The sequence below is a fragment of the Cicer arietinum genome, chromosome 6, assembly GCF_000331145.2.
Source record: "Cicer arietinum cultivar CDC Frontier isolate Library 1 chromosome 6, Cicar.CDCFrontier_v2.0, whole genome shotgun sequence".
NCBI lineage: Eukaryota > Viridiplantae > Streptophyta > Magnoliopsida > Fabales > Fabaceae > Cicer > Cicer arietinum.
Genome location: NC_021165.2, coordinates 66,899,648 through 66,969,896, shown reverse-complemented (window position 1 = coordinate 66,969,896; position 70,249 = coordinate 66,899,648). Strand labels below are relative to the sequence as shown.

Sequence of the window (70,249 nt, the reverse complement as noted above, 5' to 3'; positions counted from 1 at the left end):
TATTAACTATATTGTTAAAGTTACTAGAATTAATATATATATATATATATGTTGAATATATTTGAAAATAAGTTATCTATAAAGCTTAAATCAACCGACAAATAACAATATTATTAGATTAACTACCATGTTTCGAGTTAAAATCCTGAATCTCGATGTTGTTTGTGAATGTTTTACTATTTAATGTATAAATAAATAAATAAATAAAAAATATAAATTTGACATATTTTAAATATACAAAATACAATTTTATGATATAGAACCATTTAAATATATGAATTATTTATATGACATTAATCATATTACAAATATAAAAAAAAATTATAAAATTAAAAATTAAACTTTTATGTTATTTCATTTTAATTTTATGAATATTAATCAATTTATATAATTATATTATATGTTATATCATTATTTTTAAATTAAAAAATAATATATAGAACTAAACTTGTTAAGTTATAAAATAAAAGTATCAATTTAATAAATCAATAAAAATAAAAATATAAGAAGCATAAAAAAATAAAAAGGATTCATCGGTTCTGTCTCTTGTCGGTCAGGTACGCGGATAGAAATTGACAACACAGTAAATATAGATAGTACTATCCACGCCAGTGCCACGTGACATTTTCATTATCCAAATCCGTAATCACTCCACCGCGCCACCGCATCCATATCCAATTCCAATAATGCACCAAACATTGCATAGTATTCATTTCATGTCGGATCCCCGTGAGCGTGTGACTCTATCTGACGGCCACGCTTCTTCACAACATTAATTCAATTCAATTCCATTCAACCATACCTTTTTTTGTTTCCCACGTTTTACCCTATTCAATTCTTCAATATCATCAATAACTTATCGTAAAAGAAATAAAATCAGATTAAAAAAACACCAACACAGAACAAGGATATCGCTTGCGTTCGGTTTAGAACTCAAAACTGCAGAATGAAAGAAAGAACACCATCCTCTTAAATAATTATAATCTCATTTCGATTTATTTAATACTTTAATTTCGAATATTCTAGAATATTATGATAAAGGCGTTTCTGGATCGGAATTAGGGTTTTTGCTGATTCAGATTCCGATCGGAAATGTCCGACACTCAATCAGCCCCTCGAACCTCCGGTTATCTCGATGCTCTCTCTCAAGCGATCCATAAGAAGCTTCAGCGGGTGACTTTTCTTCGATGCACATAAAATCACATTTCTTTGCTTTTTTTTTTCTTTCCTTTTTCTGCTGTGTTTACTTGATTGAATTTTTGTTTTGTCTCTGATTCTGCAGGCGTTGGCTAATACATCGCAGAGGCGCAATTTGTTGCAGGAGCTCTTTGCTGACATAGCTTTAGAGGTCGATGATCGAGCCAAAGGTAACCGTAGCTTCGAAATTTGATTCTTATTCTTATACTTATAGTCTAATTATTTGTACAAATATTCATATTGCAATTTGTGCTTCAAGCATGGTATTGGAGTCATTGTGCATGGTTCACCTTGTTTGCATGCTCACGGTTTTTATTTCACTATTTGGATGATGATAATTCTCTTTCTTAGAATGAGATTTTCATGTAAAGATAACTATTCTTTATGTAGAACATATGTAGGATTATATGTCTTATGTTGCTAAACGTAATTAGCTGGCCCTTGATGTTTGTATATGATATATCATATTATAATTTTGCTATGTCACTTGTTTCTACTTAGAAATATCATATTTTTAATGGTAATGTATCATATATGATTCATGAAAATTCATTTAGGATTCAAAAAATAGATCTTCTGATTCGTGATTTGAATCTTGATTTGATCGCGGTGCAAACAGCTGAGTAGAATATAGGACAATGGAATTCATAACTACCAAATGTATATTTTAAATCTCAATAAGGGGGGATAACCTTTTTATTTTTTTTTATAGGAGGGAGGGGGAATATGTGTCTATTATCTTTTTATTTGCAAAACAAGAAATACCAAATGCAGATTTTCTTTATTCACAATGACAGATGTAATTGTCAACAAGGAAGAAGATGTCATTTCTCCTGCAAATGATGCCATTGATGGTCCGTTGTGTTTCTATGATGTGCTTGCTGATTACGTTGTGCGAGTGCCAGAAAGTGGAAAACCCATCCTTGACTTGATTGTCCAACTCTGGAGCCAGTCATTTGCTTCACATATATTTGCTCTCCTGTTTCACAAATGGGTATGTAAGCTTCTGTCCACCATATCGTCTTTTGCTTTCTTGAGGACAGTTTTACTTAGTGTGATAATATGGTCATTCATTGCTGGTTTTGAATATGAATGTTCACATATTTATAAAAAAGGAGTTATTCAAGTAGCTTTGCCAATTTGGGTTCTGTTAAAAAGGTAAACGAGTCACTCATAATGGCATTATTGTTTATTCGAATTTAGCTTTGTCAACAGTTTCTAAAACTGCTGCTTTTCCTTATATTGGTCCCAAATTTCTGTCTACTTAGCAGTTGATATAACCTGTTTGTCAAATGCTTGAAACAGGTTGCAGATTTTTTCCTTAGGAACCTGAAACACACTATTTTAAATATATAGTATGTAGTGACGTCTATAGTATCTATAGTATAACTAATACAAATACATGTATGTATATGTATATTATAGTTAATCCTGAACTAATGCATACAGTATTATATAATTTTGAATTTTGGGATAAACATGATTTAAAATTTGTTATGAGAATTTTTGATGTTTTTACATAGTACTGGTTTGAGATGGGATGGTTTTGGCCTCTTGGCGACATTTAATTTCATTTCAGTTATTTCACTTCTGTATTTGAGGGGTTACAAAGTTTTTCCTCTCTTGTAAGGAGTCAATCTCCATATTTCCTAAAGAAATCCAAGTTCCTGTCAATTTCTAATTGAGTTTTGTGAATCACTGTGGAACTCTTTTATTTAGTCCTATCAATTTCTGTGGTATATAGTAAATCTGTAAAACATTTTTCCAGTAGCTTCCATTATGATGTAAATGTAGATAACTTCTTAATACCTATGTGCAGTTATTTGAAGTTCATCTTGATAATCGAGAAGTGCTTCTTCGGTATTCATCTGCCCTGGTTCAAGGTGCCACAAATGTTTTCTGGTATGAATACACTGTTGTAAATTAAAATGTTACTCGATTGGGTTTAACTTGCAAAAAGACAAGGTTGATTTGCATTGGCCGGCATTTATAAGTTACACTTTTCAAAAACCGTGCTCTGAAAAGATAATATGAACTTCGAAAACCCACTCCTAAATGAGAAGAAGAATAATATTTGTGGATGCTATTTATTATCTTTGTTGTGAAAATTTATTTTTTGCTTTACACGATTTTATCAATAGTCTTTCTATGTCAATTCAATAGCTATCCATTTGACCTTATCCTATCCATTAAAAATAAAACCAAAAGTAATGGCAATTTTGGCAAATGTTTGTGAGACTGTCTTCGTGCCTCATGGGCTAGAATCTCTGCTATGATGGAGTGGACATGAATATTTGGAAAATCAATCTGGGAATTGCAATAATTATTTTCGGTGCTATGTACAGGATTGACATTCAAACAAATACAAGGCGTTTCCGGTCTGTATTCCGTGTAAGAGTTTCAGTGGAATCCTATATTTATTTGCACTATTATTTATTGTCTGAATAATGCTGTAATTGATGTTTCCTTTTCCCGTTTTTTTTTGCATATTCCTTGTGTTTCCCTCAAGTTCAGTACCTCTTGGATGATGTTGCATTAGACCACAGTAGATTGAATAAAATTCCTGTTCAGGTATACCCTATCATTTTAGTTTTTGGCATTTCAATAATGCCGCCAACAATTGTTTATTGAACCTTTAGCTAGTGTACTTTTTCACTAGCATTGGCATTCTGAAATCTTCTAATTTTCATTGAACTATCAGGCTCAGCGAGATATGTATCTTTTGCTCTCGCGGTTCATTCTATTTTACAATTCAGGTAGCCATTTGGAGAAGTGATTAGCCTATGAATAATGATGCTATAGTCTTTTCAAATCTAATATTATTCTCTTTGCAGCTGACAAAATCGATAGCTTCTTGAAACAATGCCCTGTTTTCCAAACTGCTTTCTTAATTGGTGCTCCTGCTGATATATTTGTGAATGAACTCACTGATCAGGTACATCTGAATAACCTTTTCACAATTAAGAGTCTTCTGTTTCATATGAAGAAATTATAATACCCTTAATTGATGTTTTTTTTTACCAGCTTCAAAAGCTAAAGGTAGAACCTGTCCTGCTGCATTATCTTTCAGAAATTAAGGTTCTTCAGGGTACTACATCAACCATTCAGGTGCAATAGTTGGACATGGAATATTTTTCTCTCAACCTGACTCAGCTAAGCCATTCTTTTGTTTATGCTAATGCACAGGTATGGAATTGAGAATGACTACAAGTACCAGATTGAAAACTTGTTTGTATAGTTTTACTTCTCCCGGTGGTCCAATGTACCCGACTAGAGCTGTTCGTCATGCTGCTTGGGAAGCACTAGATTTGCTTTTTCCGGTTAGTATTTTTATTTTTTACTAAAAGCTTTTAAGTTCTTCTGTATAGATGGCATTACATGACTATTCAATCATTGCAAATTGTTTAAATTTCCAATAGATTGACGAAAGTATTGATGGTTTTATTGAAAGGACTTCATAGAATCTGCACACAAATGATGTAGTTTTCTACTTTTCGCTTTTCCAACATATTTCTTAAAAGGGCAAATTATTTCATGAGCCAAGTACTTGTCCAACATATTTGAATTCGCAAATTATTTTCCAACATATTTGAATTTGCAACATAGCGCCTTAATTCATGAGCAAGAGCTAAGCTATATGTATATACCAAGTACTTGTCCACTAAATAAATACTGATGTTACTGTTATGCAATGATACAGGTGGGGCAATACCCTCGGCATCTCATAAGTCTGTTCTTCAGGTTGCTTTATCCATGGTATTGGCCATCCTCTTGTTGGAACTTTGTGATTTCTTGCATCCAGGCAATCTTTTTCTCCTTACTGAGGTTGATATTTTCTACGTGGGAAAGGATTGCCAAACCAAAAACACAGTAAATGTCTATATGTCTCGAGTGTGTCGTGTACATGCATGAACCCGAGTCATCTCTTGCCAACCAGCACAAATGCCTTGCTTCTTGATATTTCTTTCTTTCTTTTTTTTTTCACCTGATGTGATTTGTGTACAAAACAAGCTTGTTAATGCGATGTATATTTTGTTCACTATGGCTCAGATTAGGTTTACTAGTTCAAGTAATATAACGTGAGGAAATAGACCACGGAAAACAATTAAACAACGGCTGCGATTCATTTTGTTGAAGGAGAGACAATAATGTTTGATTTAGTTCACTACTTGATTTTTTTGGTTATATTTAAGACTTGATGGAGTATTCTTCAATGCCTTTGAGAGTAAAATTTTGTGTAAGATTTCAGGTTTTTTCGTTCATTCTCTGTCATAGCTAATGTGTGATTTTGGTTTCGAAAGTTGAGTGATTTTACTCTTCTGATTTTTTTCATTGCTATCATGTTTTTCCACCGTTTTATTTTTCTACCTAGAACTCCTTTTTAGTCTACAATCTATATAATTTTGTTTATTTGGGTTTAGATTAATGTGACCGTGATAGTTTGTATTACAGTGTAGCTCCTCTCACGTTCATTATTAGATCCTCAACATCCATTATAATCCGTGATTTCAGTTTGTTTAGTCAAGAATCACGAACAGGAAGTGTGTGAATTTCTCAAAAGTGATGGAGGGTTCTAAGATAAAATCTGCTATCCATATACGCTAATTATAATAATTTGTTCCAGTCACTTCAATTGATAATCGTGAAATGTTTGAATTGCATACAAAGTCTTAATCTGGAATCATGTCTCCACAGATAAGTTTAAAAATGAGTTGTATTTTTTGTACATATTGTTATGCACATATTTGCATACAATAATAACTAATTAACTCAGAAATAAACCACCGCACTTCAAATTCGTTGATGATCTAGATCTGTCTTTGAAGTCAAGGAACTTCAATTCAAATCGATAGACTAAAAGCTAAGAATATAGAATCTGAGTATCAAATTAAGTTTAAATTTGTTGTAGCTGCAGGACTACTATCTTTTAATATTTGACAGACTTGTTAGTTACCCTTTGTGCGCATAACTCACTCGAATTCGTCTGCCATCCACGATCTGAGAAATGATTGAGAACAAAACAAGGTTCATATAACATCAGGATAAAATAAAGTGGAAGCAAATTACGATATTGAATGCATTTCAATTTCAAAAGATATTAGGATTAAATATAATTTTATTCTTTTATTATTTATCAAAAATTTGTTTTAGTCTTTTATCCTTTTTTTAAGTCATTTATCTTTTATAAATTATTAATTTTAGTTCTTTTCATAGTAATTTTTTGAAACAGTTGTACGATTACTATCGTAAATAGTTGTAACATTAAACGTGTAAACTTAACAAAAATAAGATAAAGATAAACAGAACTCTGATAAATATTATTCATTTCAAAGAGTTTGGTATGGTTCAAAACATATAAAGACAGTTTTTTTGAGTATAAGTTTATTATTGAATTAAATAAATTTTATTTTGAAAGAATATTATAGTGAACAATAAATTGACAATTGTTAGAAGAGATTACAATCAAAAAATATTGTTGTAGCTTTTATTGTACTTTGTAAAAATGATTAAAATTTATCACTTGTAAAAGATAAAGGACAAAATAAATAAAAAATATAAAAGAAAAACATGTAATGGAAAATATAAAGGTATTAAAATTATATAAATAAAGTGGATTCATATAAAATTTGAATTACCTGGCCGTGCAATTCTTTGCGAGCTGTGGCAGCTGCAGTTTCAGAATTGAACCTCACAAATCCATACCCTTGCGATTCCCCAGTCTTGTGGTCACAAATTACTCTAACTGCAACAACAAAAAAACAATAATCAGTAGCAATATAACCAATTTGGGGATCTAAAACATTTGAAAAAAGATTGTTGATTTTACCTTCGATGATTTGGCCATGGTGTCCAAAGGTGTCTCTGAGAACAGTTTCATTAGTGTTATAGGAAAGCCCTTCGTTTCAAACAAAACAAAAAACCAAAGATTAAATTTGAAAATCTGAAATTTCGAAATAAAAGAAAAGAGAAATGAAATTGTTGGAGAAGGAGAAAACCTGCGACGAACAAATTGGTAGATGAATGATGACGCACGGATAGTAAGAATTGAGGTAAGGGTAATGCATAAGTCTGAAAAAGAAGAGCTCTAGCACACACTATCGGGGTTTTGTGCATCCTCAGCGAAATGCGAAAATTGCTTGAGAACCAACAAATATATTATTACCTTCTTCGCCTCAACCAGTTTCAACATGGGCTCATTCATTTTTTTTAATTATATTTTTTTTAATGGATTTAAGAGTTTAATTTGTATAGATTGATTCTAATTTTTTTTTTTTTACATAAATCATGATGTAAGTGACTATTAATCAAATTTTGGAATTAAATATATATTTTTCATCTCCATAAATTTAGGTTTTAATCCTTATAAAAAAAATTTATGAAAATTTATATATGCGGATGTCCATTTTCTTTTAACATTGTACATTTATATATGACATTCATTAGTTGGTGATTTACTATTGACTAGTGTGCAATACTAATTGCGACTAGGTTTATGGTTAATGTACTTTTAAGTTATAAAACTTATATTATATAAATATAATAGATTAAATTACATCTGTGATCACTTAATTTAATTTTAGGTAATATTTTAATTCTTTATTTATTTAATTTTTTTTTTGAATTGGTCTTTTATTTTAATTTTAAGTGAATTTGATATTTTATGTTTTAAAATTTCAACAATGTTATCCTTTTTTATACAAAAAAATCATCAAAATTTTCAACCAAAACCCATAAAATTAATAATCATCTTCAATATAATGCAAATTTTATCAAATCCATAACTCAAATATTCAAATACACTCATATTTTCATCTCCAACAACATCAAATAAAGAATGAAAATATGAGTTTATTTCAAGATTTAAGTTATGAATTTGATTAAATTTGTATTTTATTGAAGATGATAATGAATTTTATGAAATATATATTTTTCATCTCCATAAATTTAGGTTTTAATCCTTATAAAAAAAATTTATGAAAATTTATATATGCGGATGTCCATTTTCTTTTAACATTGTACATTTATATATGACATTCATTAGTTGGTGATTTACTATTGACTAGTGTGCAATACTAATTGCGACTAGGTTTATGGTTAATGTACTTTTAAGTTATAAAACTTATATTATATAAATATAATAGATTAAATTACATCTGTGATCACTTAATTTAATTTTAGGTAATATTTTAATTCTTTATTTATTTAATTTTTTTTTTGAATTGGTCTTTTATTTTAATTTTAAGTGAATTTGATATTTTATGTTTTAAAATTTCAACAATGTTATCCTTTTTTATACAAAAATTCAAAAAAATCATCAAAATTTTCAACTAAAACCCATAAAATTAATAATCATCTTCAATATAATGCAAATTTTATCAAATCCATAACTCAAATATTCAAATACACTCATATTTTCATCTCCAACAACATCAAATAAAGAATGAAAATATGAGTTTATTTCAAGATTTAAGTTATGAATTTGATTAAATTTGTATTTTATTGATGATAATGAATTTTATGGGTTTTGTTTGAAAAATTTGATGATTTTTTTGAATTTTTGTAAAAAAAAAAGACAACATTGTTGACATTTTAAAACATAAACTATCAAATTGTCACTTAAAATTAAAATAAAGAACCAACTCGGGAAAAAAAATATAAATGAAAATGTTACCTGAAATTAAGTTAAGGGACCGCAGATGTAATTTAATCAGTATGATATTATAAGGTATACATTATAAGATAGAATACAAATATTATATTATTCTCTATTTATGTCCTTCATTTATTGTATTTTATATCTTGCTTTCATTTAGTTAATTTTGAGAATATTTCTTCTTCTTTTCAATATTATTGTATTAATCTAATTTTAATCTTATTAATATGTTTGCTATCATTTTTTTCATGTCAATTATTTTTATTTTTGCATATAAATTTTATTGATAAATTTATTTGACTTTATAACTATCATATATTTCTTTGTTTACTCTTGTTAAATTCTAGAAGAATTTAAGATTAAAAGTATCTCTGAAAAACTGTTTAAATTATGATTTTTCTTAATTATTGATGAAGATCATATGTGATATAGTTCTTAAGGCACTAAAAAAAAGAAATATAAAATTAAAGCATTCTTGAAGGATTGCTAAAAGAATTATTTGTATGAATAATAACTTGTGATAAAGTCTCCTTAAAAATATTTCTCATAGAATGATCATCGTTGGAAATTTCAATATAGTTTTTGAAGAACTAATAATTAAATGTTAGACATCCTTGCAGGATTGTAACATGTGTGTTTTTTCAGGTTCATCCTTTTTGAAGATTTGTTGTTGAATTCCTAAAGATCTACACATTTAGACCATGATTGATATCCAATGTATTGATTTAAAAGAAAGAAAATGGGATAACTCATATATTTGCATATCACTCGAATATGCTCATGAAGCACCAAGATTGAGAAAATATTTTCAAGAATATTATAAAGATTAGTCACATTTGTGATGAAACAAAATAGTAGTGGTTGGTTAAAAATGTGAAATATCACATTAGATTTTTTTATATATAGCAATGTAATAGTTTTGGAAATTGTAAAGATCTCCATTGATGTTGATATCGATGTATTACATTTGAAGGTGATAAAAAGTTTCATGTGTATAACAGTATTTTAAGTCGTATATATTATGGAGGTGTTTAATATCGCAATTATAACTCATCTTCTTATTAATGTTTAGAATTATATGTAAAAAGATAATTCTATGAGAATAAATAATGAGAACATGTGACATAGTTGTCTAGTTCTCAAAATAGTAAGATGCTTTTATGATTTGACTTCTCTAAAAATACTTACCTTTTTAATATGATTAGAATTCTAAGATATTTTCTTGTAGGGAGAAAGAATAAAAAAAAAATACTCATCTTTTTCTTTGTTCTTATTGTTCTTGTTGACTTGTAACAAGTACAAAATGGTATTGGTAATACTTACTAGGTTTATGTCAAAAAATTCACTACTAATTACAAGCAAGATATTTGTCTCATAAATTCTACATATAAGAATTAAGAGGTAATATATGAGCAATTTCTTTAAGTCTTCTTTATCTAATTATTTTAAATTATCATTTTATTTTATTGAAAATGATTTAATATTCATATTTTCATTATGAAAGTTATTTAAGTAAATTTTATTTTATATATGCATTGTTAACATTATACATTTGGAGATAATTTTTTTTTTAATAATTTGAGGTGCTAATTTATTATCTTTTAATTATCACATTTTAATTTATTTTATATGTATTTTATTTTTGAGTAATTTATGATTAGAAAATAAACAATTATCTCAATTTGATTTTATAATTATTTAGATAAAATATATATCGTAGTTTATAGAGTTTTATTTGTTCAAAGAAATTTTGAATTCTCATTTACTTTTATGTAAAATGTTGTCTTTGATATATGCATATGTTAATACAAAAGTTAAATCAAATTTTTAGAATATCTATCATATGGTTATATTTAGATGAATTTATTTACAAATTATGATTATTAATTGTTGATTCAAATGGATCAGAATAATTGAACACATTATTGTAAACCTGAAGTTTACATATCTTATTAAATTTATTGTTGACAAGACCAATTTCTCCTTCCTAGATCTATTATGATGCAAAAAGTAATTACAAACATGTGCCGAAGAATCAGAAGAGTTTTAGTTAGATAAATTTAATGTATTACTAGTTCTCAAATAAAGTTGACAATACGATGGAATCAATATCTCTCATTTATAGAATGTATATGAGGTGTTACTTGTAGATCAATACAACCAAGTATGTTTATTGTCAATTGACATCCAAAAATTTGTGATATTGATGTATCAACTACTTTGACTAAGTGATTATTTTTCTCTTAATAATTGTATTGAAATTGATATGAACATCATATAGCATATGTTCATACATAAAAATTGAATTTAAGAGTCATTCGTTAGATCTCTAATATTGATTTTAAGATAAATACTTATAAGATTATACTTTACAACTTTTATTTGGAAACATGCAATGTATGTCGGGATATTAATTTGCATCAAGGCAATGAACTACTATATGTTTGTCATCTCCTTTATTTATTATCGCTTCAATATATTACAATAAGATGATATGTAAATGAATATTTGGAATACATATCTATTATAATATATTAAAGCAGAACTCCAACACCATATGTTGACATTTCATCGGGTCCAATGTCATAAAATTTAATTTGTGTCACTTCAGCAAAAATATGATGTGTCAATCTTCTTTTTCTATCTTTCATTTTCCACCAATTCTATGCATCAGCTACTACCCTATATTATATCTCCTACTTAAAGTACTTAAATATTATTTCATAACGTGTACTCAAAATCTTCCAAATTAATCCAACAATATTATTTAATAACGCGCCCAAAATCTTCCAAATTAAATCACATTAGTACTCAATACATTTTTGTGTGGATTAATTAACTTTTAATTAACATTTTTGTGCTATATTATATCCCGTATAGCTTTTCATGTCGTCATTTGAGGTCTCGTCGAAAAAGCATAGGACATGCCTTTACTTAATTGCTAGCAATGGTATACATCTTTTTAGCAAAGATATATTATTGGACCTAATAACATGAGAAATTATTTTACTGTAGGAGACTTTGACAGTAAAGTGATTCTTAATGCAACTTTCTCTAAATTGAGAGTATGTATGTCTCTATTGCTTAATGTTAAAATATATTTTGACTATTTTTATGTGTCTTTTATTGTTGGATGTGTTTGCTAAAAATATTGGTGGAGAAAGTGCCTTTGGCTTGCTAATTTTTGTTGGGTCAAAATCTTTTGAAATAATACATTAATAACATGTGGTTTCTTGAATGAGAATTCAATATTATATACTTTTTTATTACTTTACACTTTGTCACAATTTGATTACTTGTGATTAGTTGTCACATGTCTTATACTCAATTCAAAATTTTACAAACCATCTTTAAAAGAAAAAAAAAATTTCCTTTGGGAAGTAATATCATCTTTGTTGTAAATACAAGTACATATAGAAATTTTATTCCTATAATAGTCTCATACTTCTAAATATGTATTATTTTTTTATAGTTAAAAATAATATCTCTTACAATATAATTGATTAATAGACTTAGCAATATGAGTTCTACAAATTTTCTATCATGACACTCATTCTTCGAAATAATGTAATAATGTAACATATCACAACTTGAAAGAATGATTGTAGAGATATCCATTTTTTTAAAGCAAATGTTATACACATATATAAAAGAACTCAAAGCACAAGAGGTGCAACTTATGACACATAAGATGAAAAAACAGCTGAAAAATCATTAGTTTTACCTCCATTGAATACAATCGCAATTTTTAGTTATTGTTATCTTTAATTAGCACCCGTATAAATACATGTTTTATCATCCAATGTCACAACCACAAAACTATTACCATAATTTCACTAATTACAGGGAACACATTTGGTTGTTCGGTTCATGCATTTTCATGCACTTTGTTGACCTCATTATATTCCAAATATCATTAGCATACACCAACTCTAAACACCAAATAATGTTCTTTAGTCACTATTAAAAAAAAATCGTCTATTTTTAGTCCTAACCGATTTATAAGAATGGAGATCTTGTAGAAACTAAAATATATTTAACCATTAATTTTAAATTCTAAACAATACTATATACATCAAGTTCTACAAGAATCTATCAAATAGACAAAATATTATAAACACATTTTGACATATATTACAAATTTAATTATTACTTGGGACACATTGCAATACTCATTATACAAATTCTAGAGGAATCATGGTTCATCATGACCCAACCAATACAAAATATAACATCTACCTATGAAGAGTTAACATCGTTCCCTCATATTAATCACATATATTTGGAAATCATAGATTTTACAAACTATGAATGCTTAAAATATCTTGTCCATACACTTCTTATTTAAGAACAATTTTTCCATTATTTTACTCAAAATGATTAACTTCATAATATACATAATATATTACTTTAAAATATAATTTAATTAACAGCCACATAACGCGCAAATCACAATCTAGTTGGATATATAATCTTAATTTGTGATATAGTATATTGAGCCAATAGATTGGAAATTTGTTTTCAAATGAGTTTTTTTATTATCATTTGATGAATTAGTGTTTCCATTATTAAAGGGAGAGAATAAGCAGCTGAAAATGATAATTGAAATATATTATCTCATTTTGATCTTCATACAAACTAATGTGAACCAAAAGTTCAAAATATAACTCATTTGCAAAGTTTGAAAAATCCAATTATGAGCTGCTAATACTCCAATCAAAATTCATGTCCATGTTGGACAATGTATCATTACAAATTAGTAATCATAAATGAAGCGTGGTATATTTGTCGGACCCAAAGATAACAATCTTCAAATAAAAAGAGGAGCTAAAAAGAAAGATGACTCAAGTGAGTATTTGACATAATTGATTTTCAATTCCAGAAGAATTGATCAGGTACCTGAAACTTGTGAAAATAAAGAGATCTCAATAAATTATATCTTAAATAGAATATGATGGAACTGAAATGAAGTCAACGTTGACAATATTTTTTGCATTATAATATAACGTTGTATGTGACTATGATAACGATGATCTTAAATTAAAGTCTATTAAAGATAATAGACAGAGAAAAATTTGAAAAATAGAAATAAGCAATAGAGTGGAATAAAACTGGTTTTGCAAAGCAAAATGTTTTTGGACTTGAAGTATGCACATTTAAATATGTGAAGTTAATTAGATATGATTGATTTTTCGCGCGATCAGAAAAATGAGAATGATGACATAAATTTATTCAAGAATATTGATAAAAGGCAATTATTGATTTTGAAGAGACATATTAACCTGAATTCAAGTCAAAAACTTTTCCATGCATGAAATGCTTAATTTACATATGAAAGATATGTTAAAATGTATTCGTAAAGATCACTTGATAGTGATAATTATATGATTATCCCCGAAGGATTTAATTATGAAAGATGTACAATTTAGACTCTTGAAGAGATTGCTTAATCAAAATGAATAAGTCAATTTATACTCTCAAACAATTTAGAGGCATGTTGTATACTATTGTTAACAAATATTATCAACGAGGGATATGATAATGACATCATTTGTCCATTTTTAAGGAAATATTTAGAAATGAATCCGATATAAGTATTATTAGAACTCCTAAAGAGCTTCTCAAATCAAATTGATTAAGAAAAAAATTTGAGATGAAATATGGTACTTGAGTAATATTTGAAGAATAGTATTTGAGTAAATCATGAAACTTATATAGGAGAAGTACTAATATGGTTCTATATGAATAAATCACATTTGTTGTATACTCCAATCGTTCTAAGGTCATTAGACGTGAATGAAAATTGATTTTAGAACTTAAGAAAATGATAAAGAACTAATTGGTCCTGAAGAACCATATTTTAGTTCAATTTGAAGACAATATGTAACTTTGCTAATTGTACATATTTTGATACATTATTTATTCTCAATCTATTAACAATATACAACCCTTCACCACACGAAAATATTGAAAATATTGAGACTTGCTCCAACACTTTGTAGAAATGAATCCTCCTAATAAAAATTTATGGGTACCTAGTTCAACTCTCCTAATAAAAATATTCTTGAACATATTTGTCCATTTGCATTCATTCACTTTCCTAACTAGTATTTTGAAAAGAAAAAATGTATATTTCTTAACATTATTCCTTGTTCCAACATGGACAATTGATCTTCTGGATTGGTCCTAGCTTCTTGGACTCCCGGATTTAGCAGAGTTACCATGACAATGGGAGGATGTGAGTTAAGTATCATAAACATATGTGCATTTTGTTGAAGATTTTGGAATCAGCGTATTTAGGGAAATCAGTTAGTAAATATTTATACATGTGATTATATGTATGTAAAAGAAATTATCTAATCAACAGTAAAATATGCAATCCCTACTATTTTAGATTCAATACTTAGGCTGCATCTTTTGACAGCCACTTCAATTTATAGTTTTTATCCCCCTGCTTTTAATATTAATATTTTCATAGTAGAAATCAAAATTATTAATATCATCAGGTAAATCATTATCTATTACTATCATTATTATATTACATTGTTAACATTCTATACAGACAAATTTGGATGATTAAATCTAAATTTTTAATGAAGTGAATAACCCACCTTTCCCACGAATGGGGAGGAGTCATATGGCATCAGTATATATGTAGTATAGAGTATCAGTTATGTTCGCCAACGCCTGTTAATTTTAACAGCTACTGTAAACAAGCACTTCAATCAACTCACTCCGTACAATGTTACTCTAGGGATCCAGTCAATAAAAGATAGCTGTGAATAATAACCAGCACATAACTTCACAGCAACCACAGTATCAAGAAGTGCAATCAGAGAAGCAAATTCACAGTGCCATTGGAATTCCCAATATAGGCAAGAGAAACTGGATGAGCTTTAAGAGGTGAATGTGGCATAACAATAACTCCTACGGCATCCCTAGCGGGGAATGCCATTTCCATCTGTAGGCCTGAATACTGACAAATACACTCAGTGTAGCAGAACAGATGATAGATTCCATCTTGCTAAATAATAAGTCAAAACTACCAATCAGGAAAAAGATGTTCTCCACTATATCATTGTATGAACATCTCAAGATTACAGACTTTACCATAAGATTATATATCAAACAAGCACAGAGTAAGTTAAAATTAAATAACAAGATATATAACATTACTTCTTCTGGGGTAGGGTTCTGGGAGCAGAGACAGGGAATCTACCTTATTGAGGATTCAGGATTCCACAGTAAGGGTTTAGCCAAAACAAGGCAGCGGTGGGTAAAATCTGCAGCAAGACAGCATCCCACATTTTGAAGCCAGAGATTTCTGTGCATTGAAAGACGAGATCATGGTTCACACCTCTCACTTCCTTACTTGTTGATAAACATAATTAAAGTCAATGAAAGCAACCTAGAGTGCATATTACAAGCAGACTTCTGTTTCATAACTCATAGTTCATGCCCAAGGAATATGAATATTTTAGATAACAGAAGCCCATACTCCATACAATCAAGCAACAGTTTTCACTCAAGTAATTTATCCCCCTCCCTAAAACATAGGGCTCCAAATACATAAACATGTGGCCATCCATCACAATGCCTCCTAATAACCATAGATGTAAAAGCAAGAAAACAAAACAAGATAACTCCTTCAGTTTATTTGCATGGCCTCTGCATGATACCTCTCCAGCTCAGCATCAAGATCTTCTGCAGATACCTTTTGGTCTCGACCACCACCACGGCCACCACCACGACCACCACCACGACCTCCTCCGCTACCTCTTCCACGTCCTTGATTCCTTCGAATGCCTTGACCTCTACCTCCAGGCCCTCGTAATGCCCCGCCTCGTCCTTGTCCACTGCTCAAGCCAGACAAATGACAACCATCTTTAAGAAAAAATACCAATGTACTAAATGTAACAATACAATAAAAAAATTATTGATTAACAGTCGAAAATGTCAAAAACAAGATACAAAAATGAAAAGAGGACATTATCTGAAACATAGAACAAAGAAACACGGTATACTTGTATCCATGTGCATTGAGTTTTTAAGGTTAACTAGCAACCAGAATTTATTGGCACAATTCACTGATATAAGACCACAATACAAGAAGACAGAATAAGATAGCCATCTCAACAGCATGATTATGATCAGCTTTCAACCATTCTAAAGATTGAAACTTCCTTGTAACACAGACAACTAATAACAGATATCAACTGATTGCAATTATCAGAAAGCAAGATTTAATCAAGTATTGCAGCAAAATTTAAACAAAAATTAAACCCCACAGCAATGTATGCACACCCAAAATAACCATTAAGTATCCAAAAGTTACCCATCCGAGAAGTAAGTAGACTGTAAGAAAGGTTCATTTCACACTCCAAATATCAGATTAAATAGTAGGTGATAATTATAGAATATTCATTAATTACAAAAAATCAGATTAAATACCTTTGAGGAATTCCATTAAAATTTCCAATAGCTCCATTTACAGCAGGAGCCACACCAGGTGTAGAAATGTTGGTTCCAACAATCTCTATCTTCATTGGTTTCCCATCTAGTTGAACATTGTTGTATCTCTTTACAGCAGCAACCGCATCTTGTCGTCGTGAGAAAACTACTTCTGCTGTACCCTATGAAAAAGAGTGTTTTTTCTAAGCTATAGCAGGACAGAAAATATGATCAGAATGACCAAATTAAACCAACTGGACAATATACCTTCGATCTACCACTCCTGTCATAATGAACGCCGTGCCGTTTCAAGTCACCAACTTCAGAAAACAATTCCTGCATAATGTAAAAATTGAATTGTAAATATTCATGTAAATATGAGTTAGGTAGTTTGACCTGACATAAAGCCAGGCCAAAAATGGGTTAAAATCCTAATAAACCCCAAGAAGATTTATAGACATTCAGATTATAAATTTTGGCTTTTAATTCTGTTTTTAATTCAGTTAACTTTACATAAAAGAAGTTTCTTAATTTGTCTGTCAAGCTTCTGCCATTTTCTGCTACACCGTCTGCTATATGTGTATGGCTGGTTTTTGGCTCACCCTCATGAACCGCCATCCACCATCGACAACACTGACAAGGACCTAGACGCTCCTGATTTAAAAGCCCTCTAAAGCCACTATCTAAGAGCACATATCACGTTCAGCTACCTTGAAACAGACACTAATACATTATTTTCTTTGTATTAGCCTTGTTTGGAATTCTGATAGGCATTTAACCTATGGAAGCTACCCAATCATAACAAGTTTGGGATTCACTGCTAATAAAATAGTCCTTATAAGCTAATTTCAACTTATTTGAGAAGCAACTTATTCAAAAAAGTATAGTTACTGTAAATTTCTTTAAACACTTGCATTTATAAGTGGCGCCTGAAAAGTTTAGGCTCATTTTCAAACCCTAAATATATGCCTGTAATCACGAATATTATCTATTATTACTTCCATAAAAAAACAGATATTTGTAAACAAGTTTTCAATAGATAATAACAAAAATACAAAAATCCGAAAACAAATTTCAGAATACTAATTAAATTAATAAATCATACTGAAAAAAGAGAGAAAATACCTTAATATCATCGTTGGAAACAGCGTAATCCAAATTAGAAATATAGAGCTTGGTTCCAGTTTCTATCGAAGGCGCACGACCACCTTGAGCAGAGTAAGCTGCCGCAGCCACGGGTTGATCTGCATACAAATCATGCTGCCACGTCGTCTCCGGAGCCTAAAACCAAAAACGGATCAAATCCAACGGCAAATTCAGGGTTTCTGAAATCTAAAACCAAACCAAATTTTAAGAAATAGGAAGAATAAATGGAAACAAGTTACCTTAGCGGCGGAGTAAGGTGCGGCGTGGTTGGAGACACGGTTAGGTAAACGGCGAGCAGGTCCGGGTCCGGGTCTGGAGCGACCTCTAGGGTTTCCGGATCCAGATTTTTTGTTGTTCTTGATGATGTCTTCGAGGGTCATATCGAGAGCTGCAGACATGTTTATGTGTTGAGAGTTTTTAGCTTCAACGAGACGGAGGAAGAAGAAGGATCTGAGAAATAATGAAGGAACGTGATAAAGTTAGGGTTTCGTCGAAGGGTTGTGAGAGACGAAGATTTGAGGATATATAATTAAAATATACAGCGAATATAAGGAGATAGAAGAGATCTCATATTATTATAGATTATATAATATTTACTTTACAAATACAGCAAACAGGTTTCGTGGTGTAGTTGGTTATCACGTCAGTCTAACACACTGAAGGTCTCCGGTTCGAGTCCGGGCGAAGCCAAAACTTAAAATGAGTATATATTTTACATTATTAATGAAGTTAATTATTTTTTACTACTTATATCAAAATTTCTATTTTGGTTGATTTATTCTTTCATCTCACAATTAAATAAGTTATAGTATAATTTTAGGAATAAAAGACGTTTAATTGAAGAATACTTTTTTATTATACTCTTTATTCGATAAAAATACTTAATAATATATATTAAAATATAAATTAACATGGTTGTTTAAGAAAAATATAAGGTGAGAATATAATACACATACATTATTAGTGAATTATTATTAGATAACCCTTTTTTTATTTTTCATTTTTTTTAATATAAGTGAATTTATCTTAATCTTTTTTTAAAATAAATAAATAAAATTTGTGTATATCATCATACACACAAAAAATAAACATGTTAAAAATTTTGAATGAATTATATTGTTTAAACAAGCCCATATGAATGTTATTTGATATTTTAACAAATAACATTGACAGTAACGAAGGAGCCAGCAACAGTATAAGAAATTGTCTTAATATAAACAAAATTAAATTTGTTACAAAAAATACAATTAAGTTGTTAATTATTTATAATAAATTGTAAAATATGATAAAATATAAAAATGAATTGTTAAGATAAAATTATTAATTAATTTACAATAACTTAAAAAATAAGAGAAGGAATTCTAAGATAAAATTGTTAATATAATTTTAAATAGCTTACAAAATAGAAAGCTGTTGGTAAAATAGCAGGAGCCACTTCATTTATTTGATACATCTATCTTATCTCATTCACTGACTTGTTAATATAATTTAATTTTTATCATCTTAATTTAAAATACTTTGTATTCACTTAACATCAGTTTTCAATTTTGACTAATACAATATAAATAAAACACCATAGTAAATCACTTTTGTATAAAACATTTAAAAATAAAATACATTGAAAAACATAATTTTAATTTGTTTAAAAAATATATATATATATAAATATATATATATATATATACATATATGTATATAATAGATATTCAAAACAATTTCCTCATTTCAGTTCAAAATAACATCGATGTTTACATCAACACACATTAATTTTCAACGATTTCAATAAATTTTCAAATGTATGATACAAAATCACCCGAAAATAAAATACCAAAACATAATCCAAGATCATTTGACGCAAATGGTAAGATCGATACATACATAATACATTCATTCATTACATAAAAATCCATTAATTGATTCATAGAAAATTACACATTAAAAACCTAACCCAGATCTAATACTAAAAGACATAGGTAATTATAATAAAACATTAATAGCCAAAACAACTCATCAAATTGTTTACATTCAAGAACTGGTAAACTTGGTCACTGCTTTGGTTCCCTCGGAGACGGCATGTTTAGCCAATTCTCCGGGAAGAACAAGTCTGACAGCGGTCTGAATTTCCCTAGAAGTGATTGTTGGCTTCTTGTTGTAGCGAGCGAGTCTTGAAGATTCTTGAGCAAGCTTCTCAAAAATGTCGTTAATGAAACTGTTCATGATTCCCATGGCTTTGCTTGAGATACCGATGTCAGGGTGAACTTGTTTCAAAACTTTGAAGATGTAGATCTTGTATGTTTCAACGCTCTTCTTGTTTCTCTTCTTCTTCTTGTCTCCGGTGGCGGCAGAGCCAACTTCTTTAGGAAGCTTCTTTCCGGCCTTTGGTTTCTTCTCCGCCGGAGCTTTTTCTGCTACTGTCGTCTTCTTCTCCTCTGCGGGTTTCTTCTCTGCTGGCTTCTTCTCTCCCTTTGGCGCCATTGATGTGATTTGGAATTTGGTTGAAAAAATATTAGGGTTTTGAAATTGGGAAATTTGGAATTGAAGAGAGATGTGGATGATTATCGTAAGAAGCGGTGATGATTAATATATAAGAAGATTCCAGTGTTTGTATTGGTTAATGAGCTTCACCGCGGATCGATGACGTGGAACTATTTTATCCGTTGCGTTTCAGTATCATAGGGACATCAGATAGACGGTCAGGATCTTGCATTGATTGGGTGATGATGCGGATCGATGAGCTGGTTGGAACGCATTTGAGGATGATGTGGATGATGGATGGCTGAGATTCTCTCTCTGTTCCAAAACAATCTAATTACTTTTCATTGCGCGCTCAAATGGAAATTTCTACTTTTTAAGTTTCACGCTTTACCTCCATTTTAATTTTCATTCTTTCGCGGATTAGTTTTCAAATAGAGTGATTTGTTTTCAATTTTGCAAAAATCATTTATGCACGTAATTTTTTTTATATTTTAAGTAATTATGTAGTATAATATAATTAAAAACATTTTATTTTAATCAAAAGTATTAATTTTAAATAAAATTATAATTGCCAAATATGTATAAAATTAACATCTTTAATTCATATATTTTATTTTATTTTAAAAATGTAGGGTTTTACAATTGATTTAAATTCACACCCTTAATTTCGGGATGGATCCATAAATTTGAAGTACTTAGAGCATCTCCAACGGTATTTAATCAATCCGTGAGTTCACACCGTTAGTGGTGGACGTCATTTCATCAATTCGTGACCGTTTGATTAAAAAATTAATGAGTTATTTTGATATGATATGACATGGTAGACTCCATTTAATAAACTCATATCGAGTTCACCGTTGAAGATAATCTTATGATAATATATATAAAAATTTAGAGTATTAAATATGTATTAAATTTTATTTTTTTAAACATAACTATAGTCGTAATAGTTTAATGTGATTTTTCATATTTTTAAACATTGAAAAAAAAAATTATTGTCATTCGCATGTCATGAAACGAATTTAATCATTCGCATGTCATGAAATTTCACATCACATCTGATTCTTAATAGTACTAATTTTTAAAATATTTAATTATTTAATATATATTTATCAAATGCATAAAACGATTTTTGTGATACCCTGCACAAAGAAACATCTCACACTTATGTATAACAATAATTCTACTCTTAATAAGAACATATCATATAAACTTTTTTTTTTAATTACATCTTACAAAATTTATTAATAATTGCTACTAGTAGATATAAGAATTATCCAATCAATTATTCAAGTATAGGTACGAATGGCAATGGCCAATTGGGTAATGGCCAATTGGGTACCTAAGTCTATATATACATACTGTTATATTGATACTCGTATTTTAATTAAAATAGATCAATAAATAATCGATATTGTTATAATTAAATTAAAAAATAATTCATATTACTTAAATCTAAATTATAAAATATTACAAACTAAAATATTTTTTAATTTAAAATATCCAAAACATTTTTCAAATTAGCACACATTACAACAAACATTTAAACATCCTGATTAATATTTTATGAAATTGCAAGTCTTGGACGGTATTTTTCGATATCTATATAAAAAAAATTGATATGTATATTAAATTAGTCAAGGACAATTATAAAGTCATGATTAATAACATTAAACTCTTAGTTATAAAATTATCATTATTTACCTATTCATTAAAATCAGATTCTTAAACAATTTGCAAATATTATTTTTTTCAATTATAAATATTGTAGTTGTCCAATAATATCAATATATGCTAAAATATTAAAGAAAATAAATTGTTAAATTAAACACAAATATAATATAATAAATAAATAATATATTTTATATAAGGTCATTGCGGGATTGGTACTATAGACTATAGTACCCTTACCTGCACTCATGCCCCATATTCATATATGTTATGTGGATTTTTACACTATTTATTGTGAATTTTTTTATTTATTTGTGGGTACCCACTAAATCTAATTGTCATCCCTGAGTATGGAGTTAAAGATAAAAAAATAATGTCACATGTTTGATAATATCTTTAAAAATAAGAGATGTTTTATGCATCGGTCGGACCAAGTTAATTATCCTATTGAAGGTTGTCTATGAAAATGAAATTCATGTTTAGTAGACCATAAATTAGGAATACTAGTGTGTAGTTCATGTCAAACACAAAATATATAATCGGTTTAATAAATTTTTTAATTTTTTTAATATTTTTAAAATTTTGTTGACTCATGCGAGATATGTCGTAAGTATATTTAATATATGATTATGATCATAATAATTTAAGTAAACTAAATTCAAATACTTTTAAACGATAAATAGTGTTAATAAAACAAAATTAATAATAATTCATGTAATTTTTAATATGTATGATTTACAATTGAACTAAATTCATCATCATAAAAACATAACTAATGTATTTGATGATTGCCTTTTTTTTTTTTAAAAAAAAAAAAAAAAATCTATAACTAAAGCACCAAATAAACTCTTGTCTGAACTTAGAAATAATGTACAAATTTAGTCAATCAATTATGTCATTCATTACAGATCAATCTACTCGTACAAAATTGTTGAATTGAAACAATTATGAATAATTTATTGAAAATTGTACTCATTTTTAGGTCAATTATATTTAAAATATATATTAATTAACTAATTCTTTAATGACAACTATTTATCCTGTTTACAATTTTGATAATAAATTATAATTATTTTATTTTTGTTTAAAAGATATAAAAAAAAATTAATTAATAAAAAATATTTATCTTGTGTATCGGTTGTACGTTCTCAAAGTTTCTTTAGCGACTAATAGTTTGGGCCTTGTAATTATTCTCATTTTTATTATAGGATACAAAATTATAGTTTATGTATTTATTCTCATTTTTTCCATCTCGGGTACCATTTTTTTTTAATTAATTATATAATTAATATATCATATTTATTCTTATTTTTAATTAGTAGATATAAAAAATAAATATAATTAATTGATTAATAACAAATCATAATCCCGTGTACAAATTATACGTCCAACAACTTCTTTAATAATTAACTTCCATAAAAAATAACATAAAAAAATTTTAAAGTGTCAAAATTTATAATTAATGTATTATAATTATTTTATTTTTATAATGATGATATTAAAAAAATTACAAATTTTAATTAATTCCTTATAGAAAAACAATTATCTCTCGTATGATTTATATAATAAACTATAATTAATGTATACTATCGAGCGCATATGGGAGTTAGACTACACAATGTTTCGTGTTCCCATATTTGGTTGCAAGTGGGTCAATAATAATAATGACGTTCAAATTGACGAGTTAGAGTTCTTGCTTGTCGATTTTAATAGGGTGAGATACAAAGATGAGCATTTTATTTTAGCGTCGCAAGTTCAACAAGTGTTTTACGTCACTGATCTTGCTGATGATAAATGGTTTGTTGTCATGTCGACCAATAAAATAAGTGATGATAACAATAATAATGAAGATGTTGGTAATGATCTTTTATTTGCAACATCACAACCACGTAAAATTGATTCAACTGATGATGGTTTATATCTTAGAGATGATCACGATGAGGGAATTTGGATTAATTCATTGTTTCATATTGTTAATGAACAAACAAATGTGAATACCACCAGAAAAAAGAAGAATGACATCTTAATGTGTTTAATTGTTTTATATAAGTCATATAATCTGAACTGAGTTCATGTAATTTAATTGTTTGATCTGCAGAATTGAACATTTTAGTATTTAGCTTGAACTGTATTTGATTTTCTGCTTATACTTATTTTCTACTTATATTTAGTTGATTTGATAATGTAATTTAGCATTGATATATATAAAAACAAAGAAGCCTTTTAAAGCGCTCCGTGGAAAAGCGTTGTAAAAGGGTTTTAAAAAAATAAAATAATGAGGTTTTTTACAGAGCTTTTTCAAAAAAGCGTTGTAGTAGAGTTTTATATATAACAGTAAACCGCTTCAGTTTCATCTTCATTACGTAAACTTCATATACGCTTGTTTCCTCCTCCTCTTCATTCTCCTTCTCATTGGGAACCCTACGAACAATATTGCATTGTTACTAACCATTTTTACATAAACTTCATACGCTTGTTTCTTATTCATTCTCCATTGTGAACCATCTTTTTCTGCGAACCCTACTCTCCATTACGTAAACTTCATAAGCTCGTTTCTGCGAACCCTATTATCCTACGAACCATTCGTATTTCTTCGTTGTTCTTCTTTGTTCGCATTTATGCGTTGTAACCCTACTATTCTTCTATTTTTCAGGTATTATATTTATTAATTTTTTGTTGTCACTAAAATGCATGTTGAACTTATACTGCTACGTACTTAGACTATTGCATGTTGAACTTGTTGAAGTTATATTGAACTGCATGTTGAACTTGTTGTAGATAAATGGATACCAACAAGGATTTAGATCGTCAAAATGAGGAATTTGTCAACCCTAAGACTTATGAAAATGAAGTCAAACATGGTGCAATAATCATGCAAAATGTCATAAAAGCAAGGAGTAGTGGCATAAAATTCGAGGTATACTATACTTTGTTTGCTGTTTATTTTTTATCTTTTTTGAAAGCATGTACTTACTATATGAATTTATTAGGTTGGATGAAATGAGAGTGGTCAGCCAATTGACCCCAACAGTTCAATGTTTGTAAGTTATATTGGGGCTGTTGTTCGTTAGAATATCCCCATCACAATTGACGATTAGAGAGATAAGGGGTTGAAGGATGCGAAAGATATATTGTGGGCTGATATACAAGTAACTTTTTTGATCCACTTTTTTGTTACTTATAATTTTTTCCATTGAAATACTTTACTCAAACTATATCTTTATTTCATTTGCAGACTGTTTTTGCTGTTGACGATGTGAGAAAGGCTTACGTGTTGAGAGTTGCCGGGAAGATACATCGGAGTTTTACATCTCACCTCTCAAACTGTTATCTAAAAGATCGTGAAGGAAATATGAATGTTTAAGCTCAAAAAATATACAAACATTATATATCTAATGAAGAATGGAGCGCATTTGTAGCAAAATTTTCAGATCCCGCGTTTGTGGTAAGTGATTAATTTATTAGCATTTGTGTTTTATTATTCATATTCATAGCGTATTTTAAATTTTTACACGATTGTTATTTTTTTTATATAGAATATAAGTAAGGCAAGTCGCGAGAGGGCAAAAAATTTGACGCACCATACCAAAAATCTCTTATGGGATGTGCACGTCTAGAGAAAAAACTTGTAAGTAATTAAACATCACTTTTATATAATGTGGTACATTATAAACAATAGTTTCTAACTAATGTTTTGTTTATGATCTTAACGAATAGCTACAAGACACTCAATCCGATCAACCGTTGGGTCGTCATATCTTGTGGAAGGAAGCTCATGTAAATAAAGATGGAGTGGTTGATAACGAAAATGTTCAAAAAGTAATAGAACTTTGTGTAAGTATATTATCACTTTAATATTTTTTAGTATAAATTATATCTATGGTCCTTTAACTTAATTTCAGGTAACGTTTTAGTCCTTTATCTTTTTTTTTTTTCCCGACTTGGTCCTTTATTTTAATTTTAAGTGACAATTTGATATTTTATGTTTTAAAATTTCAAAAATGTTATCCTTTTTTATACAAAAATTAAAAAAAAAAATTCAATCAAAACTCATAAAATTAATTATATTTTTCAATATAATACAAATTTCATCAAATGCGTAACGCAAATCTTCAAATAAACTCATATTTTCATACTTTATTTGATATTGTTAGGAATAAAGGACTAAATCGGGAAGAAAAAAAAAGATAAATGACTAAAACGTTACCTGAAATTAAGTTAAGGGATCACAGATGTAATTTAGCCTATTTTTTAATATTATATTTTAAAAATGATATTGAACTCATCTTTTTAATCCTACGTGTATTTTAGGAGAATCTCGAACATAGTTCGGAAAATCAAGCGGACAACAAAGCTAGTTGCAGGGACATTCTCAGTAAAGTGTTTAATGTTCCTGAATATTCTGGTCGCGTGAGGGGGAAAGGATTTGGCGTAACTCCTAAAAGCTATTTTTCACAAGAGAAGCGTCAAAATCCATCTAATGAGGAGGTATTAGAGAAGCTCAAATTCCTATCAGAGCAAGTGTCACTCTTGGTGAAGACGAATAAAGACAAGCCACTTCCGGATCAGCTCCAACATGAAATACAAATGGAGAGTGAAAACGCGAGTTGCAATATTGGTCTTAAAAGTCTTCCCGAGGTAATTAATTACTTAATAAAATAAGAAAATTATTCGACCTAATTGTTTCACATACTTATGTATTAACCATTGATTTAGGGTGTCACTCCTTGTGTGATGTACTTATCCTCCCCTACTCATAGCAAGGTCGGAAAAGGAACATTGTACAATACTTTGGAAGAAGTATAGCACAACACACCGATCCATGCGAGACATGTCAAAGTATCACCAATTATTGATTTGGAACCAAATGCACCGTTACCTATACCGAACGATGATGCATGTATGAATTATTTGGGCGAAGCAATTGGTAGTTATGTGGCATGACCCACACATCTTGTTGCCCTTGATAAGGTATGTTTAATTAATTGAAATGTATGTTTAATTGATATGTATATTTAATTGCACGATATATGATTACGATTGATTATATTTAATTGCTGATTTGTTTCCGTTGTTAACTTTAATTTCATATTTATTTAGATTCATACAAAGTATAAAGGGAATGATAAGAAGATTCCCAGAAACGAGTCAATCACATCGCCAGAAAAGCTCTGTCACATTTATTTTGTAAGGTTTTTTATTTTTTCAGTTTCAATAAACTAAAAAACTAATTAACCTCATTTTTTCATATTCAATCCAATAAACCACCCGCACAGCAAACCAGCTGTCGCACCACAACTGGATTTTCGTGGTAAAAATAAAGCCGGCAAAGTTGCAGCTCTAAAACTGGATCAGAGAAATAAAGTTACCAAAGTTGCTACTCAAAAACTGAATCGAGGAAAATCAGTTGTTGCTCTTGCTCCTAAAATAAGTTAGTCATGTCTTGCTCGATATGGGATGTGTCTTGACATAAAGGTAAAAACGAATTGGGGCATCAACAACGATTCGTGCATCATAAGCATGGATAAAACTATATTCGGAGATGAGTATGAAGAACTACTTGAAAAAAGAGCACATATACGAACTTCTCAACCACAAGGAGTTGAGTGTTACTGTCATCAGCTTATACATTAGGTAAAAATTACTTTTAAAATATTAGTATGAGAAATTTTCAAAATTTAACTATTAAAAATTATATTGTTGAAACTAAAATGAAATTATTTATTTTCTTATTTAGATTATTGTTGAATAAATTTATTATTTTAATTAATAAATTCTTTTATTTTTTTAATTCAATAAAGATATAATTACTCCCAATGGGGGTTAAGTTTAATGGCACGAGTTAGACTTTCACAATAAAGTGAACATGAGTTCGAATTCTCACTATAAAATTATGTTTAGTGTCCAGCTCAACTCGAATAGGATTATCTCTAGTGGAGGGAATCTATGGTAAGGGACTTCGAGACTTTAAACAATTGGTTAAAGAATTCAAGCTATCACTCATGTGTATCAAGAAAATTTAATTGGAAGAAGAGAACCAAAATTGTGTGCTACGTAGTTTCTAATAGAGATTAGTCGCTGTTAAATATAGTGGTAAATAATTTATACATATAACATGCTAAAAAAGGATTGAAATATTTGAGATTAAATTTAGGTTAAAAAATATTATAATTTAATTATATTTGAGTTTTCTTTTGTTAAAAAATGGTTATGTTTTAACGGCGTTACAATTTTTGTAATAGAAATTGGAAGGAATGACTCATTTAAAATTAAAATGTATTTACATGGATGTTAACCAAACAAAAATATTTATGAGGACCAAAATCATAAAAGGTAGTAATTGTAAGGATCAAAGACATGTTTAAAAAAATTAGTAATATGTATTTTTTTAAAAGTTAATTATTTTAATTACTATAACTTATAACATATTAGTTCTAAAATATTAATAATATTTTAAAAATTAAATGGTGTTTAGAGGAGTATTAAAAATGAGATTAAATAATTATTAATTTTGTTTTAATAAAATAAAAATAGTAAAATATAAAATAAATGAGGAGACAAGTGGGCTTGACTCATGTGTGAAGCATTTAAATCCCTCCTTGTGCTAATAAAATAATAATAATAATAATAATAATAATAATAATAATAATAATAATAATAATAATAATAATAATAATAATGGGAGTTGTTTCACAACCGCCGTGAAAGCACGAGGAGAACACAACAAATAGACTATTGTTTGCATTGGTGATCGATAACTGTTCAAAAAAACTTTCGTTGTTTTTGTCCAAATTTCAATATGTTGTTTCACTCATTTAGTTAGTCAATTAAACACATTTTCTAAAAAATTTAACCACCTAAGTTTCTTTATACAATACTCGACTTCCCCGTTTATGAAATTCATTATTTTGTATCATTCTTTTGAAGTAGTAATATTAATCACAAGAAAAGAGGGGTTTAAATTGTGATCCTTTTTAAATTTTGATTCATGTGCCTAATTTAAATTAATTAAAGATTAATCTTCGTTGAAACAAAATGTTCAAAATATTATGGGTATGTTAGAAGTGAATAAATTAGATTAGTTTATAGTGAAGTTTGATTTGTGTGTACAAATAATTAAAGATAAATGATAGAAATATCACACACACAAAATAAACTAGTTCACCAAACTTTGTTAGTCCAGTCCTCATAACTGTTAGGTTTTCACTATGTGCTTCAGAATCAGAATGTTCTCCTTCACGCATTTTCTCTTGATAACACCTTGATCAATTATAATTTTTACCTTTCAACCTAGGAATGATTTTTATAGTCACATTTCAATCTTAAAAGGATTTTTACTAACACACTCAGTCTAACATAAAAGATAGAATTTAGTTACAAATGATGTGTATGATAAAAGTGTTTGGGATCTAATGATTCTCAACTCTTGGTTTGAGATAAATAAAGACAAACTCAATAAATAATGATCCGCAAATATAGTGAAGTGAGTTGAATTTTCTTAAAGAGTTTTTGACTTGTTCTTACTTGAACAAGTGTTGGTAGGTTTGCTAATTGAACTATTGCTTTAATCTTCTAATTTATCTTAAATTTATAGATGATAAGAGGCTTTGAATATTCAGCTTAAACTAAATATATATGTTAGATACATCAGTCAAGTACCAAATATGTTTTAAAACAATTAAAGACATGTTTATATTGTTGTCCAGAACATTATTGACAAACCTAGAATGTTCTTGCTTTTGAGTTTGATGGAAAACTTGAATAAGTGTGAGAATAGGTTGTCACATGTTTGGTATTGTTCCAAATCAGAATTATGTAGAGTTTTTTTCTACAAAATAGTGTAAATATAGTCTACTTGTGCTTTGTTCATAACTCATCAATCTGGAGGTTGTTTTGCTTATTTGGTATTTCAGCTCGAGTTATGGGTTTGACCACTGATTTTAGTGGTCTTGATACTCTTTAATTTGTGGTTTGAATTGTGGAAATGATATGTTTTCATTTTGTCTTTAAAAGAGAACAACCAAAATGATTTTTTAATAAAACCATAACGTTTTTGGTTCTGTGTTGTATGGAAAACATGGATGAGTGATTGAGTAGTTGCTTAGTGTAAATCCTTTGTCTTAGTTGCATGCTAAACTTTATGCAAAAAGTGTAGCAACATTGTCTTTTCATGCTTGATGTATGTGTTCTTGCACTTAATTTTAATTAACTCAAGAATAATCTTGGTTGAAGTAAGTTAATCTCTAGAACGTTTGGAGGTGTTATTAAATAAAATAATTCACTTTATAAAAAGAGAAAATGTGATTATGAGTGCAAGATAAATATAGAGACGAGACAAAAAGATCACACATGGATGTATCTCGGTTCACCAAAAATGGACTACGTCCAGTTCTCATAATCCGTGAGATTTTCTACTAATGTATTGAATACTAAGACATTATGCCTTGTAGTATTTTTCTTGATCACACTTTAATCAATTACAACTTTCCCTTTCAGCATTGAAAGAAATTTCTACAAACGTTTTTAAGTTCAGAAGAATTTTTACAGGTATCTTTCAAACAAGAAAATATTTTTACAATACACTCAATCTAATTTAAGAGATAGACTTGAGTTACCAAATGATGTGTATAATAAAAGTGTTTGAGATCTAAAAACTTCTCAACTCTTATTTGAGATTGATTAACCACAAGAATTCAGTAAGAAGATCCACGAATATAGTGAGAGAACTGGAGTTTTTCTTGAGATAAGAGCTTTCCAATTTGAACTTAAATGATCAAGTGTAGATTGATTGCTTTGAAAACTCTTGCAATTTGTCTTTTGAATGATCTTCTTTTTGTAGAGGAGGAAAGACTTGAATATTCATTTAAAACTGAATATAGTTGTTGGCCTTTAATGCCTGGTGTCAATCTGACTTTCTACAATTTTCCTCTTGTTTGTAGTAAATGTCCAGAACATTCTTGATCAACTCATAACATTCTCCCTTAAACTGAAGGTAAAGTGAATGATCATGCCAACAATGTTTTTTGCACTACACTTGAGTACTTTGTATTTGCTTCTAGCTAATCAACATGGAGATCAAAACTATAGTTCAATATGCATGAGTTTCTTGCAAGTGGACCTTCATTATTTGACTTCTTGAGCCTTGTTTACTTTTGGGTGGCTCATGTGCAAATTATATCAATCCAGGACAAACTTTTAGTGATCTTAAAATTGGTTCATTTCTCTCTTGTCTTTTAATAAGACGATCATAATGAACTGGAATGGTATGCAATCATTATGTCATGAATATGATTTTTGACATTCCTTTGAGTAATCTTTCAAACCATTTTATGATTTATAAAAGTGTATTTTTGTCATGATGTGTACATGAGATGGGTCCCGATTTTTTTATAAAATCAATCTTGATACGTAAAAATGATCTTGCATGAATATGCATACTTCAACATACGATGAATTAACTTTGGTTTTGATTTTTTGTCGAAATAAATACACTCAAAACACAAATTAATTAATAAGATCACAATCATAATTTTTTAAAAAAAATATATAATTAAATATTTGATTATCTTCAAAAATATTAACTTAAAGATTTTGCCTAAACAACACCTTCATCTTTTGTGATGTTTCCCCTCTTCGCTGGCCTTTTTATAAAAACATTTTGATTAAATAATATGATTGTTTAATATTTTATTAGAAAAAATTCTTTTCTAATAAATGATTTAATTAGTACACATCTGTAATGAATAGTAAATTAATTTGAATTGATTGTAACACTAAATTTAAATATATATTTTTTGGAAAATCTTCAAAATATACTTGGCAATATAAATTGGTATTTACATATTTTAAAATAATTAATAAGATTTTAAATTTGTCTACTTATAACTAAATAACCAATAACAATATTTAATTTTCTTACAATATAAATACGAGTAAAACTATACTCAAATAAATGAAAAATGTATCTCATTACAAATAACATCCAATACTATTGTAAAAATTTAGAAATCGAGGGATCATTTTATGAAAAAAAATATGAAGTAGAAGTCTAATATAAATTTGACATTTATATTTTCACTTTTGATATCCCAAACTTAATTAGGTGCATTACTAGATAGAATAAGAAATAATTAGATGAGATGATTTTCTAGAGATGCCACATAGGCACAATGTTTGTATGAGATTAAGCCCAATGCTTGCTTAAGATTCATCTAAGTTTAGAATACATAGTAATATAAATAGATAGTTGTGTGTTGTCATTGTTATTTATAAGATATTAGCCGCCATTAATTAGAGGTGTGTGTAGGAAAAAGATATATCACATTAAAAGACTTTAAATTTTTATTAAAAAAATAGGCATAAACAAATAAATAAAATAAAGATTTAAAGAATATTTGAAAATTGTAATTAAGTTGATATTTTTGATGATGCAATAGTTTAAGAAGAGTTTTATGAAAGACTCTTTTGAGAAGATGATAGATTGCAAAAATTTCCTTAGATGTTACCTTATTACTATATATATTGTATATATTATAGCTAGATAATGATGATGAGGTATTTGGTGAAAGGTTTGGATGCCAAAAAATTGTTATGAAAACGGAAATTCGAAATATGTTGTTCATTCGTGTGAGATTTCAGTTCATAAATAAACCCTTATTTTTTGTTTTTGCAAAGACAGTTTATTCAAAACTAGTGCGAATATGTGTGCATTTGAAAAACTTGTCTATTTGATGACTTAAAAAGAAAATCAATTAATCTCATTCATAGGAACAACTCCAAAATAGAGTTACAGACAACTTAAAAAACAAGCACTATCACTATCACACTAAGATTTTGAAACAACAATATTCTCTAACATATAAAAACCATATACCTTGATAAAGAGAAATCTTTCACCATTTTAGTTCTTAAAAGCGTATAGCGTTGTCACTTTTGTTTTCTGATTCAGTTAACAATTCAAATCAGTCGTCGAATTATTAAAATAGTATCCATAAGATGCAACTTATTATCATAAAATTTCTTAAAAGATAAAATTTACTGTCAATGATCGTTATAATGTTAGAGACTAACATTATGATGATTTGATGACTACTTTAGATTTTTGGTTGAATGAGAGATAAAAGTGACGGTCATAAACTTTCAAATACTAAAATATTTATTTATCCTACAAAGAATTATGGGAATATGGTGAAACCTTTCTGTCTTTTGAGAACCACGTAAGGTTCAAAAAGGAGTAAGGAAGAGGTTGATTATGGGAATAGTTGAAGCATTCAACTAATTTAAGGAAAATACATGTAGTAATTAAGATATTTTGGGATGCCACTGAGACTGTATGGATTGATAAATAAGGTGGAATAGAGTGATATTTAATTAGATTCTATCGTTTCAAAAAAAAAATTATAAAATATGAATGGAGTGGAATGGAACCAACTCCATCATATAATAATCTCAATACTATAATTTTCCATCCCCAATTTGAGGTGTTTCCAATGGAATGGAGCTTCAGAATTATAACATTATCATTTTATCTTTATATTATTTGTTAAGATTATGTTGCCTCTTCCTCTCTTCATCCTAGATTAAGAGAATGGGTGTACTCAGGTTTGTTACAATGTTGAGACAATATCATTGTTGGGTATAAAGATTCCTATAAATATGACAACTTATTATAAATTCCATTATTCTCATGAAATTATTTTCCAGTGAGACAGTGGGAAAGCGTACTGATGAAAATCTTCATTACTAAATTATCAAGGAGTATTAAATTGTGTCAAATTAAAAATTTAAAAACTAGTTACTATTATATTCTTAGGAAATTCATTTTTTGCATGTTATTTTATATCACTTGAAACAAACGTCGCCCTATAAATTAGCCAAACAATGCAAGCAAAGCAAAATCATGTAACCATTAGAAAAAAGAAAAATATCAGTGCAAGAAGTCAAATCCACACACACACAAAAATTGAAACAGAGAAGTTAAATATGAAAACCAAGCGATGTAAAAATAACACAAGTGGTGAGATTACCTTGTTTGAATATCTTTAATAGTCTAACTTATAGACATATATTGAAAATGTGAACTACGTTACCATGTTGTGAATACAAATGGGATGCATGATAAACAAACCCAAATCATAATCATAAGTTATGATAAATGCAAATTCAAATAAGGAATAAATGAAGATAAACACGAGAAAAAATAAAGTCAACCATAAACAAGCACAAAAGAGATTATACGTTGTTATAAAAGATTCTCAGAGTAGTATCAAACAACAAAACACAAGCAATTACAATTGAAATAAGTGCTAGTATGTTATGACCATGTCGCGTGCATACAAAAAAAAAAAAAAACACTATTGTCACAACCGAAATTCATCCACTACAATAAAGCAGTACCAAAATCTCATTACATTATTGACACCATTGGCACTTAGTAAGTAGACAAACAAAATCTAATTAATTCCAAATATCATTACTTTCACCATTTTTTAATACACAAAAGGGATCAACAAGATCCCAAACTCCAGGTACAACAGAAAACAGAAAAAAAAAAGAAAGAAAAAACCCTAATAATTGAAATGTCTAACCTAATAGTGCCTAACAGAAGATCCAATGACATGAAAACCAGATCAACGTGACCCAAGCAAAGACCACATAATCGTTTTAGTTTAAGAACTTGTAAACTTGGTCACTGCTTTGGTTCCCTCGGAGACGGCGTGTTTAGCCAATTCTCCAGGCAGAACAAGTCTGACAGCGGTCTGGATTTCCCTAGAAGTGATTGTTGGCTTCTTGTTGTAGCGAGCGAGTCTTGAAGATTCTTGAGCAAGCTTCTCAAAAATGTCGTTAATGAAACTGTTCATAATTCCCATGGCTTTGCTTGAGATACCGATGTCAGGGTGAACTTGTTTCAAAACTTTGAAGATGTAGATCTTGTATGTTTCAACGCTCTTCTTGTTTCTCTTCTTCTTCTTGTCTCCGGTGGCGGCAGAGCCAACTTCTTTAGGAAGCTTCTTTCCGGCCTTTGGTTTCTTCTCCGCCGGAGCTTTTTCTGCTACTGTCGTCTTCTTCTCCTCTGCGGGTTTCTTCTCTGCTGGCTTCTTCTCTCCCTTTGGCGCCATTGATGTGATTTGGAATTTGGTTGAAAAAATATTAGGGTTTCAAATTGGGAAATTTGGAAATAAAGATGAATGTGGATGATAATTCTAAGGAGCGGTGATGATTAATATATAAGAAGATTCTAGTGTTTGTATTGGTTAATGAGCTTCACCGCGGATCGATGACGTGGACCTTTTTTATCCGTTGCGTTTCAGTGTCATAGGGACATCAGATAGACGGTCAGGATCTTGCATTAATTGGGTGATGATGCGGATCGATGAGCTGGTTGGAACGCATTTGAGGATGATGTGGATGATGGATGGCTGAGATTCTCTCTCTGTTCCAAAACAATCTAATTACTTTTCATTGCGCGCTCAAATGAAAATTTCCACTTTTTAAAGTTTCACGCTTTACCTCCATTTTAATTTTCATTCTCCTTGTTTTCGCGGTTTAGTTTTTTATATTTTAAGTAATTATGTAGTATAATATAATTAAAAACATTTTATATTAACCAAAAGTATTAATTTTAAAAAATTACAATTGCCACCCACGTATAAAATCAACTTCTTTAATTCATATATTTTATTTTATTTTAAGAATATAGCTTCTTACAATTGATCTAAATTCACACCATTAGTTCCGAAAGGGATCTATAAATTTAAAATATTGAAGATATGATATAAATACAAATTTAAAGTATTAAATATATATCAAATTTTATTTCTTAAAATATAACTATAAGTTATAAAAGTTTTTTGTGATATTTCATATTTTGAGACATTAAAAATAAATAAAAAATTCAATGTCAACAAAAATATCTTTATATAAATAACTAAACAATTATTTTATTATTCACATCTCATGAAGTTTCTCGTCTAATTATATTGATAGTACTCATTTAATAAATATTTAATTATTCAACATCTATTTATCAAATGCATAAAACGATCTCTTATATTTAGACAAACTATCCGGATAAACAACTGACACTTGTGTATTACAATAATTCAACTTTTGAAATTGTCAATATAATTAAACCAAAAAAGTAATGTAAATTAGCAATTTTATATATTTTATTATGTGAGTTTTGATTTCAAATGTATGGACGACATTCATCAATTAACCAAACTATTTATTATCAATTAATCAAATGTAAATTTCTTTTTGTTAATAAGAGATTCTAAAGATGTATTCCCGATATTTCAATTTTGTCCAAACTTAAAAGGTCGAGTTCATCCTTATCACAATCTATGCAATTTTTGGATCAAGATAACGATTGATCAAAGATATTATCATAGTATTATAGTGATCTCGGACAAAAAAAAATTGATCTTATGCAGAAATGAGAATTAGGGTTCATAACCCTAATTTATTTTTGGAATGGAATGACCTTTATAAGTATTATGAACGAAAATTGTCACTAGTAATATAAGGAGTTGGCAAATAATTTCCAATATTGTATCCATGGTGCATAAATTAAAGATTGAGCATGTCATGCTTATAGTTTGGAGTATTCAATGATGGAGGATGAATTGTAGACCCCATCCCCATAAATTGAGTCGTCATCACAATTAACGGAAGTGGTTAGGAATGACATAACAAAAAGAAAAATAAAAGAGATAAGAGAAATTGATAAAGGTTGATCAATTAGAAAACACATTCACCAATTTCGTGTAGAAGAATGAAGTTTACAATGATGGTTCAAAGGAATCATGCAGAAAGAGGCAAGGATAAAAAAATTCAATTATTAAATATATTAATGGATACAATAAACAAATAAGGGGAAACAATCAACTTTTTTTGGGTGTTCATATCCAAACCAATCTAAAATAAAACCACAAATTGATGAAAAAAAAATATTGAATACTACACAGGATCGAATATTATTAGATTTTTTAATGTCATTTTGTAAAAAAATCGCAAGAGTCGTATTTTAAATTTATGTTTTAAATATTATTTGTTGTTTTTAATATTTTTCCTACTAATACTTATTAGTTTAAAATAGTTTTTGTTTATATTTGATATATTTTCAACATACTTGATAATTGTTATTTTGTAATGTTAAGTTTTAGTATATTGTATATTACATTTTGCACAAATCTACTATTTTACCATATTTTTATAATATTAATATTAACGTATTTTTACGATGGTAATTTGGATACCCAAAAATTAATCTAAATTTAAATCCTTATAATTGAATTGAATAAGATTTTTTAAAATGTGTAATCTAAATCAAATCAAATCGCATGTGATTTTTTTGTAAAATCAAATTATTATTTTATACTTGAAAATCAATCAAAACCGCATCACAAAGACCTTTACTTTCTATTACTTACTGTCATAAAATAAAATTGTCAATAACAATATAAACAAAACTCAATAAGAGATATCATAGTAAGTTAGGTTATGGTAAAAATTAGTGGATAATAAATAAATAAGTTGATAGCACATTAACTCACAACATATAAGCTAACATGAAAAAATGTTATCAGCAGAGATGTACTAGTGGATGAGTAAGATTGAATTGGGAAACGAATGTCATAACCAACTTCAATAATGCATTGATAATTGATTCTGAAGATGATCAAGAAGCAGACCTACTAGCACAACCAACTTCAGAACCAGTAAGATGATCTAGTAGAACTACACAACCTTCTATAAGATTGCACAATTATGAAGTAGTATCTGATACAACAACCAATGCATACATAGAATTGATGCATTTTTCATTACTTGCTGAATCAAAACAAGTCAGTTGTAATGAGGCCTTAAATGATCCAAACTAAAGACTATCATTGGAAGAGAAGCTTAAGTCCATTGAAATAAACAAAACTCGGGAGCTGATGACATTACCTTTAGACAAAAGACCAATTGATGTGAAATAGGTTTATAAACTTAAAATGAAGCCTAACTATGAGATTGCCAAGTACAAGGCTATACTTTTAGCAAAAGCATTTCTACAAAGGCTTGGACTTTATTTTGATGAAATATATGCACCAGTTTCCATAATTGAGACAACTAGGCTTATTGTGTCAATGGCTAGCTACAAAGGTTGATCCATCCATCAACTAGATGTGAAGTCAACACAATTGACCACTGTATGAAGAAATCTATGTAAAGTAACCAACATGATATGAAATAAAGGGAAAGGACAACAATGTGTACATGTTGAGAAAAGCCTTGTATGGCTTGAAACAAGCACTTAAGACCTGAAACAAGTGAATTGACATGCTTCTCTTCGAACAACAGTTTGATAAATGTGTGAATGAACATGTAATATATGTTAAAGGTCGACAACTTTACCTACACTAATAATATGTCTTTATGTTGATGACCTATTAATAATTGGATGTGATGAAGCTGAAATAGCATAATTTAAGACAAAAATGAAAGAAGTGTTTGAAATGTCAAACTTGGAAGTATTGTCATATTTCCTTGGAATTGAGTTTTTCAATATGAGAATAGGAGTATTCATGCATCAAAAGAAGTATGCTAATTATGTACTAAAGATATTTAATATGTAAGAGTACAATAGCACTAACATTCCATCAAAAATTGGGTTAGTGCTAGCAAAATAAGGAGATGAAGAGCTAATTGATCCTACATTATTCAAACAATTGGTAAGATTATTGTGGTATTTGTGTAATACAAGGTCTGCCATATTCTACAGTGTAGGACTGATTAGTAAATACATGGCAAAACCAATAATACCTAACTATTTGGCAACAAATAAATTGTTTAGATACATCAAAGGAACTGTTGAGTATGACATGCTATATCCTAGAAGCTCAAATAAAAGTGAAGTTGAATTAGTAGGATACATAGATGTGATTGATGTGGAGACATCGGTGATAATAAATGAACTACGAGTTATGTGTTTATGGTAAACAAAATATCGGTTTTATGGTGCTTAAAAAAGCAAAATATAATAGCTATATCTTCATGTGAGGCTGAATATGTAGCATCATCAATGGGAGCATGCCAAGCTTTGTGGTTGACATGATTGATGACTGAGATGAGATTGAGAAATGAAGGGCCAATAAGAACATTGATTGATAATAAGTCAACGATAGATTTAGTCAACCATCTTATTGCACATGGAAGAAACAAGTACATTGAAACACTTTTTCATATCCTAAGAGATCAAGTGAACAAAGACAAGTAGAAGCTGGAACATTGTAGATCAGATGAGCAGAAAACTGATATTCTCACAAATTCATTGAAGAAATTGAAATTTCAAGAAATGAGGAGCAAGATTGGAGTAATGCCTTTTCCCATTATGAATTAGGAAAAATGTTGAAATTGTAATTCAAAGTGGCAGTTAGAAGTATTAGAAGTTAGTTGGATGCGGTTAATAGTTAGTTACAACACGTGTTTGGTATATAATACATATGATTGCAGTTACATAAGGCACAAGCAATAAAGGGATTTTTTATTCTTTTATTTTCTACCTTTAATTATTTCAATCTAAAATTGATTACATTATTAACAAGTGTATTAGCACAATGTTCTAAAAAACTTATAATTTGTTATAAAACTGCTAAAGTCTTATATAAATTTAACATTGTCTCAATAAATATTAAATTATTTTCAAGACACTTTTCTTGGTCACTTTATGTTACCAAACATATGAACCATAAGATGGTTGATTTATTCTCAATACTTTGATAGAAAATTTTGTTTTTGTTGCAAATTATTTAATATTTTTTCAAGCACACGTAAATTGGCTAATGAAGGTAGTATGGATTGTAGAAATATTAGTTATAAATTGAGGGACAAGTAGTGAACACATCGTTAACAGGATAAATTAGTTATAAATTGAGAAATTATGAGATAAGCATTGAACATATTGTTAATATGAGTTTTTTGAGTGGTACAATGTAGATACACACTATTTTATTCTTCAACTAAAATATGAAAAATTTTACGTGAGTTCTTTACGTTGTTGTAGAAAAGTTGAAAGATCTTATTTCATTTTTTTTAATATAGAGAAAATAGATTTAAAAATGTCATGATTTCTTCCAAATTTTTTTTGTATAATTATTAAATAAAATATTAATAATTTATTTATAGATTTCACAAAATATTGTGTCCAAGTCTGAAATTTGTCAATTCAAATGTATCAAATACATGTTTAGATTAGTGGAATGTATATTTAGGGACTTTTGGAACATTGAGGATATGAGAAGAAACCATCTATTTTCTAACCCATAAAATAATTTATGGTTGCCAGTAGTAATTTGATTACATGCTTTCTTTGTTTTATAATCCTTTGGGACCTCGATTTTAATGGGACAAACCAATAGCAAGCCCAATTTTTCCGTGGGCTTTACCATCACGGGCCTAAAAAATATAGCCTACATTGTTATTCATTTGGATCTAAACTAGGAGTCTAAAGTTTGTTGCAAATTGATCACAATATAATGAAAAAATTACCCTATACCTTCATATTTGTACCTATACCCCCATAAAATTTTTAAAATACTAAATATACTTTTTTTTTTTACTATTTTATCAATTCAAATTAAAATTTACCAAATTCTTTTTTTTAAGTTAAAATTTTTTTGATACAGAAGGTTTCTACCGAAAAACTTATTTAAAATTTTCCGGTATTATTTAAAAAAAAAATTGTGTGTACCGAAAAACTTCCCTTCTCTACCGGAAAACTTGCGAGGAAGGTTTCCGGTAGACACTAATTTTTTTTTTCAAAAAACTTGTATTTTTTTTTTTGTGTAATTATTTTACCAGAAAACTTAGAATTTTTTTTTTGAATGTAACTTTTCTATCGGAAAACTGGGAAAAAGGTTTTCGGAGTGTAACTTCTTTACCGGAAAACTTACAAAAAGGTTTTCAGGGTGTAACTTCTTCACCGAAAAACTTGGAAATAGTTTTTTTAGAATACACGATGTGTACCGAAAAACTTTTTTTAAGTTTTCCGGTAAAATTTAATTTATTTTTTATAAATATTAAGATTTATACGAGGGCAAAAATGTCATTTCCTTATATTTATAAAGGTAAAGGTAAAATGTGAGGAGTACAAGGTAAAATTTTTCAATATAATAGGTACTAAGAATTATGGATCAAATTTTTCATTAACCTGTTTAAAGTGGTAAGTTCACACATAATTGCGAGTTCTTAAGTTAAAAACTAAAATAAAATATTGAATTTAATAATATATTTGCCAGTTTAATCTAAGACCTAAGAAAAAATTAATTAATTAACTGTATTTAAATATATCGTATCCAAAAGAAATCAAATGACACTTAATTAGTTAATTGTAATTTATAATCAATCATACCACGTTATTACCGAAGAACAATACGCAACATAAGAATATACCCTCATAGACTCATAGTCACATATCGCAAATTATCACATTGTTCTGGGTAGCTTTTGAAATGCTAGAACAGAACAAAATTATTACATGAAAATAAAACCAACAAAAGTGATCAAAACAATGCAAAAGGGTCACACAAAAAAAATAAACTTAAAATCTCTAGTAATCAACCAATAACTTGCATAATATTGGATCATAGAATTGCATACATATAGAAAAATATTTTGAAAACCTTGGTTCCAAATCTTGAATTCGAGACGTGCCTACATTTAGTGTTCGACATAGAACATAATTACTTCCGGTGAATAAAACATATGAGAAACAAAAATTAATAAAGGTGTAGATAGGAGCAAGGATCTTGTATGAGAGTGTAACTGCCAAAGGATCTTCAGTTGCCCAAATGATCAAGCAAGTTAATAAATCAACTTGCAATTGTCATTGGTTAATTATTATATAATGAGTTCCATGTCTTCATCTTCATCAGCACCATCATTAATCTCACAGCTACATGACCTTGTTTCCATATGGAAATTCAATAAGAACACTATAGTACCAAGGTTATGAATGGATGAGCCTTCAAAGAGAACAAGGGAAGAAGGGTTTTTCTTAACTATAAAGGTGAATGTGTGTTACTTTTGGGTATGGAATAGGGTGAGTGGGGGCATATGCATAGGATCTTCTTTGGCATATACTTTGAGCATTAACTTGCTGGCCCATTATTTTCACATATGCTTTTAGCATCTTTTCTATGAATTAAATTAATATAATCATTTTGTAATATGTGGATGTGCCTACACTACATATTGCAATTGTCTCCTAACTTTTTTTTTAAAAAAACTGATTATATTGGATTTAACTATTGCAGTTAATATTTATGAAATGAAATAATTAAATGTCACTCTGGTCTCTTAGAAGTTTTTATTTAGAACCTATAAGAAACTTGCATTTTTATGGGAACCTCAAATATGAAAGACGACAAAATGGTAAAGCTCAAAATAGGCCCTCTCTTTATACCAAAAAAGAGAAATGGGCCCTCTCAGTCTCTTTGCCAAACAAGATTAGTTGTTGCTAGTTCAATCATTTCATGGAACTAGTTGGTTGATGTCAAATTGCACATGGCATACATTAGTTGGATAAGGCCCATTTAAATCATAAACAAGAATATGTGTGTTAGTAATTAACATGAAAATTTTAAAAATTAATAATAATAAAATTGGAGGTCTTTTAAATTTAATTATTTTTATAATATTAAACAGCTTTTTTGATATTAAACAACTTATAAATAAATATTAAATATATTTAGATGATCAAATAATTTTCTTTATTAATCAATTAGTACTAAAATTAGAGAGTGAAATTTATATTATAAATAATAAACTAGTTAATAATATTAATTAAATCAAAAACATAAATTTAAAGTCTACAAATACTTGAGGTCCAAGGCAACGAACTCACTTATATGTTGCCTTTCCTTGTTCCGACCTTGACTCACAAAGTTTGTGCGGATTATCCCTTTTAAAAACTAATTTTGAAGTTATAAAACAAATCTTTTTATTGTTTGGGCAAAATTAAAGATAACATTTTTTTAGTAATTTTTCTTTGATCAATAAAGACAAGGAAAAAGCTAATAACATGTATTTTTTCAATGACACATAATAATAATTTAAATGTAGAAGTTTTAGTTTAAAGTTTGTGTTTTCAATTCTTTAAAAATTTTAACATTATATTTTTCAATATAAAAAATTAAACATTTGATATCTTTAACATGTGCCCTTATCTTAAGGGCACCGTCATAAAAATATTTTTACAACATACAAGTCACTTGCTTGTCGGGAAAAATATTAAACATGTTGATTTGTTGAGAATATTTAGGGTTGATGCATAAACTCCGAACTCAAGAATATATGACATAATGAGATAAGAGAATAAGTACAAATAAAAATAAACATAATAAGGTTTTAATATATCTTAAGTTTGAAGTGCACTTGATAACAAAATATTGTATTAAACATATTAGTTAGTTAATTATACAACTTAAATACAACAATTAGTTAATATAGTTAGTTACACTAATTAGTTTTTACTGATTTGATATATAAATTTTATGTATTATTTGATGTGCTCAAACAATTCTTCCATTATCTAATATATTTTTCTCTAATTATATGATTTCTATATAAAGTTCTAATATATTAACATAATTATATTAGTATATCATTGACAAAATTGCCCTTATGAAAAATTGCACATATTTTATAAAATCAAGGTGTAATATTTTAAAATTTTATAAATTAGTCAGAATTATTATAAAATCAAATATGTAATTAAATAATTTTATATTTCTCTAATAAAGTTCACTGTAAATTTTTGCAGAACATTGTATAAAATTAAAATTCAACATTTAAATGCTTAAAAACATTAAAATAGCAATATACTTTCAATTGGTAACTGGAAAAATATCACAAAGAAAAATATATGATTAACTAAATTAACATCAGAAAAGTATTTTTAGTCTCACTTGAAGTAACCTGACTCCTCTAAAAGCAAATATTTTTATTTTGTGTGGACACTAATACAACTCTTCTACATATTTTTTCATTTTGCATACTCAATTTAACTTTTTTTCTTTTCTTCTTTGTTTAACCTTTTTCCTTATGAAGAGGTGCAAGTTGGCAGCTAACATGTCGAAGCTAACTACCGGTTTTGATAGTTAATAGATATGGCCCAATAGACACCTTACAGTTGGATATATTATTGAGTGCTAATATACGTGGCTTTTAATTTTAGTAACCTTTGCCTTCACTTCAACCAGTTGATATGATCTTGTCATCATCACATCCAATTGAGACGGAAATAAAATAAGAGAGTATAGAAAAATATAGAAAAAAAGGATAAAATGTTTTTTATAAATAAATGTTAGGGGTACTTCACATTTACAGAAACATGATCTTTGTACCAATTATATTTTGTAAGATTTGATTTTGATTGGTCAGAAAATTTAACGTTTAAGTATGATTTTGATAGAAGTTTAGTGTAATTTATTAGTTAATTTAAAAGTATGTTTTTGTTTTATGATATTTGAATAAATTTAAAACTCAAAATGTTCATCAAGACTTCAAATAAAATTAGCATATATCATTGGAACACGTGTTTAATGGTCATATTTATAACATCTCTATAAATAAATAGGACTTTAGAACCTTGAAGACCGTGAACTTACAATAAAATTACAATTTATTTATTTAGAGTGCTTATCATTAATCAATCTTTTCAAACATGAAGAGACTCTAGCTTGCAAATATATATGTGGATCAATATTTAGAATGTGTTTTCATTAGTCCCAATACATAGAGCCAAAATTAATCATTCTCTTGTAAACATTCTCATATTACTTTTATGAGTGTAAAAATGAGCATGAGTGATTTTAATTGTTAAATTCACTGAGATTAAAAGATCACAATTTGTAAAATTCCAAAGTGGCAAAAAGTTAATTAAGGTGTAGAAGTTATAAATATTTCTCCAACATCATAGTGAAAACTGAACTGGTCAAATTGAGTGAATTAGAAATGTGAATTATCTCTCCTTTAACTCTTTATATTCGACATTTATTTTTTTTTTTTAATTTATATCACACACAATATTCTAAACTTAATGTTGATTATTATGACCTCGTTACTACAGAATATGACAGTCGTTATCAAATTAAAACAATATAGAAAACAGAATACGTCTAACATACAATTAAGATTGAACATACAATTCTACGATGCAAGATTTATTCGGATTCATACACAGCGGAAATATAACAGCATACAAGATAAAAGTAAAAAGATAAGGGATAGAATGCACCAAGGTTTATCCTGGTTCAGCTGTCAATATGACAGCCTACATCCAGTCCTGACAATCCAACTAGATTTCAGCTTTTTCTTCAATAGAAAGAAATGAGACTTGTTTACAGATTGTCCAGTTTCCTCGAAACCTATCTATCTAACTCATACTATTTCCTATTGCTTAACCCCTTGATCCTTGCAGTCACTCGTCAGACTAACACAAGATCAAGTCCAGCTCCTTCTTGATGATCTTTACATCAACGAAGATCGCCACCAGTTTTCATACTGGATTTTTCACAGTTGTTTCTTTTTACAATACTTTGTTTACAGAAAGAAATAAAAGAAGTACAAAATTTGTCTTCAATCTTGATCAATGTATCTCACACAATAATCTGGTTGTTCATTTGAGTGTTTATGAGATCATTGTCTTTTTCTCTCAAGAATTCTTTTTCAGCTCTCTTATTGATTATGAATAATCTTTTGGTCTTGATCTGAAAAAGCAATATCAGAATGTTATCAAAAATGTTCTTAAGAGTTCTTCAGTGTTCTGAAGTATATTCAAGTGTTATCAACTTATTTTGAGAAAAAGATTGAAAACTGTTTATATAGTTTCTGAAAAACAACTAATAAATCGATTTACCAATCGATTCATTAAGGTTATAAAACGGGCTTAATCAATTTGCCAATCGATTATCGCAAGTCTTGTTTTTCTTGAATCTTGAAACTATACAAACTAATCGATTTCCTAATCGATTCTTTTAATACACTTTTCAGAAAATTATGTGCAGACTTATATGAATCGATTGCATAATCGATGTCAGGTGTTTTGTTCCAATAATAAAATCACACCAATCGATTACTTAATCGATTTACTAAGTCACATAATCGATTCACAAATACACATAATCGATTTGGCCACAAACTAAGAGTTCCATGTGATTTCAAATATTTGTTTCAATCGATTTGCCAATCGATTGTGTTTAAAACAGGAACTTAGCTAATTTCATGTTAATCGGAGTGCCAATCAATTTGGTAGTATGTTTCTGAAAAGATCTTACCAGTTGGTTTAGCTCAATCGATTTCCTAATCGATTGATACCAAACTTAACATGATTGAAATTCTCACAATAGATTGTCCAATCGATTGTGTTTGTCACAGGTCATGTTACTTTTGAAATATTATTTACGCAATCGATTTATCAATCGATTAACCTAGTAAATGGATTGTCCATGTGACTTGCCCAATCGATTTCCCAGTCGATTTGTTTCAATCAGTTTTTACTTTGTGATTTGCACAGTCGATGTGCCAATCGATTAGCATACAAATCAGGTTGCCACTGACTTGCACAATTTTTATTACTAATTGTGTCAGTCGATTGCCTAATCGATTGTGTAATCACAAACTACATGTTTCCTTACAACCCTTTTACGAAATCGATTGCCTAATCGATTTGCTCAGTAGATTTTCAATTTTTGTTGATTTCTTGAGTTCCAAGCAATTGTCTCAAGTATGTAGGGTTAAGTTGTTGTTCCTGAAATCTTGCTCAGTTAAAATGTTAGATTTATCATATGATGTATGAACATTGTATGTTTGTTAATTATGTCAAAATTAGGATTAAGAGGACTAAAGTCCAACACTTAACGTCTTTCAAATTTAAACTTGAAAATGACTTATCTTAAATTTAAATTAATTTTAAAAATAGTCACAACTTAAACTTATTAATCTATTTCACGAGATTCTAATAGATTATTATTTCATTAATAATTAATAATTTACTATTTTAGAGACTAAATTGACACCATTATTATTTTTCAATGTACTTTTTCTTATAATTTTTTTAGTAATATGCTCGTAATCATGGTTATGTTAAAAACTATTCTTCATAGAAGCAATTTTAAAAGTTATTATAAATGAAAAATAAGATTTTAGCAATTTGAATATATATTTTTTTAAGTTAAAACAATTTCTTTTAGTATGTAACAATACTTGTAAAGCCTAAATTAACTGACAAATACCGATATTATTAAACTAGATAGGATATCCCATATTTCAAACTCAGAATTTCATAATTGTATACAAATTTCTATATTATTTCAATCTATATTAAGAAAAAATATATATGTATTAAGGCATCAAGTAAGTATTCAAATAACTTAATATTACAAAACTTGATTTTAATTTAAATATTTATTTCATCATTATCAAATTAAATTTTGCTATTAAGATCATAAATATTATTAAGTTTTATATATATTTTAAGATGCTCACAATATTTGAGAAAACCTCTTATTTGAGAATGATATTAATCTTTCAATATTTAATACTAAAAGAAAATTCAAAAAACCTCTTCATATAAAGTATTCTACTCAAGTATATTTTATTAAGCGAGTGACTCAATATATATAAAAATAATGAATAACGTAAGACTCTCAGCAAACTCAAGATTTTGTGAGTAGATATACATATATTTTCATGATATCATGTACCGCAACTTAATTTAATGGTTAATGAACTCTAACTAACTTGAATTATCACTTGAGTGATTTTTTTATCATACTTTACCTACTTTTTAATCGAACTATGAATTATGAAGATTTCATTCTCTTAAAAATCAATTAGTTAAAACAAAAAATTTTAAACTTATAATAATTATGTGCATTACCTATCACCAAAATTTACATGTATTATTGTGAAAACAACCCCAAAATTTATGGATTTGGTTGTGAATGGAAATTAAGGAGGCAAAATAGAGGTAAAGGTTGATAGAGAAAAAGAAGAGATAGGAAGAAATATTTAATGATTTTTCCTCCTTTAAAGTTCAAGAATCCTTATATCAAAATTATCATTTATAGTAGACGATAAAAAGTTTAATGGTTGAGACGAGTGAGTTAAAATCTTAAGAGCATCCATAATAAAGATTTTTTTATTGGGTGTTTAAACAAATTTCACGTACACATATCATTTACTTATAAAGTTTTAATCATTGTATTTAATAAACACCATTATCTATAACTCAACATATAAAAAAAAAAAAACTAAATAGATCTTACCAATAATTTAATATTATTAAATTTCAACAACACTATTTATTTTAATACAATTTATCAAGCATTATTGATTAGTTGTGTGATATTGTACTTATTAATCCTATCATAAAATAATATAAAAAGAATAAAAAATGAAAAAAAGAAGCAAGAAAAATCAAATTCCCGTTGTAAATCTGTATCTCCATAGGATGAAATGCTGGCATGAGCTTGCATATATGCTGAGAGGAACAACCAAAAGTTAGAGAGAGAGAGAGAGAGAGAGAAATAAGAGAGAGAAAGAGAGTGTGGATTTTAAGTTTAATGCACTCACAATAATACAAGGTTGTAAACACTTCCAACTTCTCTTCTCTTTTTGTCAATACTAATTTCAAATCATTTTATTTTTTATTTTTCATTTTCCCAAAAATAATTACCGTTATTTTCTCTCTAAAATCTCCATGTTGCTTTACTTCTAAGCTTTGGAAGAGATCCATTTCTCTCTCCCACATCTCTCTCTCTCTCTAACCATTTTTTGCATTTTCAATTTTCACACAGATAAAAAAAACACCATTTTCGTGACGCAACAGATTCATTATTTTATTTCAACCAAAAAAAAAAAGTTGAAGGTTCATGGCTGCTCCACCGGCTAGGGCTCGTGCCGATTACGATTATCTCATTAAGCTTCTCTTGATCGGCGATAGCGGTAAACCTTTTTTTTTTCCCTTCTTTTTTATTTATTTACCAAAATTATAAAGAAAAAAATAACGAGGGTATGTTTATTTTATAATGATTAATATATTATTGATGAATTTGACTTTGTTTTTTAGTTGAGATTTGTTTTTAAACATTGTGAAATGTTTGATCTTTTCATGATCTAGTTTTAGTTAACATTTGAATCGTTGTTTTTGGTAATTGTAAAAGCAATTACGGTAGAAAGAGGTTGCATTGCAAATTGGGGCTGGACCTTAATTTAACATGTTTGTGTGGTTATTGTTTAAATTTAGTTAACCTTCTATGTGATTTGTTCATAATTTGTTTAATATAATTAGGCCTTAAGAGGTCCAAATGCTTGTACAAGATGTTTTTGTGCTTTGTTTTTTTGTATATGTTCTAGCTTTGGTTGATGTTTTGCAAAGTATTTTAATTAATTTTGGAATAATTGTGTTGCTTTTGTGTGAAATTTACCTTGGATTTACCATTAGTAAACTTATTTTGTTTTTGTTCTTTGCAGGTGTTGGAAAAAGTTGCCTTCTTTTGCGTTTTTCTGATGGTTCCTTCACCACCAGTTTCATCACAACTATAGGGTACAATTTTATCGTTTTTAGGAGTAAAATTGCTGAATTTTGTTTGCTATAGGTTTCTCTAACATTACATCCTTACCTTCTTGATGCAGCATTGATTTTAAGATAAGAACTATTGAGCTTGATGGCAAACGGATCAAGCTCCAAATTTGGGATACTGCAGGGCAGGAGCGGTTTCGAACAATTACAACAGGTAAGGTTTATGATCCTCACTGGTTTTCTTTTTGTAATTAATACAACAGGTAAGGTTTATTATCCGCACTGGTTTTCTTTTTGTTATTAATAACTTTAGTAATATTGTGGTTACAAATCCATTGATCAATGGGAGGAAGATCATAGGCTTAGATTGAGAGCATACTGATTATCATGAGATTGCATATTGAACAGCATTTTGAGTCCATTGAAAAGATAGTAAATGAGTATATTAGATGCTCCATATATAGAACTTATGGAGAATTATCAAATTAACCATCTGCTGACAAACTCTAACCGACTTTTATACTTCTAATAATTTTATCGACACATTGAAACATGTTGCTTGGCAGTTAGCATATAGTTTATGGCACTTCCTGATTTAGAATTAATGAATTTCGGTCGAATTGGTTGGGAGCACCCGGGTTCAATCAATGGATGGAACAATCCTGGAATAAACTTTACTTACCTTGTGCTCAAATTCTAGATTACTAAGGCCCCTTTCCTCTGAGAATTGAGGGGTTAAGACAAAAAAAGGTAGTAAAGAAAAAGGAAGGAGTAGTGTATAGCAAAAGATAAACACAATGAAAATTAAAGTGCAATAGGATTGAGAATGGACGAGAAATACTTTAATTTTTGTTCTGTGACAGTTCATAGTTGAAGTTCAAAGATAATTATTCGGAATCCATATAATCAACCCATTATGACAAAATGGAATCCCCAAAGTTATACCCCATCGAATCAACTGATTAACAGAAAATTGAACCGCCAAAGTTATGTCCCATGCTAATTGTTTTAGTTTCAATTGCTTCCACTGCCTACCTTGTGCGATTTATAGGGAGGCATGTTGCAGCATCTATGTGGATTTTTTATTTGGTTACATGGTTGGGTGTTATTAATGTAGAGACTAAAGATATTTGAACTAGTGTGCCTTTCTTGAATTTACGATGAATATTAGGGCTATTTCTTCAGTATTGATGTGTCATGACTCAAGAGTTGAACTCCAGATATCATTGGTCTTTCCCATTATTTCATTCATTCATGTTATCCTAAAATCCCGTGTCCTTTATTCTAAATATCTTTTCCTAAAACTTGTGTTTTTTGCAGCTTACTACCGTGGTGCTATGGGCATATTGCTAGTCTATGATGTTACAGATGAAGCATCATTTAACAGTAATTTTCCTTGCTGTTGCTTTAGTTTGAAATCTGTTGATCTGTGAAAAACTCTTAAAATTTCAATTTTTTTTTTTTTTGCAATTTGGAATATTCACTTAGCTTCTGATAATTTCAGATATCAGGAATTGGATTCGCAACATTGAGCAACATGCTTCGGACAATGTTAACAAAATACTGGTGGGAAACAAAGCAGACATGGATGAAAGCAAAAGGGTATGCGTAATTTGTTGGCAATGTTTAATGCTGCTTTATTTTTCTTCGTCCTGCCTCTTTCATTTTCCTCCCTCGATCGGCCCATGCCGCCATCCTTGACAAGCCTTCGAGTCCTTCCTCCTCTGTGAGTGGGTTTTCACAACCAAATCAAATAACTTCCTATTTGCAAAATTGATTTTGAGCAACTGAGCTGCAAAACTAAAAGCCAAGGGGCTTGAAAAATCAATCTTTACAGTTGTGAAGTTTACTTCCATAGTTGTGCAAAATTTACTGGTTGGTTGAATTGCATCGTTAAGGATGTTAAAGAAACCATGTTGCTGAGAGTGGATTAAACATTTTTGTTAACGTGATGGGGAGGTTTGCAGAGGGTTGAGTTTGGATTTTGTTGTTAGACTTTGTTCAGATTCGATCTATGTGGCACTGACATTTCTAATCGAAGACATGTTCGACACCGACACATGATTGCATTCAATTAATTCATCTTCTAAAATTATTATTGATGTTGACGTGTCAGTGTTGTGTTTAGTGTTTGTGCTTCATAGGTTTTGCCACGTGTATTTAGCTAGATTTTGTTAACGGGATAGGGAGGTTTGCAAAGGGTTGAGCACGTTGGTTGAATTGCATCATTAAGGATGTTAAAGAAACCACATTACTGAGAGTGGGCTAAACATTTTTGTTAACGGGATGGGGAGGTTTGCAGAGGGTTGAATTCGGATTTTGTTGTTAGACTTTGTTTAAATTTGCTCTATGTAGCACTGACATTTCTAATTGAAGACATGTTCGACACCGACACGATACCGACACGATACCGACACATATGATTACATTCAATTAATTCATCTTTTAAAACTATTATTGATGTTGTTGTGTCAGTGTTATGTAAAGTGTTTGTGCTTCATAGGTTTTGCTTTATGTAGCACTGACATTTCTAATCGAAAACATGTTCGACACGATATCGACACATATGATTACATTTAATTAATTCATCTTCTAAAACTATTACTGAAGTTAACGTGTCAGTGTTGTGTTTAGTATTTGTACTTCATAGTTTTTGCCACGTGTACTGTAGCTAGATTTTGTGTCTATTAATATATGAGCATGCTATTTTTTCTTTTCCTTGTCTATTCTTGCAACATTTTATATATAAGTCAAAATATTGAATCCCAATTTTGTTTGGACTATGAATATATTTAGACTATGTATTTTTTTTAAAAAATGAACTTTTTTTTATAATTATTTGTTCTTTAAATGATAATCATTGAAAGTCTCCCGTGATTGCATGAGTCCATTATTAGTCAGTAACATCTGCGAGCCTGCTTTATCGTATCTTTGCATATATGTATGCATGCCAGTTTGTGATGTTTGTGTTTGTATATTATATATACTTTTTCTTTTCCTTTTAGGCTGTGCCAACATCCAAAGGCCAAGCACTGGCTGATGAGTATGGAATCAAATTCTTTGAAACTGTAAGTGATGTATTATTTGAGAATGTGAAACTCCCTGAATTCAATGTTGTTATGCTCATGAAAAATACTCTATTGCAGAGTGCAAAAACAAATCTAAATGTGGAGGAAGTTTTCTTCTCCATAGCAAGAGACATAAAACAAAGGCTTGCCGACACTGATAACAAGGCAGAGGTATCTGAACATCTTTCACCAATTACATGCGTTAATCCTTCATAGTTCCATGTCCCCAAATCTTTTGTCTCCCTTTCTCACAATCCGAATGTTTCGTGATGTTTTTTTATTGCAGCCAACAACCATCAAAATCAACCAAGACTCTGCAGTGGGGGCTGGACAAGCTGCGCAAAAATCTGCTTGCTGTGGTTGACACATTTTACATGTTGGTGGCCACATTATCGGAGGAAACAAGAAATTACTTGTATGATGAATGATGATCATGATGCTGACTTGTGCTTAATGTTTTCAATGTGTCTATTAATTTTATGTGTGATAAGTAGTTTCTGACTAATATTGAATCAAGAATTGAATGTGATTGTGATGAATGCATGTCTAACTACTTCTAATTTGATTGGGATTGGAAAGTACCTATTTTTTCACTGTATAAACGTGCTGATCAATGGTGAGTAGTGAGTTGTTAATTCACATTTCAAAATTTTCTTATGCTAATTGGCCATGCATGCTGTGAATGTATACTTCATTAACACAGTGCATTTTTTGTTTCATTGATATCAATATAAAATGGCAATGACGAGGAAGAAAGATTCACATGCTTTTGTCGGGAAAATTTAGTGCTTATAAATTTTCATTAGAAATAATTGTCATAAAAAGGGGTCATGAATAGGGAGGAACTTTTTCTATCTCTAAAAGTACTATTTGCTGTAGAGATGTGAATTTTGAAATAAAAATACGGTTTTCCTTCACCTGGATTTTTATTTTTAGAATCATGTGGTTTTTTCAAGGTGTGAGGTGGATACAATTAATTGTTCTCATGATATTCATCACTGCCCACTACTTTTCGTCCTAAAAATCAAAATTGTGCTGCACGAGTACAACCTACCATTCCCACTGATCACACAAACTGAACAAACGCACAAGCAAACGGAAATTTATTTATCATCCTCTCATGAATCCATCAAACCATACAAGTGAATTTTCCTTGTTTATTTGAAGACGAATAAAAAAGTTACAGGACACTTCACAATCCGAGTCCAGTGCCTCAAAATTAACAAAGTCTTGCTTGTTCAAACACCCAAGAACATTAGCATTCTTGAGACACTAGATAATAATAATTCTGCCAGTCAAAGCTCCTTATCTCAATGATTTGCATAAAAGCTATGTATAAAGCTCTTTGAGCGAGACCACAGAGGTACCCAATGCACCAAAGGTCACTGAACTAAACAAATATACATAAAAATGCGGAAAATGGTGTATCTTGCTTGCTGTGCACGCTAAAAGCTAACCTAAGTTAAGTTTGCACAAAGGGGATGGGGGTTTAGAGATTTCGTTGTTCCTTTCCATAAATGCGTTGCAGCTCACGTGTTGCTGCTTGAAATGATTCTGAAGAACGTTGGCAAGATTTGAAAAAAATGGGGTTAGTGACATACCAAACTAGTCAAAACAACAAAACTCAACCTTTGGTATCAGCAGTTAGTGTGTTTGAGCTTACAGTGGAGAGGTCAGGAATTTCTTTACCTTTCCAATTGCGAAATGCTTTCTGGTTAATTGGTGCACCAAATATTGTTTGGATTGTGTCAAACAATAAATTTTCAGGGGTACTCCTCAATTCCTGTACTATTTGATAAATGGTCTTCCCATTATCAAAATAAATATGATTGTTTGGATGTTTCGATTTGCAACCGGCATGTCTTTCAAACTCATAAGCATTCAGACCCTAATAACATAAAACATAAGTAAATAAGTAATTATCAGGTTTCAAGAAATTTAAAAACCATTAGTTAGGTGTTCGGTCAGAGAGTGTATATACCAATGAATTACTAACCTTAGAATAGTTACATGACTGACACCCACAAAGATAGGTAGAGCCTTTTATAATTCCACGAAGTTCCTTCATCCATAAAGGAATATAACTTAGAAAAACAACATTTCAAATTGAAATAATCGCCCACAAAGACCAAAATTTACCTCCCGCGCCACTGAGACATACTTCACAGGAACACCATCAAGCATACCAGTAGATATCAAGCTCCTGACATTAGAAGGGAAGGTGTTTGGAGATTCTTTCCTTGTTTTGGTATCTTGTTTATTCTTGGACACAGATTCAGACTTTATTGTTGCCACCGAAGGAGAACATGCAACTGCATCAGCATTTGATGCATCCAACTCATTCTCATGAGCAGCTGTTGACACATGAACTGATGATTGATTATATAATTGTTCATAATCTGCAGCAGCCCTGCCCACAGAGATAATGTCCCGATCATCTGGGAACCCACCAAAAGAAATTATATTTGCATCTTTATTATAGGATTCACCAATTGATAGGACTGTGTTATCTCCTTTACCAAAAGGGGTACCAAATGATCCGATATGAGCATTATGAGCATCCCCTCTGCCATAAGTGAGTCCCATTAAAGTGGCATTGTCATTCTTGTCAAAGGTTTGCCCTATTGATCCAGATCTTGTCTCAACTTCACCATTATAGGCTTGATGTAGATCAAAATTATGTCCCTCTGGAGCTTGTACACCATCAGAATCCTTAACCTGGTTTACTTTGACTTTCTTGATTCCCTCAAAGTTCATACATGCTTCAGAATCTTCAGAACAATGAGATATAGACAAGCCAAAAGATGCATCACTTCCATAATGGTTGGCGATCATCTTAGATCTCACATTAGAATCATTAGGCGAAACATATGTATCCTTTTCAGTGAAATTGACAGGCCTAGTTTCAGACCCAAATAATCGACCAATAAACTGGTTTGGGACTGTTTGAAAATTGTGATTGTTCTCCCATGGAGTAAAATTTACATTTGAAAATCCTGAACTAGATTTTTCATTTGCATCTTCTATTGCTTGCTTTTTGTTTGGCAAAAAATCCGATTCAGTGGCATCAACTAACCATTGATGAGGCCGTTTTGGTTCAATTTTGGAAGGATTATCAAATACTTGCTCCCTGTCACTAACATGTCCAGATCCTTTTACCATCCAGAATCCCTTGTTTTGTAAAGACTGCAGGGAAATAAAATCAACAGAGCTTCACATAAAACTGTACATTTAAAATAAGTCTCCAAACATGGCAGACTCAGAGGAGGGTGACCTATTATTACATTCTATAAAAAACAAAGGGAAAGGGGGGTTGGTTATAATTAAACTATTGAGTGAATTTCGCAAGTGATTACTTTTGGAGATGTTATCAGGTTATCTTTGGCAATGAGGAGTCAATTACACGTAGGACCATGAAATTAGAACCCTACTAGTATACTTTAAAGTTTATGGATAGATGAAGTCCCTAAAAATGGCTTCCTCAAGTTCCATAATTCCCTATGGGCTATAGAAGAAGGGTTTGGTAAGTGTAGAATGGGAAAAAACTCAATTTTGGTTGTATCTATGACAATGATTTTCTACATTTTCTTTGGTAAATTACAGAACCTCAACCTAATGAATCCAAGTTGTACGGTAGAATGCTACCTAACATCCCCGTCCCCTTTCTTTTCTATTCCTTGCTTCTATTACATGTCAACTGGTATCAGAACCTTGTTTGTTCACCCTTGGTGTGGATGAAGTGCTCTTCTGCATTATCTAATGAGGCTGATGCAGGAGCACAAGATGGACATTTGACAACGTCTAGCAAAGGAAATATGAGAGAGGCAATCCTAAACGATAAATAAAGAAATAAAAAAGACGAAGATAAACTTAAGGTTTGATTGTGTCACACAACTAGGTAGATGACAAGTTGCTAACAATCTCATCAACTGAACATTGAGTCTAAAAAAGGGATTAAAATGGTATAAATTAACAAATTCATATGCTTCTTAACTAAGTCATCTAGAAGTAGCTTTTGAAGTAAGACCTTTTATTACAAGCCTTTTCCTTTAAGCCCTTATTTTAAAATTGTTTTTTACAAACAGAAGCAAAACATATTCAAGGTTTAGAATATACTATAGTTTATCTAATTACATTAAGCATGTCATACCCTTTATGGCGATATGCATTCAGCTCATATAAAGCAAAGGGTTCAATTTAAAAGAAAAAATGAATGATACCAACTATTAATCAGAAAGTCAAGGGATTAAATTCTAACAAACGTAGTTTGTTCTACGTGTATTTGATCATATTATTAACCATTGATTTTTTCACCAATGGTTGAGATCCCTTATTTTTACACTAAAAAGAATCCTCATCAGTCATGATAGGATTGGCTAGTGTGTGTGTGCCCCATCTCATTTGTGTTTCCTTTATATACTTCATAGCTGCTGAATTCTCCACACTACCCCAAAAGAAAAAGGAAGCATCATATTCACGAGCTTCTTAATTCCAATTTCAAATAACAAACATAAAACAAAAGCACTACACAACACTACTTACTACTCAACAATTACTTATTATTACTTGTATAATAGCTAAATACCATTTGCTTCAACTTTTGCAGGTGAAAAATTTTCCGGAAAAATCCACTATAGATTTATTGTTGACTTCAAGTGAAAAATCCCAAAGAGGTGCCTCACAAACAACTCCTGCAACAACGAAACAACAGATGAAAAAGAAAATTAAATAAATAAAATTAATTAATTAAGAAGAGCGGGTGAGTGCTCACATTACATTAATATTTTACTTATCATATATAATAAATAAAGAAATAAATAAAATTCGGGTACTACATATGAAACAATGGAATTGAATTTACCAAACGTGATTCCTAGAAATTCAAATGAAAATAAAATTCAACAATAGCAAATATTCGAGCTCAATAACTGCGAGTAAACGGTTACCTTGAAAAATGGTGAAAAAATTGATAGCATAGATGGTTCGAGAAGGTTTCAAGATCCGTACCCTCCGAGATGGTCGGGACCCTAACGGGGAGATGTTTACGACGGCGGAGAGTGAAGGACGGTTTCGAAAGAGAGAGGAATAGGGTGAGTGAGGAGCACTCGATCTTTTCTCATCAAGGCGATGATAGAATGAACCTCATATTGAGCAAAACTCGCGGTTGGGTTTCCCGATGACATACACGTGTGTTTATTGAATCAATCTGGGCCCTTCGTTTTGTGGAGGAGTTTCGAAGACATTCAATTAGCTGATGTTGGAGAAATTGCGTGAGGATTGAGGAGAAATATCGACATAAATACAGATTTTTCCTTTTTAACACATCGGTTTTCAATATAATTTCATTTTAATAATTTGGAGTTTAATCAAAGTAGATAAGATATGAAAAAACATTCCGTAAAGTAGATAATTTAGATTCCGCAAATTATATATTTTTAACTAAAAATTCATTAATTCTTTCTTAAGGTCAAAATAAATTGAATTTTATATATGCTTTTCGAAATCTTATTAATAATTTGCTAGGATTTTTTTTAAAAAAAATTAAATACTTAAGATATTATATTATTTAAAATTATTAAATGAATAAATAATATAGATAAAATTGGAAATTTTAAATAAAAATTATAGCTCAAGATACATTATTATTTATTCGTAGAATGAGATTTTAAACTTAAGCAAATGTTTTAGTAGTCCAACGTAACATATTATATACGTGATATAATATTTAAAAATTATTTGAAATTTAAATAGCTATTGATGATACAATTCGAAAATAAAAATTTATTGTTCTTTTGGTCCTTATAGTTGACTCAATGACCTAATTTGTAGTGATTAAATAAGTTGAGTTATGAGAAACATTCATGTTTCTTAAATGTGTATCGTCCAAGTTAATGTCTCAACCATGAGAATGAAGAGTTTTCTGAATTTTTACTTCTATAAAACAACTTACGTCGTTGTTGGACTTTTGAACCGTTTTTAAGTAGACCACCTACCAACATAAACCAACTTACTATTTACCTTTAAAATTCATCAACAAGTTAGCAAATTAGTTCAAATATATTTCAGGTGTGTTAAAAACACACTCTCTAATACATGTTTTAATTTTTATTTTTTTTATTGGTTGAAATTCATGTGAGTCATACTAAATTATGTAGGTTTTATTTAAAATTATTGGGATCTATGTGATAAAAGAATGTCTTGAAAAATGTGTATCAAATAGTGTTTTGTTAGTATTATTCAATATATTTATTAAAATGCAACGAGATATATTAGGTGAGTGCTTTTAGCTCAACTCTTATGAAGAAATCACCATAGTAGATACTCTTAGGTTCTATTAAAAAATATTTGATAAAATTGTTGGAATCTATGTGATAAAAGAGTGTCTATTTGGTATAAGTTTACGATGATCGGCAACACTCTTTGGAAATATAAGTTTACAATTTTCCTTGTACTTAAGGTTGACATAGTTACTCTATGGTATCAAGTCGATAAATTTACCCTTGTTTTTATCATATTGAATAAAGAAACCATAAATTTCTACTTCTATAAAATAACATCTATAGTCCTTAAGATTTTGAAGAATCTTAATATATTTAATATATAAAAGTTGATGAATCTCTTATGAAAGTTGTTCACCTTAAAATTTACCTTATTATAAAATAGATTAATCTAAGGGTTAAAACTCATATTGCACGATGAACCATTAGTAAGCATGGTCCATATTAGACATAAGCCTAGTGATATCCTTGTGTATGCAATTTTTCTCCAACAAGATTCTCTATTGCTGGCGAGTTGCAAGACAATACGGTGACTTTTCTCATGATCAAGCCACACACTAATGGAAGGTTCCAAGGCACAACAATTGAGGAAACCTTTTTTTTCAAATTTGGATTCGGCTAAATTCGTTTCCAAAAACTATTACAGTTGAGTAGTGGTTCAGCCAAACCAAATGAATCATGAGTAGTAGTGACCAGTAACTCATGATATCCCAGTCAACTCAATGCCACAGTTACTTAATCACATAAATACATTGTGTAACCATTGGTCAATATAAATGTGCAGAATTTGCAATCATATTTTTCTTAAAAAGTGAACATATGTACTCATATGTATAGATTTGCAAGTTATCTAAATTATTTTATGAACACTGCCAAAAACCTGCCAAACAATGAAATTGCTAATGGTATTATTTCGTGGCAACTTCTCTTTATATATGAGTAGAGAAAAAAATGTTTTAACCGGAACACAATCAAAAGAGAAATTTCATGCTTTCATAAAGGTTTCACCGTTTCATGAAAAAGCTTTCCTATTTTTCAGCATTATTCTCTTAAAATGCAGAGTGAGTAATTGTTAATGCAGTACTAAATAATGCAGAGTTAAATTTCAAGTTCAGATATAGTTTAGGATTATTAATCAAGTGAGGAAGGATTGAAAAAAATAAAACTCCCTTCACTATCTAAAATACATTAATTTTTTTTTTTTGACAAAGGAGTGGTCCAATGTTAAATGATGAAGATCAAAACCTTAAATTAATCTGTGAAATCAGTAAGATAACTTTAGTGATAGAAAACAGATACACATATGGACAACTGAAAATATAAAGATTATTTCTGTTTGTTTGGGAATAATCCCAGAAAAAACAATTGCAGCAACTTTTCAGTTTACAGAAAAGGAATCAAACTAGGTTAATTTGGAAGGAGCAACTTGATAAGCAATAGATTAGTTTAGGCATGATAATGTATTTATTATTAATTAATTACCGTTATCATAGTTAGATATGGTCAAAACATATACTATATGATTGTTAAATGCTAGTAGTAAGTACTTTAGTTCTCTCTATCCATGAAATCTAATAAACACGGTAATATTAAAGAATTTAAAGGCAATTATCAGGGCCACACAAAAGCCAGAAAAGTGAACACAAAACAGCTGTTACAAGCACTGACTTTTGGCCAAAAACCTAAAGATTAAAATGGACAAGGGCTACAAACTAGTAATTTAATCACATTGCTAATCTTTGCTTAACGTATTTGTCCATAGTGCCTGTGACTTGCAAATTGCAAAGCTCTAGGCAGCAATATTACCACCTACTTGTTTTGTGCTTACCCTACCTCTGTCAAATATAATACATTCATTCCTCCACACAGCTCAGCTCACTCTAATTTCACTTCTTTTAGCTTTTAATCTCTTCTCAGTGGTCAACTAGAAACATACATTGCCAATTTGACATAGTTTCTTATTCAACCTATTGTTGCGCCTCAAATCTTTTACTTCCATGTTGGCTACGGCTACCAATGTCCATGCAACTGGAAGTGCCCTCTTCTTTCTTTGTTGCTAGCGACTTGGACTTCCTTGGTATGCACTTTGCCCGCACGACATCTTCATGCTCCATGATTTGCAATCGGGAACCGCTGCAAAGACCAGGAGAACATATACAGAACCCAAACTTTAGAAGACTAAACCAAATTAATGATACACCAATTCATGTCACTGTCATAATGATATGAATCATCTCATCTAATTACATTTTGTCACATTATATCAAACAATTCAAGTGTTTTATATAATAATAATTATTAAATTCTTTAATCATATATATGCCAAATTGCCAATGAGTGATTGATTAAATGATAGTATAATAATCAAACAGAACAATGCTTATAATGAAATATCTGAAATCAAATGAGATAAAGATTTAAAGTACTTTAGTAAAAAAATAAGATTTGAAGTACTCATTGCCCGACCAAAATTCCTTTTTTTATTCATCCACTTCCCGCTGATTTGTACTGGCACTATAATTATAGGAGGCAAACTGGCAAGTTAACTTGTGTAAAATGAATTAACTCTTTGGATGCTTTAATTTGGACCCTACTTACAGTACCTGGCAAATACTAACTGGGGCCAAAATTTCGGGCGGCTATTGTAGTTTGCATCTTTAACTATATAAAGAGGTGATATAATTTATTCACCATACATATTGGGTCCAAGATGTAACATGAGAAACAAACAATTGTCTAGTATTTATAGCTGCCTGCTAGATTATCCTTTGTGTAAATTAAATTAAACAAATTCTAGACTCAATGGCCAAGCAAGATCATGTATAATAATAATAATAATAACACTAGCGCCATTTTTCTAAAATTGATTAAGCATGTATGGGAGAGTTGGAGACTACATAAGGTTTAACATTCAGACAGATAAAAGGAGGCTACATTATGAACAAGCTGCGATTTAGAATAAGAATAGCTTATTATGTTCTAAATTAGGACCATTTCTGAATGTCTGTTACATAAAACTCTAAAGAAAACAACTAGCTGGTCGACTAAAAATTATACTCTAACAGGTGGAGATTAACGTATTATAATAATCTGACCCACAATATAATAACATTATCATACTACATAATTTTAAGCCTATAATCTGATCTGACGTATAATATATAGTACAGTATTAAAATACTATATTCAATTCAATTCCATCAACATTTTTATATACGATCTTCAATCTCAAGATGCTTTTAACTTCTTAGAAACATAAACATATGCTTAACCACAATACTTTTATTAAACCAATGTTACTGAAATGAAACGGTATGATATGAATGTCAAAGTCTACAGTCCCAATGTTGCTAATTACTAGACAGCGCAAACTTTATTCCACCAAGGGGATTTCAAGGAACTACAGTGTACACACATATCACAACATTAAATTAATAAATAATATTAAATCTTCATCAAACATTACCCTTTACAAGCACAATTTTTTTTAAGGAATAGCAAAAAACTTCACAAATTTTTTTTTCTTCGGGCATGTTTAGATAAATTATTTTTATAAGATAAAATTAAACTACTTTCATATAAACTAAACATCTTCCTAAACTATCATGAATAATTTATTAAAATTAATTGAAAATAACATTTATAGACGTTTTCGTAAAAGAGACTAACGTTAATAAATAAATTCAAATAATTCAATACAAGCCCTAATTTGATCCATACCTATCTGCATTGTAAGAAGAGGACCTCTTGAATGCAGGAGCTTCTAATTTTTTTGTTTCGATCAAGCTCCCACTAAAGTACTCTTTATCTTCCAATCTCACCCTGCTCAAATCAGGAATTTCCATCAAAGTCCCCACTTCTTTTCCCTCTTGATTCCCTGCTCCGCGGGGGAGCCTAGACTTGTAGTGCCCCACCAATGAGAACCGTTGATCTTTACCCGAACCGGTTCCACTCATACTTTCCTTCAAAGACACCGCACCGCACGATAATAATTGCAATAGTACCGATGAAGCTTTCATCCTTCCACTAGGATAATTGTCAGCCGTTAGATTCTCCTTAGCAGGAACCGAAGATCGCAATCCCAACCGTCCATCTACTTTCATCAGCGTTCCTAATGTTTCGGGACTCGAATCTGACGGTGGAGGCGAGATCTCTTCCCTACTCAGTTCCGTACTCTGATTTTGATCTCTTCCCTCCGTTTCAACTTCTTCGTTTTCAATTTCATTTTTCTCTTCTTCTTCTTCTTCTTCCTTTTCCCTCACAACCTTCCTCCGCCTTCGCTTGTCCTCTGTCTGAGTCGACGCGTCGGCGGCGATGTTTCCAACTGAGTCACCTAACGACTCGGACTTATAAACTCGGTACTCGTTCAAGTCAATGGAGCTCCATGACTGGTTGCGCCGCCTCGTAATCACCACCGGAGAATCAGTTTCTTCCTCTGAAGTCCTAGAAGTAATGGCGGCGGTAGCGGCGTGATCGAGAATCTCCGATCCTTTGAGAATGTAGTCTTGTCCCTGCGTTGGATAGATGAAATCGTTCTCCGATAAATCATGCCAAACGAAGCCGTTTTTGTAACTTCTGAGAAATCATAAAATATAACACCTCCATCATCATTTATTAAAAATAGTAACAAAACAAATTTTAATTTAAGAATTGTTTGTTTGAAACGGTACCGTTTAGAGGACCAGGAGTACATAGTTGACATGGCTTTCCCACGGAGAAGGTTCAAGCGAATGATTACGTCTGAAACGGAGAATTAACTCTTAGTTTTGCGTTTAATTAGTAAATAATGAGTTATTGATGTGTACCTTTGAGGTAGAGTCCGTGAGGTGAAGAGAGAGGGACTTCCATGAAATGAGGGTGTTCAAGTTGGCCGTTACGGGATAGGTAGTAAACGACGGAAACTTTTTTGGGCCTGGGCCTGGGCTCGGTCCAAACTTTAGTCCTCTCCGGACTGGTGGTTGTTGTTGTTCTTCCTCTGGAAGTTGAAGTGAACGACATTGCTCTTCGTTGCAAAATCTGGATGGTGAGAAAGAAAGAGTAGGTGAGTGAGTTATATACTTATATGTAAGAAAATATTAATAATTAATGTTGAAAAGGAAAGCGATTTACCGAAGTAGCGGGAAAATAGAGAAACAAAGAGAGAAGAAGCGGAGTTGGTTTGGTTGGTTAGTGTTGAAAATGTTCAATTGGATTTTGAAGAGCTTTTATAACGCTTGTGTCATGTGATGTGAGTATGAAATTAAATTTATTATTTTTTTGTTTAAAAATAAATAAAAAGAGAGAGAGAGAGAGAATCGATTAAATTTAAAATGGGGGATGCGAAAGACAAGAGCTAGCAAACAAGTAAGGGGTGTTTGGGTTTCAGTAGTTGCAGTCTTGTGACTATGACAGTAGAATTCTGTTTAGTTTATTGCATTGCATATTTGCATTATAGAAGAAGCAGAAAAAGCAGAACGTCGTCGTAACGGCGTTGTTTTCTTCTGTCCTGTTTACTTTTTAGTTTCACTCATTATTAATTATGATAGCATAAGTATGCAAAATCCAAATTGCTAAGTCCATTCTGCTCTGCATCTCAGTGGTAAATTCAAAAGTTAAAATGAAGTAGTAGTACTATTATCATCTTACCAAACACTGACTAAATAAATTTACATCTGCACCATATCTATCCTATTCAAATGGATAGTAAATGCTTCTACTACACAAAAGATACGAAGTACTACCACAATCCCATTTTTATCTCAAACATTCAAACAACAACAAAATTACTCGATCTCGTTTTTATCTAAAAATTCAAATTTCACATTTGATCCATTTGTGTATTTACCAGCACTATAATGGATTTAAATACTTTTTTTTTCTTCCTTTTTTTACTTCTTAGCATAGAGATCCAATCAATTTTATTTTCAAGGTCTTAATAACGAGATTTTTTTTTTTTACATTTGTCGATAAAAATAGAAACTTTATGTTGGAAGAAAATAAATTAATTAAACTTTAAAAAAATTGAATACACAATTTTTAATGCAATGTTTTGTTTTTATATTTAAATTACTAATAAGTGTCATTGAAAAAAGAATCCAAAGTTGTCAAAGTGAACTCACACAATCATAGTCGAAAAATTAATTACTATTCGATTTCTATAAGATGATCATGACAAATGCATATTTTAATTTTTATTATATAATTTAAAATACCTAACTTAAATTGGGATCATCCGATCTTAATCGAATGTTCGCTGTCGTCTGCCTGCATATACATAGACCCCTAACTATGTGCTCTTGAGCCACTTGTTAACACATGCCTTATTTTTATGTATATAGAGTTTATTAAAATTGATTTTGTGTCTCTCTTGATACCAAGGTGAAAATGTGACTCCAAAGTTAAATATCCAAATGACTTAATTGCAATTTTAGTTATTCTATTATTACCAATTCACGGAAATGGTCTTCATATTTTAAAAGTCAACAATTTTGGTCTCTCCTTCAAATTTTTGAACTAAAAAAATGTAAAATTGACATATTTTTAATGACGTGACATACAATTCTATTATATAGAACCATCTAGATGTATTAATTATTCATATATTATTAATTTAATTAAAAATATGAAGAAAAAAATTGAAGTTGAAAGCTAAGTTTTTACTGCATTTTATTTCAATTTAATGGATGTTAATCATTTTACATTATCATATCATATGTCTCATTATTTAAAACATCTCACATCATCATTTTTTTGTTAAAAAATCAAAAGGAGTTATCAGAACTGTCTTTTATAATATGAGGATCAATTTTGTGAATCGGTAAAAATATATGGACTAAAATTGCAACTAAGTCTATCCAAATTTAGTACAATAAAACATTATATGATAAAATTAATTGGTGGCAGATAAATTATCTAATAACAAATAAGGCAGCTATCGAATAGATTATGAGTTAATTTATTTAATGTAAAGTATTTTGAAAAAATTAATAGGTGAACTAGCTTGAAACTATAAAATAACGTAAAAAAATACATTTTTTAATTTAATATTAAAAAAATTCAATTAAAGCAATGATGATAAAAATGCAATAAAATAAAATTAAACGATATAAATTCAAACACTATTTCAAGTAACTTATCAAACAATATTTTAAGTTTAAAAAAAAAAAACATGTGCTAAACAAGACTTTTAACTTAAACGTTATAAGCCTGTGTTATAGAATTGTCAAATGTACCATAAGTGGTATGTTGGTATATTATGCATTTGCCAAAATTATGGTGGCTCGTAATAGTTATAACAAAAAAAAGTTAGCGTAAAATTAGGTTAGTTCAAGTTATACTTTACGAATTATAATTCTAACATACTTTGAAAATATTAAAAAATTCAGAATGAACTTGTCGTACGTAAGTTATATCTATGTGATACCAAACACCTAATAAATACCAAATCCATAGCTAAATAAATAAAAGATCTCTTTGATTTTTTTCCATCTTTTTTCAAGTCTCTCTAAATCTCAACAACATTGATGGTTTTTTATTTATTACATATTTTACTACAACCAACTTTAAATATTATTGTCTCTATGTGTGCTCCGTTCTCAAAATATTATTTTCTACTGTACATTTATGATAAATAAAATATATAAATAATTAACAAAAATAATTTAATAAAACTAATATTATATTTCTTTTATTTATCATATTTTTTTAATTTATATTAAAAATAAAAAATATGACAATTATTATAGAACGAATGGAGTACAATAGAACCATTAATCACTAACTAATAATCTATATTGAAACATACAAGTTTAAGTATATATAAGTCTTTTATTCGGTACTTGAGTGAGACACTAATTATAAAATAGTATTTTTTTTTTTTTCTTTTAAATTTACATATCAAACTCTTATAAATAATTAGTTAACATCTCATTGACATGTCTTTTTTTTATTATTGATATATCTGTAAATGTTGTTTAAATAAAAATGTGACTGAAGTTATAACGTACTATTATAGTTATTGAGCAAATCATACACAAAACACGTCCTTTGACAACATTATGCATAAAAGCTTTTGTTTTAATTTGGGACAGAAACATAATTAATATGATTGATGCATTTAGTAGCAAACACTTATATTGATAAAAGTAATTATTCCCATTGTTGTTTTTTTTCATTGGTTGAATAATGACGAAGATTAATAATTTCAATCTTATTAAATTTGTTTTCTTAATTATTTGTTTTTCAAGGAGAGTAGTCTTGGTAATTCATAATTCACATAAAAACTGACTAATGTTTATTTTGACCACATTTTTAACTATGATTCTCTACATTAATTCGTCCTTAATTGGTTGAACTTAATCACACTTGATTTCAAGGACATCAATTGCATTTTTTTTCACATTTTATTTATTTTTTATCTTAAAAAATATAATTAATATAATTAATTTACAGAGTTCATATTGTCATATATTAGTTTCATCGTAATTAGTTCGAAACAAAATATTTAATATAACAATATGGACATTTACATTTTTTTTCGTTCATATTTTTAACATATCATAATAATAATTTACAATTATTTTCTAAATATTTTGATTATATATGGCATACCGTAGTATATCACAATCAACCCCACACAACCCATAATATGAATGAGTTCAAATTTGAATTTAAGCTAAAGTTCACATTCACCAATATTAATTCTATAAATTTGGTTAATGTAAATGAGTTGCCTTCTTTTTACCAAATAAACTAATCTATCTCTTCTTAAATATTATTTCCATGTGGTTTCTCTCTTGATCATTTAAATTCTACCATAGTTCTTTGTTGGTTTAATACATGTTAAAGAAATGTTAGCTTGATATGAATTATGTGTATTTTATTGAAACAATACATTCGCTTTAATGTATTTCGATTAATAAAAAATCTTTAAAGTATTATTTATTTATATTAAATAATGCATTATTATTATTATTATTATTAGATAATTTAAATATAAATATATACAACCCACAAACTCGTGTGATCGAATATTTAACTTATTTCTCTAGATGCAATTATAAGATAAAAAAAGTTTCAAATATTAGTTGTTATTGCAAGTAAATGATAACTACTTTTGATTTATTTAAAGCTATAATTATTAGTACAATTTTAATTTAATTCAAACTATTTAATGTGAAAGTATTAATTTACCTTAAAACATAAAAAAATTAAATTTAATATACTTTATATATAAATAATATTTTTGGAACATCTATATATAAAATCTGACACGTTATATTTGATTCTTTTTCTTTTTTATTGTGTGAAATTTGTAACAAACTTATAATTAGGGACGTATATAGTATAATCTTTAAAATAGAATTAGTTACACTTAAATTAATTTTTGATGTCGTTATGCTGATACACGAGGAATTAATTTTTGGCAAAAGCTAACATGTGTATTCTATAGAATATATGCTAGACATTCACATATGAAATTTTAGACTAAATATTCTTTTACTTCCTTGATTTGTTTTATGTTTTCACTTTATATCTCAAATTATTTTTATTATGGTCCATTATTTATACTTTCATTAATCAAATTGTTCATTTTTATTAGTTTTTGAATAGAAAAATGTCTCGTCTTTATCTTTTTCATTTCACTTATTATTAAATCTATAATATTCTAAATTTTTCATCTTCTTCAATCTAAAAATTCAGTAAATATATGATTTTCAAGTTGATAACATTTCAAATTGGTAACTTACAAAATTCAATTTCATAACCTTTCAAACTCAAAAATAAAAAATCCCCAAACTAATTATTTTTCCAAACATATATTTTCTTTAAGATTGTAAAGTTGTATTTCTATTAATTAGTTAAAAATATCAATCTATAATTTTTTTAATTTTAACCTTTTAAAAAAATTATGAATCTTAAAAGTCACCATTTTTAAGAAACAAATTTCTCCTAACTTTATACACAAAAATCATAATCTTTAGATAAAAGAGAAAGAGATAAAAACAAGTTCAATATCAAATGAATAAAAAAAAAATATTTGAAACAACTTTGATAAAAAAATTAGATTGAAAAAAAATATCAAATGTGGACAAAAAGATTCGCGATGATTTAATTATCATGAATTAAAATTGAATTTGGGGATGAGAAATGAATTTAGAGATTTTCAATTTTTAATTTTTATGATTTTGAAAGATTATAAATTTAAAAAATTATAAGTTTGAATATATGAATTATCTTAGTTTTTAGGTTGAAGTAAATAAAAATTTTATGAATTTATGAATTTAAAGATGTTCGAGAGGAAGAATATAACAAAACTTAACATTTTTATTCTAAAATCTAATAAAAAAAATTAATTTGACTAACTAATAATGCAAAACAAAACAAAAAAATTATAAAAAAATTAAAATAAAATCAAAAAATAATATAAGATATTAATTTAACTAAAATTTTATTTTGAAAACTGTAGATAGAATCTCTAAAAAATTTGAAACAAATTTTTTAAATAAAAATTTTATACTTTTGCTGTTAAATAAATATAAATAAAATTATAATTTTATTTATATAAATGAGTTAAGTTAATATATCTATAAAATATTATCGACTATCCTTTAATTACTTCACAGTAAAACATTTCTAAAAGTGGTGCAGGAACTCACCCATTTTGGATATCGTAAGATGTGTCATTAAATGTGAAGTTAGCAAGATCATCAATTTTTATGAACATTCAACTATGGAAAAAATTCAAATACTTTTGAAG

General features: G+C 29.1%; 8 protein-coding genes and 1 non-coding gene across 12 annotated transcripts; 3 read left to right on the top strand and 6 right to left on the bottom strand.

Moving 5' to 3' along the window:
* Window positions 1-610: 610 nt before the first annotated feature.
* On the top strand, window positions 611-5,459 carry LOC101505149 (uncharacterized). 2 transcript variants are annotated; one of them, XR_001144162.3, is made up of 11 exons: window positions 611-1,173; window positions 1,283-1,367; window positions 1,995-2,191; window positions 3,017-3,099; window positions 3,543-3,588; window positions 3,712-3,768; window positions 3,899-3,953; window positions 4,032-4,132; window positions 4,222-4,305; window positions 4,384-4,517; window positions 4,898-5,459. XR_001144162.3 is itself a non-coding variant. In XM_004505824.4 (11 exons), exons 1-11 carry the CDS (start codon window positions 1,093-1,095, stop codon window positions 5,069-5,071), a joined length of 1,077 nt encoding a protein of 358 aa, XP_004505881.1. In that variant the 5' UTR covers window positions 619-1,092; the 3' UTR covers window positions 5,072-5,459. The 2 variants fall into 2 exon arrangements, 1 of the variants encoding a protein (XP_004505881.1); XM_004505824.4 differs by having other exon boundaries at window positions 619-1,173; window positions 4,222-4,285.
* A 343-nt stretch (window positions 5,460-5,802) lies between these two features.
* LOC101505465 (glycine-rich RNA-binding protein 2, mitochondrial) lies at window positions 5,803-7,383 on the bottom strand. Its single transcript, XM_004505825.4, has 4 exons — window positions 7,194-7,383; window positions 7,025-7,093; window positions 6,834-6,940; window positions 5,803-6,195 (listed from the first exon to the last, which is right to left on the bottom strand). Exons 1-4 carry the CDS (start codon window positions 7,309-7,311, stop codon window positions 6,148-6,150), a joined length of 342 nt encoding a protein of 113 aa, XP_004505882.1. The 5' UTR covers window positions 7,312-7,383; the 3' UTR covers window positions 5,803-6,147.
* Window positions 7,384-16,307: 8,924 nt separating this feature from the next.
* Window positions 16,308-18,970, bottom strand: LOC101505802 (THO complex subunit 4A). Its single transcript, XM_004505826.4, has 5 exons — window positions 18,688-18,970; window positions 18,428-18,583; window positions 17,570-17,638; window positions 17,303-17,484; window positions 16,308-16,707 (listed from the first exon to the last, which is right to left on the bottom strand). The coding sequence occupies exons 1-5, from the start codon at window positions 18,844-18,846 to the stop codon at window positions 16,500-16,502; spliced, it is 774 nt and encodes a 257-aa protein (XP_004505883.1). The 5' UTR covers window positions 18,847-18,970; the 3' UTR covers window positions 16,308-16,499.
* A 94-nt stretch (window positions 18,971-19,064) lies between these two features.
* TRNAV-AAC (transfer RNA valine (anticodon AAC)) lies at window positions 19,065-19,138 on the top strand. Its single transcript has one exon. It is a non-coding gene; the product is annotated as a tRNA-Val (tRNA).
* Window positions 19,139-20,296: 1,158 nt separating this feature from the next.
* LOC101506117 (probable histone H2B.1) lies at window positions 20,297-21,016 on the bottom strand. The gene has a single exon (XM_012717296.3). It carries the CDS (start codon window positions 20,921-20,923, stop codon window positions 20,474-20,476), a length of 450 nt encoding a protein of 149 aa, XP_012572750.1. The 5' UTR covers window positions 20,924-21,016; the 3' UTR covers window positions 20,297-20,473.
* Window positions 21,017-35,032: 14,016 nt separating this feature from the next.
* LOC105851086 (probable histone H2B.1) lies at window positions 35,033-35,803 on the bottom strand. The gene has a single exon (XM_012717295.3). The coding sequence runs from the start codon at window positions 35,710-35,712 to the stop codon at window positions 35,263-35,265; it is 450 nt and encodes a 149-aa protein (XP_012572749.1). The 5' UTR covers window positions 35,713-35,803; the 3' UTR covers window positions 35,033-35,262.
* A 13,290-nt stretch (window positions 35,804-49,093) lies between these two features.
* On the top strand, window positions 49,094-53,872 carry LOC101506447 (ras-related protein RABE1c). 2 transcript variants are annotated; one of them, XM_004505829.4, is made up of 9 exons: window positions 49,094-49,227; window positions 49,441-49,588; window positions 50,117-50,189; window positions 50,279-50,379; window positions 51,486-51,551; window positions 51,670-51,767; window positions 53,171-53,233; window positions 53,312-53,404; window positions 53,520-53,872. In XM_004505829.4, exons 2-9 carry the CDS (start codon window positions 49,516-49,518, stop codon window positions 53,595-53,597), a joined length of 645 nt encoding a protein of 214 aa, XP_004505886.1. In that variant the 5' UTR covers window positions 49,094-49,227; window positions 49,441-49,515; the 3' UTR covers window positions 53,598-53,872. The 2 variants fall into 2 exon arrangements, with proteins under 2 accessions (XP_004505886.1, XP_004505885.1); XM_004505828.4 differs by lacking the exon at window positions 49,094-49,227 and having other exon boundaries at window positions 49,278-49,588.
* A 437-nt stretch (window positions 53,873-54,309) lies between these two features.
* LOC101506990 (uncharacterized) lies at window positions 54,310-58,319 on the bottom strand. Of its 2 annotated transcripts, XM_004505830.4 has the most exons (6): window positions 58,180-58,319; window positions 57,819-57,924; window positions 55,373-56,419; window positions 55,230-55,295; window positions 54,923-55,121; window positions 54,310-54,787 (listed from the first exon to the last, which is right to left on the bottom strand). In XM_004505830.4, the coding sequence occupies exons 2-6, from the start codon at window positions 57,819-57,821 to the stop codon at window positions 54,723-54,725; spliced, it is 1,380 nt and encodes a 459-aa protein (XP_004505887.1). In that variant the 5' UTR covers window positions 57,822-57,924; window positions 58,180-58,319; the 3' UTR covers window positions 54,310-54,722. The 2 variants fall into 2 exon arrangements, with proteins under 2 accessions (XP_004505887.1, XP_073226034.1); XM_073369933.1 differs by lacking the exon at window positions 58,180-58,319 and having other exon boundaries at window positions 57,800-57,926.
* Window positions 58,320-61,076: 2,757 nt separating this feature from the next.
* On the bottom strand, window positions 61,077-64,757 carry LOC101507317 (protein SOSEKI 5). The gene is made up of 5 exons (XM_004505831.4): window positions 64,621-64,757; window positions 64,317-64,527; window positions 64,182-64,251; window positions 63,232-64,086; window positions 61,077-61,644 (listed from the first exon to the last, which is right to left on the bottom strand). Exons 2-5 carry the CDS (start codon window positions 64,507-64,509, stop codon window positions 61,479-61,481), a joined length of 1,284 nt encoding a protein of 427 aa, XP_004505888.1. The 5' UTR covers window positions 64,510-64,527; window positions 64,621-64,757; the 3' UTR covers window positions 61,077-61,478.
* Window positions 64,758-70,249: the final 5,492 nt, after the last annotated feature.

What these genes read in the sequence shown, in the direction of transcription:
- LOC101505149 (XM_004505824.4), top strand. Translation starts at nt 1,093, where the DNA reads ATGTCCGACACTCAATCAGCCCCTCGAACCTCCGGTTATCTCGATGCT. An exon ending in GTTTCCGGTCTGTATTCCGT is followed by an intron (nt 3,589 to 3,711) that starts GTAAGAGTTTCA and finishes CCTCAAGTTCAG; the next exon opens with TACCTCTTGGATGATGTTGC. An exon ending in CACTAGATTTGCTTTTTCCG is followed by an intron (nt 4,518 to 4,897) that starts GTTAGTATTTTT and finishes GCAATGATACAG; the next exon opens with GTGGGGCAATACCCTCGGCA.
- LOC101505465 (XM_004505825.4), bottom strand. Translation starts at nt 7,311, where the DNA reads ATGCACAAAACCCCGATAGTGTGTGCTAGAGCTCTTCTTTTTCAGACT. An exon ending in CCATGGCCAAATCATCGAAG is followed by an intron (nt 6,941 to 7,024) that starts GTAAAATCAACA and finishes TTGTTGTTGCAG; the next exon opens with TTAGAGTAATTTGTGACCAC. An exon ending in GCAAAGAATTGCACGGCCAG is followed by an intron (nt 6,196 to 6,833) that starts GTAATTCAAATT and finishes ATCATTTCTCAG; the next exon opens with ATCGTGGATGGCAGACGAAT.
- LOC101505802 (XM_004505826.4), bottom strand. Translation starts at nt 18,846, where the DNA reads ATGTCTGCAGCTCTCGATATGACCCTCGAAGACATCATCAAGAACAAC. An exon ending in CACCTTACTCCGCCGCTAAG is followed by an intron (nt 18,584 to 18,687) that starts GTAACTTGTTTC and finishes TTTTGGTTTTAG; the next exon opens with GCTCCGGAGACGACGTGGCA. An exon ending in TTTCCAACGATGATATTAAG is followed by an intron (nt 17,639 to 18,427) that starts GTATTTTCTCTC and finishes TACATTATGCAG; the next exon opens with GAATTGTTTTCTGAAGTTGG.
- LOC101506117 (XM_012717296.3), bottom strand. Translation starts at nt 20,923, where the DNA reads ATGGCGCCAAAGGGAGAGAAGAAGCCAGCAGAGAAGAAACCCGCAGAG.
- LOC105851086 (XM_012717295.3), bottom strand. Translation starts at nt 35,712, where the DNA reads ATGGCGCCAAAGGGAGAGAAGAAGCCAGCAGAGAAGAAACCCGCAGAG.
- LOC101506447 (XM_004505829.4), top strand. Translation starts at nt 49,516, where the DNA reads ATGGCTGCTCCACCGGCTAGGGCTCGTGCCGATTACGATTATCTCATT. An exon ending in TCTCTTGATCGGCGATAGCG is followed by an intron (nt 49,589 to 50,116) that starts GTAAACCTTTTT and finishes TGTTCTTTGCAG; the next exon opens with GTGTTGGAAAAAGTTGCCTT. An exon ending in ACACTGATAACAAGGCAGAG is followed by an intron (nt 53,405 to 53,519) that starts GTATCTGAACAT and finishes TTTTTATTGCAG; the next exon opens with CCAACAACCATCAAAATCAA.
- LOC101506990 (XM_004505830.4), bottom strand. An exon ending in ATGTCTCAGTGGCGCGGGAG is followed by an intron (nt 55,296 to 55,372) that starts GTAAATTTTGGT and finishes TTATGGATGAAG; the next exon opens with GAACTTCGTGGAATTATAAA. An exon ending in AGCATTTCGCAATTGGAAAG is followed by an intron (nt 54,788 to 54,922) that starts GTAAAGAAATTC and finishes AACGTTCTTCAG; the next exon opens with AATCATTTCAAGCAGCAACA.
- LOC101507317 (XM_004505831.4), bottom strand. Translation starts at nt 64,509, where the DNA reads ATGTCGTTCACTTCAACTTCCAGAGGAAGAACAACAACAACCACCAGT. An exon ending in TCACGGACTCTACCTCAAAG is followed by an intron (nt 64,252 to 64,316) that starts GTACACATCAAT and finishes TCTCCGTTTCAG; the next exon opens with ACGTAATCATTCGCTTGAAC. An exon ending in TACTCCTGGTCCTCTAAACG is followed by an intron (nt 64,087 to 64,181) that starts GTACCGTTTCAA and finishes ATGATTTCTCAG; the next exon opens with AAGTTACAAAAACGGCTTCG.